The 72,089-nt window shown below is 40.2% G+C and overlaps 2 protein-coding genes across 5 annotated transcripts; both read right to left on the bottom strand.

Annotated features, from left to right (window-relative positions):
- Positions 1–1,525: 1,525 nt before the first annotated feature.
- On the bottom strand, positions 1,526–39,775 carry abcc10 (ATP-binding cassette, sub-family C (CFTR/MRP), member 10). Its single transcript, XM_061915750.1, has 21 exons — positions 39,658–39,775; positions 35,964–36,165; positions 33,275–34,637; positions 30,884–31,111; positions 30,651–30,807; positions 25,725–25,858; positions 21,178–21,257; positions 20,937–21,108; positions 20,769–20,867; positions 17,310–17,499; positions 16,976–17,254; positions 14,354–14,474; positions 14,124–14,286; positions 13,718–14,061; positions 10,638–10,807; positions 10,394–10,554; positions 10,076–10,329; positions 7,224–7,369; positions 6,952–7,049; positions 6,755–6,867; positions 1,526–5,362 (listed from the first exon to the last, which is right to left on the bottom strand). Exons 2-21 carry the CDS (start codon positions 36,128–36,130, stop codon positions 5,221–5,223), a joined length of 4,581 nt encoding a protein of 1,526 aa, XP_061771734.1. The 5' UTR covers positions 36,131–36,165; positions 39,658–39,775; the 3' UTR covers positions 1,526–5,220.
- A 4,780-nt stretch (positions 39,776–44,555) lies between these two features.
- sp2 (sp2 transcription factor) lies at positions 44,556–70,471 on the bottom strand. 4 transcript variants are annotated; one of them, XR_009808811.1, is made up of 9 exons: positions 69,932–70,214; positions 65,649–65,725; positions 57,011–57,778; positions 56,715–56,936; positions 56,367–56,649; positions 56,105–56,276; positions 53,062–53,255; positions 48,680–52,996; positions 44,556–48,215 (listed from the first exon to the last, which is right to left on the bottom strand). XR_009808811.1 is itself a non-coding variant. In XM_061915729.1 (8 exons), exons 1-8 carry the CDS (start codon positions 70,397–70,399, stop codon positions 52,896–52,898), a joined length of 1,824 nt encoding a protein of 607 aa, XP_061771713.1. In that variant the 5' UTR covers positions 70,400–70,471; the 3' UTR covers positions 44,556–52,895. The 4 variants fall into 4 exon arrangements, 3 of the variants coding, with proteins under 3 accessions (XP_061771713.1, XP_061771722.1, XP_061771699.1); XM_061915729.1 differs by lacking the exon at positions 69,932–70,214 and adding an exon at positions 70,393–70,471 and having other exon boundaries at positions 44,556–52,996; XM_061915738.1 differs by lacking the exon at positions 69,932–70,214 and adding an exon at positions 70,299–70,432 and having other exon boundaries at positions 44,556–52,996.
- Positions 70,472–72,089: the final 1,618 nt, after the last annotated feature.

Genomic DNA, 72,089 nt, shown 5'->3' with positions numbered 1-72,089 from the left:
GGAAAAGTAGCTTCCATATGAGGAGGTGTGAACAAGTTAGGACATGAATGGTGGTCCCAATATGGAAAACCATTGCATCTAATAGGGCAGTGGTTCTCAAATGGGGGTACTTGAAGGTATGCCAAGGGGTACATGAGATTTTTGAAAAATATTCTAAAAATAGCAAGGATTCAAAAATCCTTTATAAATATATTTATTGAATAATACTTCGACAAAATATGAATGTAAATTCATTGACTGTGAAAAAGAAATGCAATATTCAGTGTTGACAGCTAGATTTTTTGTGGACATGTTCCATAAATATTGATGTTAAAGATTTCTTTTTTTGTGAAGAAATGTTTAGAATAAAGTTGATGAATCCAGTTGATGATTACTTCTATGTGTAGAAATCTTTACTTATAATTGAATCACTTGTTTATTTTTCAACAATTTTTTAGTTATTTTTTATATCTTTTTATCCAAATAGTTCAAGAAAGACCACTACAAATGAGCAATATTTAATATTTAATAAATCACAAACTGATGACATAGTGCTGTATTTTACTTCTTTATCTCTTTTTTTTCTACCTAAAATGCTTTGCTCTGATTAGGGGGTACTTGAATTAAAAAAAAATGTTCACAGGGGGTACATCACTGAAAAAAGGTTGAGAACCACTGTAGTAGAGGATGTCTCATTTGACAAGTGCTCCCCCTCTGGTCAACATATGAAATAACAAGTCTGTGCAAAATACTGAATTGGGCGAAATTCCATCCATTTCCTACTGCTTATTCCCTTTTGGGGTCGCGGGGGGCGCCGGTGCCTATCTCAGCTACAATCGGGCGGAAGGCGGGGTACACCCTGGACAAGTCGCCACCTCATCGCAGGGCCAACACAGATAGACAGACAACATTCACACTCACATTCACACACTAGGGACCATTTAGTGTTGCCAATCAACCTATCCCCAGGTGCATGTCTTTGGCCGAAATTAATAAAAACAAATATACATATATACATATATATATACATATATATATATATATATAGAGAGAGAGAGAGAGAGAGAGAGAGAGAGAGAGAGACATACTGTAATAACTTGAAGTAAAGAATGAAAATTAAAAACCAATTACAAACAAAAAATAAATCAATCATTTACAAAAAAGGTAAGTTTTTTGTAAATGATTGATTGATTTATTTTTTGTTTGTAATTGGTTTTTAATTTTCTCTCTCTCTATATATATATATATGTATATTTGTTTTTATTAATTTCGGCGCTCTACAGGCCGGAAAATATAGGTAGTAGCTTAGTTTACTACATTCTCCAAGTATCTTGGCCATTACTGCTAGTATGTTACCTTCAAATGTTCATTGTGTGTTTGTGTGCTAGCGGTAGCACCTCCACCCCAACAAATAACTGATTTATTTCAAAATAAAGAAGTCAAACCTGCTCAAAAGCATGTCCTTCCTGGGTGGTCCTTTGAACCCGCACGACGACGGCAAGAGACTTTCACAATAACATTTTACGATAACAAAAAATTGGCAGAATTTTACTATTAAAAAAACCTTCATTTATTCGTTCAGCGGTGCAGTTTTCACATTTACAATAATTCACCGTAAAATCAACAACTGTAGATTTTACCGTGAGAACAATTGCAGCTCAGTCGACAGACTTTCACCGTGAAAAAAAAGTACTAATATTTTCCCATCATCACCGTTTGGAAACAATTAAGGTATATAAATAAATATTTGTTAAATGTTTTGTGTAAATAACTAATTTCACAACGTATGTATCTGCGACTTATATGTGGAAAAAAGTATAGTGGGTGTGGCTTGTAAACCGATGTGCTCTATAGGCCGGAAAATATAGGTAGTAGCTTAGTTTACTACATTCTCCAAGTATCTTGCCCATTACTGCTAGTATGTTACCTTCAAATGTTCTTTCTGTGTTTGTGTGCTAGCGGTAGCGCCTCCACCCAAACAAATAACAGATTTATTTCAAAATAAAGAAGTCAAACTTGCTCAAAAGCATGTCCTTCCTGGGTGGTGCATTGAACCCGCACAACGACGGCAAGAGACTTTCAAAAAACATTTTATGATAACAAAAAATTGGCAGAATTTTACCATTAAAAACCTTCAATAATTCATTCAGTGGTACAGTTTTCATATTTACAATAATTTACTGTAAAAACAATTGTAGGGTTTACTGTGAAAAAGGGCAGCTCAGTCGACAGAATTTAACCATGAAAAAAAGTGGTACTATGTTCCCATTTACAGTAATTCACGCTAAAAACTGTAGATTCTTCTTGCCATCCGTTGCGTTTTTACTCGTACGGATTCTTCCATCGTCACTCCAAGCAACGTTTTTAAGTTTTACAATACAACTACAACTATTCTTACTTACTAAACCGCCCTGACCCTGTGTGTGACGTCGGTCAGAGTGTTTTCAAGCATATTTGTGCGTGCTATCGCAACGTAATCAAGCGAGCGTAGTTAGCATGAGCTAATATGCTAACATGTTTATGAGTGTCTGTGTTAATGTTATTAACCTACAATGACGTTCTTTTTGTATCGTTTCAGTTTCACAAATCACTCAGTAAGTTCTTCAAAACGACACCGTCTGGTTAGCTGACTGGAGAGCTGCCTTGGGGTCCATGACCATGACTTCTGTTTTGTTTGATCAGCCCTTTTACTGCTGTGTCACAGACACTGTTTGGAAACAATTAAGGTATATAAATAAATATTTGTTAAATATTTTGTGTAAATAACTTATTTCACAACGTATATATCTGCGACTTACATGTGGAAAAAGGTTTAGTGGGTGTGGCTTATATACGGATGCGCTCTATAGGCCGGAAAATATAAGTAGTAGCTTAGATTACTACATTCTCCAAGTATCTTGGCCATCCCTGCTAGTATGTTACCTTCATCTGTTCTTTCTGTGCTAGCGGTACCGCCTCCACCCACAGAGACAAAGAGCGTGGATGGCTGACAAGAGGGTTCACTCCACGTATTTAAAAGGACTCTTTTGATGTTGCACTTGTCAGTGAAGCAGGAAGTAGTCCACGAAACAACTGACTTGGCACTTTTGTCAACAGTTCAGCCCTGGTGGAGGTCTGGGCTCCATGGAGGGACTTTGTAGTTGACCTGAGACGTCAACAAAGTGACCCGCAACACTCAAGTCTCCACGTGACCACCGACCTTTTTGGTGCTCACCTGCGTGCCTCACCCTGCGGGGACAGGAAGTCAGCAGTCCTCTGGAGTCACCGTGGCAACCTCAAGTGTGCAGTAGCAGCTTTACAGTCCACACGACATCTTCACGGTCATGTGACGCTGGAACACGGTCATGTGACGTTGGAACACGGTCATGTGACGCTGGAACACGGTCATGTGACGTTGGAACACGGTCATGTGACGTTGGAACACGGTCATGTGACGTTGGAACACGGTCATGTGACGTTGGAACACGGTCATGTGACGTTGGAACACGGTCATGTGACGTTGGAACACGGTCATGTGACACTAGCAGCTTGAGTTCTTCTGTCCTCTTCTGACTTCACCAAGTCAGACATGAGGACGACTCCAGAAGATACTTTCAAGTCTCCTTCATGTTTGTCCTATCACTGTCACTGTCCTGTCACTGTCACTGTCCTATCACTTTCACTGTCATGTCCTGTCACTGTCACAGTCCTGTCACTGTCCTATCACTTTCACTGTCATGTCCTGTCACTGTCACAGTCCTGTCACTGTCACTGTCCTATCACAGTCCTGTCACTGTCCTATCACTGTCCTGATACTGTCCTGTCACTGTCCTATAACTGTCCCGTCACTGCCACTGTCCCGATACTGTCCTATCACTTTCACTGTCCTGTCACTGTCCTATCACTGTCCTGTCATTGTCACTGTCCTATCACTTTCACTGTCATGTCCTGTCACTGTCACAGTCCTATCACTGTCCCGATACTGTCCTATCACTGTCACTGTCCTGTCACTGTCCTATAACTGTCCCGTCACTGCCACTGTCCTGATACTGTCCTATCACTTTCACTGTCCTGTCATTGTCACTGTCCTATCACTGTCCTGTCATTGTCACTGTCCTATCACTGTCCTGTCATTGTCATTGTCCTATCACTGTCACTGTCCTGTCATTGTCACTGTCCTATCACTGTCCCGATACTGTCCTATCACTTTCACTGTCCTGTCACTGTCCTATCACTGTCCTGTCATTGTCACTGTCCTATCACTGTCCTGTCATTGTCATTGTCCTATCACTGTCACTGTCCTATCACTGTCACTGTCCTGTCATTGTCACTGTCCTATCACTGTCCCGATACTGTCCTATCACTGTCACTGTCCTATCACTGTCACTGTCCTGTCACTGTCCTATCACTGTCCCGTCACTGTCCTGTCACTATCCTATAACTGTCCCGTCACTGTCACTGTCCCGATACTGTCCTATCACTGTCCTGACATTGTCACTGTCCTATCACTGTCCCGATACTGTCAAATCACTGTCACTGTCCTATTACTGTCACTGTCCTATCACTGTCCTATATCTGTCCTGTCACTGTCCTATCACTGTCCCGTCGCTGTCTCGATACTGTCCTATCACTGTCACTGTCCTATCACTGTCCTGTCACTGTCTTATGTCTGTCCTGTCACTGTCCTATATCTGTCCTATCACTGTCCCGTCACTGTCTCGATACTGTCCTATCACTGTCATTGTCCTATCACTGTCCCGATACTGTCCTATCACTGTCACTGTCTTGTCATTGTCACTGTCCTATCACTGTCCCGATACTGTCCTATCACTGTCATTATCCTATCACTGTCCCGATACTGTCCTATCACTGTTACTGTTTTATCACTGTCCCGATACTGTCCTATCACTGTCCCGTCACTGTCCTATCACTATCCCGTCATTGTCCAATCACTGTCGCTGTCCTATCACTGTCCCGTCACTGTCCTGTCACCTTCACTATCCTGTCACTGTCCCATCACTGTCCTGTCCTGTCACTGTCCTGTCACTGTCACGATGCTGTCCCCTCGCTGTCCTGTCATTGTCCCATGACTGTCCTGTCGGTGTCTCGTCACTGTCCTGTCATTAACCCGTGACTGTCCTGTCATTGTCCCATGACTGTCCTGTCGGTGTCTCGTCACTGTCCTGTCATTAACCCGTGACTGTCCTGTCATTGCTCTGTCGGTATATTTTTGGCATCCAGTCGGTGTCCTATTAGAGTCTATTAGTGTCCCTTGGTCACCTGACTGAGGAGCTGACCGAAAACCGAGTCGTCCTTCTGGCAAAGTGCTGCTGGGGTGTCAAAGTCCACAACCTTCCCAGCATGCATCACCAGCACACGCTCAGAGTCCATGATGGTGTTCAACCTGGTGGACACACACACACACACACACACACACACACAAACACATGGAAACACACAGGTCAAGAAACACACTTTAAGACCCAGATACTTTCACACACACACGTAAAAACACATGTCAATAAACACACACACACACACACACACACACATGCAAACACACAGGTCAAGAAACACACATTAAGACCCAGATACTTTTACACACACACACATGTAAACACACAAGTCAAGAAACACACATTAAGACAGATACTTTCACACACACGCATGTAAACACACGCATGTGAAGAAACACACATTAAGACAGCGATACCTTCACACACATTAAGACACGGATACCTTCACACACACACACACACGCACGCACACACGCACACACACACACACACACGCACACACACACACACACACACACACACACACACACACACACACACACACACACATTTACACACACAGGTCAAGAAACACACATTAAGACAGATATTTTCACACACACTCGTAATTACACACACAGGTCAAGAAACACACATTAAGACACAGATACTTTCACACATAAGCACGTAAACACATGTATTTACACACACACACACACACACGCACACACACACACACACACACACACACACACACACACAGGTTAAGAAACACACATTAAGACACAGATACTTTCACACACACACACACACACACACAGACATGTAAACACGTATTTATACACACAAGTTAGGAAACACACATCAAGACACAGATACTTTCACACACAAACACACAGACATAAACACACGTATTTACAGACACAGGTCAACAAATACACATTAAGACACAGATATTTTCACACACACGCACGTAAACACACGTATTTACAAAGACACGGATACTTTCACACACACACACACACACACACACACACATACAAGTAAACACATATTTACACACACAGGTCAATAAACACACATTAAGACAGATACTTTCACACACACGCACGTAAATACACGCATTTACACACACAGGTCAATAAACACATATTAAGACACAGATACTTTCACACACACACACACACACACACACACACGTATTTACACACACAGGTCAATAAATACACATTAAGACACATATAATTTCACACACACACACACACTCACACACACACACACACACACACACGTAAACACACATATTTACAAACACAGTTCAATAAACACACATTAAGACACAGATACTTTCACACACACATGTAAACACATGTATTTACACACGCAGGTCCAGAAACACACGATAAGACACAGATACTTTCACACAGAGTGGACGCGTGTCTTCACTTCCTGTAGGCGTCCCAATACTTGTGTCCATAGAGCAGCATGGTCACATGACCCCCTCAACCCTCCACACTGACCTGTGTGCAATGGTCATGACAGTCTTGTCACGGAACCTCTCTCTGATGGTCTTCTGCAGCAGTTTGTCCGTCTTCTGGTCCACGCTGGCTGTGGCTTCGTCCACACACAGGACCTGCGAGAGGCTCACTTATGACACCAGGACCAGGACCAGGACCAGGACCAAGATCAGGCCCAGGACATGAACACAGCTTCTCACCTTGGCCTGAGTCAGCAGCGCTCTGGACAGACACAGCAGCTGTCTCTGTCCCACTGAGAAGGACCTGCCTCTGTCCTCCACCTTAGCATCCAGACCACCTGGGAGACACACACACACACACACACACACACACACACACACACACACACACACACACACACACACACACACACACACACACGATGATGTCATTGAGTTGGACGAGAACAACATCGTCCTCCTTTCGTTTGTTGTTGTTTTCTTAGCCCCGCCCCCTGGTCCATGTCCCTCACCCATTGTGTGGACCAAGGACCCGAGGTGGCACTGATCCAGGACCTCTAGGAGCTGCTGGTCCTGGTGTTGCTGGCAGGGGTCCAGATTCTGTCGGATGGTCCCGCTGAACAAGAAAGGGTCCTGAGGAATGATGGCCAGCCTGGACCTGCAGAGACCAAAGACCCACGTTGTCCCCATTTTACAAGTTGACTTGTCCAGGATAGTAATGTACATTATTATTACACATATGATGAGTATTAATTATTGTTACACATATTTATATACATGATTATTAATTATTATTACACATATATAATCATATATAATAAATATTTTGTCTTTCCTAAGGGGGGGGTGAAATATTTTGTCCTTCCTAGAAGACGTGAAATATTTTGTCTTTTTTTAAAGGGGGGCATGTGAAATATTTTGTCTTTCCTAGGGGGGCGTGAAATATTTTGTCCTTTCTAGGGGGGGCATGAAATATTTTTGTCCTTTCTAGGGGGTGCGTGAATAATATTTTGTCCTTCGTTGGGGGGGCATGAATTTGTATCCTGAAATATTGTATCTTTCCTAGGGGGCATTTGAAATATTTTATCTTTCCTAGGGGGCATTTGAAATATTTTGTCTTTCCTAAGGGAGGGGCGTGAAATATTATGTACTTCCTAGAAGGCATCTGAAATATTTTGTCTTTTTTAAAGGGGGGGGGGGGGGCATGTGAAATATTGTGTCTTTCCAAGGGGTCGTGAAATGTTTTGTCCTTTCCTAGGGGGGCGTGAAATATTTTGTCCTTCCTTGGGAGGGCTTGAAATTGTATCCTTTTTTAGGGGGCATCTTAAATATGTTGTCTTTCCTAGGGGGGCGTGAAATATTTTGTCCTTACCGGGGGGGCGTGAAATATTTTGCACTTCCTGGTGGATCATGAAATGTTATCCTTCCTACAAGGCATGCAAAATATTTTGTCCTTCCTTGGGGGGGCATGAAATGTTATCCTTCCTAGGGGCATATGAAGTATTTTGTCTTTCTTTGGGGGGCGCGAAGTATTTTGTACTTCCTGGGGGGGCGTGAAATATTTTGTCCTTCCTTGGGGGGGCATGACATTTTATCCTTCCTAGAGGGCATCTGAAATATTTAGTTTTTCCTAGGGGAGTGTAAAATATTTTGTACATTCTGGGGGATCATGAAATATTTTGTCCTTACTTGGGGGGGCGTGAAATATTTTGCACTTCCTGGTGGATCATGAAATGTTATCCTTCCTACAAGGCATGCAAAATATTTTGTCCTTCCTTGGGGGGGCATGAAATGTTATCCTTCCTAGGGGCATATGAAGTATTTTGTCTTTCTTTGGGGGGCGCGAAGTATTTTGTACTTCCTGGGGGGGCGTGAAATATTTTGTCCTTCCTTGGGGGGGCATGACATTTTATCCTTCCTAGAGGGCATCTGAAATATTTAGTTTTTCCTAGGGGAATGTAAAATATTTTGTACATTCTGGGGGATCATGAAATATTTTGTCCTTACTTGGGGGAGGCGTGAAATTGTATCTTTCCTAAGGGGCATTTGAAATATTTTGTCTTTCCTAGGGGGGGCGCGAAATATTTTGTCCTTTCTAGAGAGGGTGGGGGTGCAATATTCTGTCCTTTCTAGGGGGGCGTGAAATATTTTGTTCTTTCTAGAAGGCATGTGAAAGATTTTGTCTTTCCTAAGGGGGGGGGGGGGGTGAAATATTATGTACTGCCTAGAAGGCATGTGAGATATTTAGGTTTTTTTAAAGGGGTGGGGGGCATGTGAAATATTGTGTCTTTCCAAGGGGGGCGTGAAATGTTTTGTCCTTTCCTAGGGGGTTGTGAAATATTTCGTCCTTCCTTGGGGGGGGGCGTGAAATTGTATCCTTTTTAGGGGGCATCTTAAATATGTTGTCTTTCCTAGGGGGGCGTGAAATATTTTGTCCTTTCCTATGGGGTCGTGAAATATTTTGTCCTTCCTTGGGGGGGTGGGGGCTTGAAATTGTATCCTTTTGTAGGGGGCATCTTAAATATGTTGTCTTTCCTAGGGGGGCGTGAAATGTTTTGTCCTTTCCTAGGGTGTTGTGAAATATTTCGTCCTTCCTTGGGGGGGGCGTGAAATTGTATCCTTTCCTATGGGGTCGTGAAATATTTTGTCCTTCCTTGGGGAGGGGGGGGCTTGAAATTGTATCCTTTTGTAGGGGGCATCTTAAATATGTTGTCTTTCCTAGGGGGGCGTGAAATGTTTTGTCCTTTCCTAGGGTGTTGTGAAATATTTCGACCTTCCTTGGGGGGGGCGTGAAATTGTATCCTTTTTAGGGGGCATCTTAAATATGTTGTCTTTCCTAGGGGGGCGTGAAATATTTTGTCCTTTCCTAGGGGGTCGTGAAATATTTTGTCCTTCCTTGGGGGGGGAGGGCTTGAAATTGTATCCTTTTGTAGGGGGCATCTTAAATATGTTGTCTTTCCTAGGGGGGCGTGAAATATTTTGTCCTTACCGGGGGGGCGTGAAATATTTTGTACTTCCTGGTGGATCATGAAATGTTATCCTTCCTACAAGGCATGCAAAATATTTTGTCCTTCCTTGGGGGGGGGGCATGAAATGTTATCCTCCCTAGGGGGCATATGAAATATTTTGTCTTTCTTTGGGGGGCGTGAAATATTTTGTACTTTCTAGGGGGGTGTGAAGTATTTTGTACTTCCTGGGGGATCATGAAATATTTGGTCCTCCCTAGGGGGGGGGAGTGAGAGAAAACAACAGGGAAACAGTGTAAAGCCAACAGGAAGCACCAACAGATTTTCACAAAGCAGGTTCGGGTGTGTTGGTGTGGACCTGGTATGATTATGCAACCAATCACACCTGTGGTGCCTACCTGAGCTGGGCCACGCCCACATCCTTGACGTCCAGCCCGTCCAGGAAGATCTGTCCCTGGCTGACCTCCACCATGCGGAACAGGGCGAGGAACAAAGTGGACTTCCCTGAACCGGTGCGACCCACGATGCCCACCTTCTCCCCGGGTCGCACCATCAGACTGACATCGTGCAGGGCGGGGGTAAGACCCTCCCTGTAGACCAGGACCACGCGGCGAAACTCCACCCGGCCTTCTTCCGGCCACGAAGGAGCCAGCTGGGAGGAAACAAGCAAACGGCGGTTCTGGCTTTCTGGACCTTCGCCGGGCAAAGACGAGTACCTGCGGGTTGTGCTGCTGAGGCTCGGCAGGAAGCTGGCTGGAGTATTCCTCCGCCCGCTCCACGCTCACCAGCTGCATCTCCGTCTGGGTGAAGCTGAAGATGAGGCCTGACAGCAGGCTGGTGATGGACAGGGCGTAGGACAGCGACAAACCCACCAAGCCTGACACAAATGTCCCCGTGCTGGTCTTAGTTCAAGTCTTTTTATGCCACCCCCCCCCCCTCTAAAATACCGATACACCTCACCTGGATCAACCACGTGGAAATGGTGCTGGACGACCGCCACCACGCTGACGCCCGTCACCACGACGACCCCGATTAGCTGCAGGCGGATGTCCAGCCACTGCATGGCGGCGTTGCTCAGGAACACGCAGCGCTGGTTCAGTTCTAACCGCCGGACGTTCTCCTCCTCAAACCTACCGGGACACAAGTCCGGCGTTTGGTTTCAGTCCTAAGTTTGCATGCTGAAAGTTGGCATTATTGAAGCGACCAAATATGCATCTAAGAGGCTTATACCTGCCAAAATCGGCAAAAAAAAAGTTAGGCTGTTAACAGTTAGCATTAATGACGTATCAAAAACAAAAGTCAATGAGACTTATATTTGCAAAATGTAGCTAAAAAAGTTAGCATTAAAGGCCTCCTGAAAGCCACTACTAGCAACCACGCAGTCTGATAGTTTATATATCAATGATGAAATATTAAAGGGGAGTTTCGGAATCTGGTGAGGGACTTTGTAGTCTGGTGCCACACGAACCTCTTGCAGCTCAATCCATCAAAGACCAAGGAGCTGGTCATTGACTTTGGGAGGTTAAGTCCACGGTCACAACCTATTGTGATCGAGGGAGTTGAGGTACAGTACCTCGGGGTTTGGGTGGACAATAAGCTGGACTGGACTGTTAACACGGACCAGCAGTACAAGAAAGGACAGAGCAGGCTGTACTTCCTCAGGAGACTGCACTCCTTCAACATCTGCAAAAAACTCCTGTGGATGTACTACCAGTCTGTGGTTGCCAGTGTTCTGTTCTACATGGTAGTGTGCTGGGGGGGGGGGGCAGTACATCTAAGAAGGACAGCTCCAGACTTGAAAAACTGATCAGGCATTTTTGTGGCTCATACCTGCAAAATCAGCTAAAAAAGCTAGCATGCTAACAGTTAGCATTAATGAAGTATCAAAACAAATGTCTATGTGGCTCATACCTGCAAAAATTAGCTAAAAAAGTTAGCATGCTAACAGTTAGCATTAATGACGTATCCAAAACAAACATCCATGAGACTCATACCTGCAAAAATCAGTTGAAAAAGTTAGCATGCTAACAGTAAGCATTAATGAAGTATCAAAACATACATTTATGAGACTTATATACTTGCAAAAGTTAGCATAAACGAAGTATCAAAACATACATCTTTGTGGCTCATACCTGCAAAAATTAGCTAAAAAAGTTAGCATGCTAACACTTAGCATTAATAACGTATCCAAAACAAACATCCATGAGGCTCATACCTGCAAAAATCAGCTGAAAAAGTTAGCATGCTAACAGTTAGCATTAATGATGTATCCAAAACAAACATCCACGAGGCTCATACCTGCCAAAATAAGCTAAAAAAAGCTAGCATGGTAACATTTAGCATAAATGAAGTATCAAAACATACACCTTTGTGGCTCATACCTGCAAAAATCAGCTAAAAAAGCTAGCATGCTAACATTTAGCATTAATGAAGTATCAAAACAAATGTCTATGTGGCTCATATCTGCAAAAATCAGCTAAAAAAAGTTAGTATGCTAACAGTTAGCATTATTGACGTATCCAAAACAAATGTCTATGTGGCTCATACCCGCAAAAATCAGCTGAAAAAGTTAGCATGCTAACAGTAAGCATTAATGAAGTATCAAAACATACATCTATGAGATTTATTTACTTGCAAAAGTTAGCATAAACGAAGTATCAAAACATACATCTTTGTGGCTCATACCTGCAAAAATTAGCTAAAAAAGTTAGCATGCTAACACTTAGCATTAATAACGTATCCAAAACAAACATCCATGAGGCTCATACCTGCAAAAATCAGCTGAAAAAGTTAGCATGCTAACAGTTAGCATTAATGATGTATCCAAAACAAACATCCACGAGGCTCATACCTGCCAAAATAAGCTAAAAAAAGCTAGCATGGTAACATTTAGCATAAATGAAGTATCAAAACATACACCTTTGTGGCTCATACCTGCAAAAATCAGCTAAAAAAGCTAGCATGCTAACATTTAGCATTAATGAAGTATCAAAACAAATGTCTATGTGGCTCATATCTGCAAAAATCAGCTAAAAAAAGTTAGTATGCTAACAGTTAGCATTATTGACGTATCCAAAACAAATGTCTATGTGACTCATACCCGCAAAAATCAGCTGAAAAAGTTAGCATGCTAACAGTAAGCATTAATGAAGTATCAAAACATACATCTATGAGACTTATCTACTTGCAAAAGTTAGCATAAACGAAGTATCAAAACATACATCTTTGTGGCTCATACCTGCAAAAATCAGCTAAAAAAGTTAGCATACTAACAGTTAGGATAATGACGTATCCAAAACAAACATCCACAAGGCTCATACCTGCAAAAATCAGCTAAAATAGTTAGCACGCTAACATTTAGCATTAATGAAGTATCAAAACAAATGTCTATGTGGCTCATATCTGCAAAAATCTGCTAAAATAGTTAGCATTAATGAAGTATCAAAACAAATGTCTATGTGGCTCATATCTGCAAAAATCAGCTAAAAAAGTTAGCATGCTAACAGTTAGCATTAATGTCGTATCCAAAACAAACATCCACGAGGCTTATATCTGCAAAAATCAGCTAAAAAAGTTAGCATGCTAACAGTAAGCATTAATGAAGTATCAAAACATACATCTATGAGACTTATATACTTGCAAAAGTTAGCATAAACGAAGTATCAAAACATACATCTTTGTGGCTCATACCTGCAAAAATCAGCTAATAAAGTTAGCATACTAACAGTTAGGATAATGACGTATCCAAAACAAACATCCACAAAGCTCATACCTGCAAAAATCAGCTAAAAAAATTAGCATGCTAACAGTTAGCATTAATGACATATCCAAAACAAATGTCTATGTGGCTCATATCTGCAAAAATCAGCTGAAAAAGTTAGCATGCTAACAGTTAGCATTAATGACATATCCAAAACAAACATCTACGAGGCTCACACCTGCAAAAATCAGGTATGAGCCACATAAAATCAGGCTCATACCTGCAAAAATCAGCTGCAAAAACTAACATGCACACGGTCAACATGCATCAAGCATCAAACCTGGCACAGCCGCCGCTCGCCCGGATGGTGGCGAGGCCGCTCAGCGTCTCGGAGAAGTGCGAGTAGACGGGCGAGAGCGTGACGCTGCACAGGCGCTTCAGCTCCCTGGAGGTGTGGCGGTAGAAGCGCTGCGTGCGCTGGTAGAGCAGCGCCAGGGGGGGCAGGGCCAGGAGGAGCCAGGGCAGGCCGTAAGTCATCACCACCAGCGTGCCCAGCAGACCCGACACGTTGGCCAGCAGGATGTTGAGGATGAAGGGCAGGCTGTCGTCCACGCCGTACACGTCCGACGAGAAGCGGTTGAGGATGCGGCCCAGCGGGGTGGTGTCGAAGAAGGTCACCGTCGCCTGAGGGCGGAGGGAGGGGGGGTCATCAAGCCTGGTAAAGTGAACGTGGATGTCAGACGCACCTTGAGGACCCGCTGGAGGAGTCTGTCGTGAATGACGGCGGCGGCGCGGACGGCGCCGTAGGCGAAGAGGAAGGCTCTGAGGGCGGTGAAGACGGTGTTGGCCGCCGCCATGCAGCCGTAGACTGTCAGGTAAAACTGCACCTCGCCGCTCAGGTTGGCCGACCTGCAGGGGGGGGCGACTCGGCGTTAGGACGCTGATGAGACTGGCGTGCTAGCAGGCCAATCCTCACATCCGGCGTGCGGCGGAGAGGAGCAGCAGGTGAGGCGTGGCGAAGACGCCCGAGGGGTGAGTGCTGTTCTTCAGCTCCGAGATCCAGTGAGACAACCACCAGTCCGACACGTTCTTGGAGGCTGAATCCCAAACACAGTCCAGAGTTATTATTCCATCCATCCATCCATTTTCTACCGCTTGTCAATTTCCAAAATATACAGTATGTCCATGAGGCTTTTACCTGCCAAGTCAGCAAAAAAAAAATTTTTTCGCGTGCTAACAGTAAACATTATTTAAGTATCAAACATAGGCAAATGAGGCTTAAACCTGCAAAAACGAGCTAAAAAAACTTTGCATGCTAACAATAAACATTAATGAAGTATCAAAACATACGCCAATGAGGCTTAAACCTGCAAAAACTAGCTAAAAAAAACCTAGCATGCTAACAGTAAACATGAATGAAGTATCAAACATATGCAAATGAGGCTTATACCTGCAAAAACTAGCTAAAAAAACTTAGCATGCTAACAATAAACATGAACGAAGTATCACAACATACGCCAATGAGGCTTATACCTGCAAAAACTAGCTAAAAAAAACTTAGCATGCTAACAATAAACATGAACGAAGTATCAAAACATACGCCAATGAGGCTTGTACCTGCAAAAACTAGCTAAAAAAAACTTAGCATGCTAACAATAAACATGAATGAAGTATCAAAACATACGCCAATGAGGCTTATACCTGCAAAAACTAGCTAAAAAAACTTAGCATGCTAACAGTAAACATGAATGAAGTATCAATACATATGCAAATGAGGCTTAAACCTGCAAAAACTAGCTAAAAAAACTTAGCATGTTAACAGTAAACATGAATTAAGTATCAAACATACGCCAATGAGGTTTATACCTGCAAAAACGAGCTAAAAAAACTTTGCATGCTAACAGTAAACATTAATGAAGTATCAAAACATGCGCCAATGATACTTATACCTGCAAAAACTAGTTAAAAAAACCTAGTATGGTAACAGTAAACATGAACAAAGTATCAAAACATACGCCAATTAGGCTTATACATGCAAAAACTAGTTAAAAAAAACCTAGCATGCTAACAGTAAACATGAACGAAGTATCAAAACATACGCCAATGAGGCTTAGTGTTGACCTGCAAAACATGCAAAAAAAAAGTTAGCCACCTAGCATGCTAACTATAAACATTAATGAAGTATCAAAACATACGCCAATGAGGCTTATACCTGCAAAAACTAGCTAAAAAAACTTAGCATGCTAACAGTAAACATGAATTAAGTATCAAACATATGCAAATGAGGCTTATACCTGCAAAAACTAGCTAAAAAAAACTTAGCATGCTAACAATAAACGTTAATGAAGTATCAAAACATACGCCAATTAGACTTATACCTGCAAAAACTAGCTAAAAAAAACTTAGCATGCTAACAGTAAACATGAATTAAGTATCAAACATATGCAAATGAGGCTTATACCTGCAAAAACTAGTTAAAAAAAACCTAGTATGGTAACAGTAAACATGAACGAAGTATCAAAACATACGCCAATGAGGCTTATACATGAAAAAACTAGTTAAAAAAAAACTAGCATGCTAACAGTAAACATGAACGAAGTATCAAAACATACGCCAATGAGGCTTATACCTGCAAAAACTAGCAAAAAAAACTTAGCATGCTAACAGTAAACATGAATGAAGTATCAAAACATACGCCAATGAGGCTTATACCTGCAAAAAATAGCTCAAAAAAACCTTAGAATGCTAACGATTAACATGCATCAAGTAACAAAATATGACTTTTAAGTGTTGACCTGCAAAATTAGCAACAAAAAAAAGTTAGCATTCATTAAATATCAAAACATATGTATATTAGGCTTACGCCTGCAAAATTAGTTTTAGCAAACTAGCATGTTAACGATTAACATGCATCAAGTAACAAAATATATGACTTTTAAGTGTTGACCTGCAAAACTTGCAAAAAAAAGTTAGCCACCTAGCATGCTAACGATAAACATTAATGAAGTATCAAAACATACGCCAATGAGGCTTATACCTGCAAAAACTAGTTAAAAAAAACCTAGTATGGTAACAGTAAACATGAACAAAGTATCAAAACATACGCTAATGAGGCTTATACCTGCAAAAACTAGCTCAAAAAAACCTTAGAATGCTAACGATTAACATGCATCAAGTAACAAAATATGACTTTTAAGTGTTGACCTGCAAAATTTGCAACAAAAAAAGTTAGCATTCATTAAATATCAAAACATATGTATACGAGGCTTATGCCTGCAAAATTAGTTTTAGCAAACTAGCATGCTAACGATTAACATGCATGAAGTAACAAAATATGACTTTTAAGTGTTGACCTGCAAAACTTGAAAAAAAAAAAGTTAGCCACCTAGCATGCTAACGATTACCATGCATCAAGTAACAAAATATATGACTTTTAAGTGTTGACCTGCAAAATTTGCCCAAAAAAAGTTAGCATTAATGAAATATCAAATCATATGTTTACCAGGCTTATGCCTGCAAAATCAGTTTTAGCAAATTAGCATGCTAACAGTTAACATGCAATATGTCATGTGACCACCGGGGGGGCGTTCCTACCCACCTTGCATGGCCAGCAGGGACAGCAGAATGGACGTGGCCAAAGCTCCGCCCACTGCGGTCCAGTAGGTGCGGTAGACCCTCCACGCCAGGCCGCCCGCCTCCTTCTTCTCCGCCCCCGAAAGGTCGTCATGGCAACCGTCGTCAGCCCGCAGCTCCTCCTGCCCCTCCTCGCGAAGGCTGTCGGCCAGACATGATGGCTCCTTGCCTTTTTCTTTGGCTTTCTGCTCCTCCTGCTGCTTGGGCGCCGCTTCTATCAGGGGGAGGATCTCTGCCGGGGAGCCTGGAGTGGACAAGAGGTCAACATCGCCGTCCTCACAAGGCGGACTCGTCCGTACCCGTCTTGACGACGGTCCCCTCGGCCATGAGGACCACCTGGTCGGCGCCCTCCGCCAGCTCGGCGCGATGCGTGCAGAGGACCCGGGTCTTCCCGCCCAGCAGCCCCATGATGCAACGCTGCATGAGGTGGCGGGCCACGTGCGCGTCCACCGCCGCTAAAGGGTCGTCCAGGAGGTAGATGTCCTTGTCCTGCAATCATCCAATCAGAGCACGCTGTACTGTGTGGTGGCCACTGATTGGCTCCTCATGTTTATCTTGTCAAGATGGCACCGAATTTAGTACAGGTGGTCCCAGATTTACCCAACAATAATTTAAATAGATTACAGTGGCCCCGTTTATTTTCCCATCCTCAATTCTGACCTTCTGCTAAACTACCGGCTGGTGTCGCACATACCCTTTATCTCTAAAATCCTCCCAAAAAAATTTGGTGCACAGCAGCTACATGAATACTAAGCGGCATTAAATCTCGTACATGAGGTCCCAGATTTAGCCCAAAAAGCACACAACAACAATTTCAATAGATTACAGTGGGAAGAGAAGTCCCTCGCAGTTTACCTGACACATGAAGCGTGACAAAAAGTGGGGCCTGCGCGATGCACTGAACCAGTAAAAATGTGTTTGTGGCGATTTCAACTTTGACCAGTTGCTATGTAGGGTGGCACTTTCCATTATTTTTTTTTTAGCAAACTGCATTGCATAACGGTTAACATCCCCCGCTCTTCCTCTTACACGAGATCCACCCAAACAGGGCCGAATGAAACCCTTCCCGATTTCAGGACATAAATAGAGTAGAAAAAATATCAATGAATCTGGCCGCAGGGAGATTTCAATTAATTTTTTTAAAAGTCAACTTATATGCTGCTGCTGTCTTGTCGCCATCTTGTGGACAACATGAACAATTCAGGTCTTTGATAAATAATAATAAAAACACTGCTAACTTGTATTTATAATGATAACATTTCAAATCTCAAAGTGCTGCCTTTTAAAAGACAAAAACAACAAATAAAAGACCACTTATGCAGTGAAAGTAGTCAAGTGCAGCATTTACCTTTATGACCCAATGCAAACAACCTTCCCTAGTCGTGGCGTAAAAAAAAAAAAACTGGATGGAACCAACACAAAATGCCATCAGACATGCTCAAACATAACACAATTTGTGGATGTTATCAAAAACTGTAACAATTTTCATAATTACTTTAGTCGTGCTCACGCTTTAAAGCACGGCTGCAACTTCCTAGCAATAAACCTGCAAAAAATACTTCTTTATGTTTCTCTACATTTGCATATTTTAATTTTTTTATCCTCTGATTTAAAGAGCTGGCCCTCAATTCTGACCTCCTGCTAAACTACCGGCTGGTGCGGCACCTCCCCTTTATCTCTAAAATCCTCCCGAAAAAATTATTGCACAGCAGCCAAATGAGTACTTAGCGTGTAACACTTGTTGTGAACCCTTTCAGTCGGCTTTCATTTTAACACTTTGTACTATTTTCTTACACTGCATCAAACATTTCTTACATATTCATGATTTTTGCACCTTCATTTTAAGAGCTTATTGTTAAGTGTTTCATGTGATTTTACTATTTTGTTTGCATGGTTTGTTTTCCATGCTTGTGTTGACATTTCCTTTCTGCCTTGATAGCTAAGGGATTATAATCAGAAAAAGTTACCTCTATTTACCTGCCTTTTAAAAACCGGCCAGTGTCGCACCTCCCCTTTATCTCTAAAATCCTCCAGAAAAATTGTTGCACAGCGGCTGAATGAATACTTAAAGGCCTACTGAAAGCCACTACTAGCGACCATGCAGTCTGATAGTTTATATATCAATGATGAAATCTTAACATTGCAACACATGCCAATACGGCCTTTTTAGTTTACTAAATTACAATTTTAAATTTCCCAGAGTTTCCTGTTGAAAACGTCGTGGAATGATGACGCGTGTTTGTGACGTCTCGGGTTGTAGCGGACATATTAGCTCAGCACCACACACGGCCAAAAGTCGTCTCTTTTCATCGCATAATTACACAGTAATTTGGACATCTATGTTGCTGAATCTTTTGCAATTTGTTCAATTAATAATGGAGACTATAAAGAAGAATGCTGTTGGTGGAAAGCGGTGGATCGCAGCTGTCTTCAGCACAGAAACACAGCCGGTGTTTCTCTGTTTTTGTTGTGAAGCTTTAACACAGAGCGGTCAAGAGAACATGTTTCTCTAAATCAACCAGCAAGTTTTTGGATGGGAAAATTGCGATATTAAGTCGGTTCTTACCGGAGACGTCAGTGGATTACACCTCCTCCTACTGCAGCTCAAAAAGGCAGCTGTGATCTTGGCTCATCGGCTTCTCTCGGAGACACTGGCGTTCACCGCAGCCATCCGACTTTCAGGTATGACTTTACAATCTCACTAAAACACTATTAAAACAATAAGCAGATAAGGTCTTTTCCAGAATTATCCTAGTAAATGTGTCTAATAACATCTGAATCGCTCACACTGCCGCCGCCTGGAGCCGTCGCCTTTTTTTTTTTATAGGTCTTCACTCTAAATTTCCTCATCCACGAATCTTTCATCCTCGCTCAAATTAATGGGGAAATTGTCGCTTTCTCCGTCCGAATAGCTCTTGCTGCTGGAGGCTCACATTATAAACAATGTAAGAGGCTCCACAACCCGTGACGTCACATGCACATTGTCTGCTACTTCCGGTAAAGGCAAGGCTTTTTTTTTCTTACATATTCAGGATTTTTGAACCTTCATTTTAAGAGCTTATTAAGTGTTTCATGCAGTTTTACTATTTTGTTTACATTGTTTGTTTTTCATGCTTGTGTTGAAATTTCCTTTCCTTTTTTCCTTAATCGCTGAGGGATTATAATCAGATGAAGTTTTCTCTATTTACCTGCCTCTTTAACTATCGGCTGGTGTCGCACCTCCCCTTTATCTCTAAAATCCTCCAAAAAAATATTGTTGCACAGCGGCTAAATGAATACATAAGGTGTAACAATTGTTGTCGACCCTTTCAGTCGGCTTTCATTTTCACACTTTGCACTACTTTCTTACACATCATTAAACATTTCTTACATATTCTTGATTTTTGCGCCTTCATTTTAGGAGCTTATTGTTAAGTGTTTCATGCGATTTTACTATTTTATTTACATTGTTTTCCACGGTTGTTTTGACAGTTCCTTTCCTTTCTGCCTTGATAGCCGAGGGATTATAATCAGAGGGAGTTACCTCTATTCACCTTCCGCTTAACTACCAGCTGGTGTCGCACCTCCCCTTTATCTCTAAAATCCTCGAAAAAAATTGTTTTCCATGTTTGCGTTGACATTTCTGCCTTGATAGCTGATTTGCAATAAAAATATATTTTTCTCCTGCTCTTTATATTCCATGGCTCATAAAACATCAATAATTATCAGAATGGAGCGATATCAAACACTGGTATCGTGATACAGTTTTCAGCACTCACCATGTAAACAGCTCTGGCGAGGGCCAGTCGCGCCTTCTGACCTCCACTCAGAGTGACGCCGTTCTCTCCCACTTCCGTGCGTTCGCCGTGCTGCAGAATCTGACACGGATGAGGAGAACTGGATTGAAACGGAAGCGACGGCAGACGTGGCGGCGCGACGTCACGTACCCTGAGGTCGTCCGACAGAGCGCAGGCTTCGATCACTTCCTGGTAGAAGGCGGCTTCGTGGTCCTTCCCGAAGAGGATGTTGTCCCGTATGGACGCGTGCTGGATCCACGGCTCCTGCGACGCCAGGCCGAAACCGGACTGGCGGTCCGCGACGTACACCACGCCGCTGTGCCTGCGCGTCAGCCGGCGGTTAACTTCCACACCTTGCTTTGGTGGGCGTCGTACGAGGTTCTGCTTTTACCTGCAGAGTTCTCCCGTGAGAGCGGCCAGCAGGGAACTCTTCCCGCATCCCACCTTGCCCACCACCACCGTCAGCGAGCCCTGAAGCCCACAAAGTAGTCCCAAGTTCATCAACATGATAAAGAAATCCAATCAATCAATGTTTACTTATATAGCCCTAAATCACAAGTGTCTCAAAGGGCTGCACAAGCCACGACAACATCCTCGGCTCAGATCCAATGCGAGTCAAGATCTGCGATGACAGGGGTGTGGGAAGTGCGGCCCGGGAAGCCAATTGCAACCCTATTTTTCGGGCTATAAGGTGCACTTTTTTAAATCCTTTTATATTTTCTCAAAAACCTTTTAACCCGGTGAGCCTAATGTACGGCATAATTCTGGTTTTGCCTCCCGACCTTGAAGCAATTTTATTTGGCACATGGTGTAATGATAAATCGATCGGGCTTTCTGCTCCGCAGCTCCCAGTCTGTGGAACGCCCTCCCTGACCACCTGAGGGCACCTCAGACTGTGGATGCTTTTAAAAAAGGCTTAAAAACCCATCTTTTAAAAAAAGCCTGTTTATAGACATGCATGCTGGTTCTAGCTATTGGGCTGTTTCTAGTTTTATATTCTATTTATTTTTATTATCTTTTTACTATTATTATTATTAATATTACTTTTTTTTACACTGTGGCACTTTGAGGTTGTTTAAATGGGTTGTACTTGTATAGCGCTTTTCTACCTTCAAGGTACTCAAAGCGCTTTGACACTACTTCCACATTTACCCATTCACACACTGACGGAGGGAGCTGCCATGCAAGGCACTAACCAGCACCCATCAGGAGCAAGGGTGAAGTGTCTTCCTCAGGACACAACGGACCATTTGAACCATTTGAACCAGGGACCCTCGGGTTGCGCACGGCCACTCTTCCACTGCACCACGCCGTCCCGTTTGCTCAACGTAAAGTGCTTTTTTACAAATTAAATGTATTATTACTATTAAATCTAACCCAGTAGATGGCAGTCACACATAAAAATTATGTGTAAACTGCAGGTTGAAGCGTATTCAGTAAATGACGCGAGCAAGTACCCGTAAGCAAGCAACACCGAAACTTTGAGGTTTCATAACAGATGTCAAACTCAAGGCCCGGGGGCCAGATGTGGCCCGCCACTTTATTTTATTTGGCCCCTCGGAAGCCTGGAAATAATATGTACTGTAACTTTTCTTACTAATTGTATTATTTCTTTCTATTCTAGGAGAAAACATTTTTTATTCTCCATGTAATCGAAAATTTTCCAATCCACTTTATTTGTATAGCACATTTAAACAACAAAATGTTTCCAAAGTGCTGCACAACAATGTTAAAAACAACATTCAAATACTATCCTGAGCTCCACCAATCACTGAATAAAAACAAAAAATAAATAATAATAAATAAATACATATTAAACCAATATAAAATAAATATGATTAAAAACTATTTTAAGGGTGAAACCAATTAAAACAGTAAATACAAATCAAAATTTAAAAAAACAGAGGGCAACAGAGGACCACACAACTCACGTAGTGCTAAAAATGAGTTCAATATTGTCTAATTATGCAAAAATATATGATCAAACATTCAAACCATTTTTAAATAGAAATAAATACTACTACTAATAATAATATTTCCAAAGCAAGTTATCCATCAAATTGTGCAATGTAAAAGTAGCAATAGATTCCAAGGTAAAATTGTGAAATTTATTGTTTTTTACAGCATTTTTCTCTAAATAAAAAAAAAAAGTACTTTTTTTTTACTGTAATAAACTGTGGTGCTGTTTTTGGCATATACAGTAATAAAACCGAAAAATCTACAGTTGTTGATGTCCGTTAAAAAATATCCAACAAACTGGCAGCTCGGGCGCCAAAATTTTACTGTAAAATTGCTTCTTTTTTTTTTATCAACAGTAAATACACAAATGTAAAACTTACAGTAAAATTCTGGCAACTCATTTGCATTTTTTTTTTAACCATAAAAACAGCAGGACTGTTTTTCCATTTACAGTAATACACACTACATTTTGAGGGTAAAATTATTGCAACTTACCATATTTTTTTTTTTAACATTTTAGTTTAAAGAAAATCTACTAATAAAATGCATAAAAAAAATTTGCAGCTCGGGTGCCAAAATTTTACTGTAAAATTGTATTTTTCTTATTAACAGTAACAAATCAAATGTAAATCTTACAGTAAAATTCTGGCCACTGACCTGCCTTTTTTTTTTAACCATAAAAACAGCAGTACTGTTTTTCCATTTACAATAATACACACTGCATTTTGATGGGAAATTATGGAAACTTACCATATTTTTCTTTACATTTTAGTTTAAAGAAAATCTACTTTGGGGCGGTTTAGCTCGGTTGTGAAGTGAAGTGAATTATATTTATATAGCGCTTTTTCTCTGGTGACTCAAAGCCATTTACATAGTGAAACCCAATATCTAAGTTACATTCAAATCAGTGTGGGTGGCACTGGGAGCAGGTGGGTAAAGTGTCTTGCCCAAGGGCACAACGGCAGTGACTAGGATGGCGGAAGCGGGAATCGAACCTGCAACCCTCAAGTTGCTGGCACGGCCACTCTACCAACCGAGCTAAACCGCCCCTCTACCGGTTGGTAGAGTGGCCGTGCCAGCAACTTGAGGGTTGCAGGTTCGATTCCCGCTTCCGCCATCCTAGTCACTGCCGTTGTGTCCTTGGGCAAGACACTTTACCCACCTGCTCCCAGTGCCACCCACACTGTTTTAAATGTAACTTAGATATTGGGTTTCACTATATAAAGCGCTTTGAGTCATTTGAGAAAAAAGCGCTATATAAATATAATTCACATAATTCACTACTAATAAAATGCATGAAAAATGTGCGTAATACTGGTATTCACCGTCAGACGCAGCCCTCTGGGGCCAAACAGAACTGCCATGTGGCCCTCAGTGAAAACCACTGTGACACCTCTTATACAGAACATTAACAGTACAAAAACAGTTAAAACGTTTTAGTACGACTTTGGTAAGCTACGAAGTCGAGTCGGAGCATTACGGCTACCATAGTCAGACGTACTGTGCTTCAACATACGGTATAATTACGATGTATAACAAGCTGTAATCATATTTGCATGTTAGTTACACATATTAGAAAATGTATCCAGTAACAAATGTGTCCGCATCATTCAACTTACTGCTACCATTGTTCTCTGACTCATTTCACACCTCTAGATCAGGGGTCACCAACATGGACCAGAATAGTCGCCCGCTGTCCTGTTCTGAAAATAGCTCAAATAGCAGCACTTACCAGTGAGCTGCCTCTATTTTTTAAATTGTATTTATTTACTAGCAAGCTGGTCTCGCTTTGCTCGACATTTTTAATTCTAAGAGAGACAAAACTCAAATAGAATTAGAAAATCCAAGACAATATTTTAATCTTCACTTGTTTAAATAAATTCGTAAATTTTTTTACTTTGCTTCTTATAACTTTCAGAAAGACGATTTTAGAGAAAAAATACAACCTTAAAAATGATTTTAGGATTTTTAAACACATATACCTTTTTACCTTTTAAATTCCTTCCTCTTCTTTCCTGACAATTTAAATCAATGTTCAAGTAATTTTTTTTAAATTTATTGTAAAGAATAATAAATACATTTTAATTTAATTCTTCATTTTAGCTTCTGTTTTTTCGACGAAGAATATTTGTGAAATATTTCTTCAAACTTATTACGGTTAAAATTCAAAAAAAATATTCTGGCAAATCTAGAAAATCTGTAGAATCAAATTTAAATCTTATTTCAAAGTCTTTTGAATTTTTTTTTTTTAATTTTTGTTCTGAAAAATCTGGAAGAAATAATGATTTGTCTTTGTTAGAAATATAGCTTGGTCCAATTTGTTATATATTCTAACAAAGTGCAGATTGGATTTCAACCTACTTAAAACATGTCATCAAAATTCTAAAATGAATCTTAATCAGGAAAAATTACTAATGATGGTTCATGAATTCCTTTTTTAATTTTTTCAAAAATATTCGAATTAGCTAGTTTTTCCTCTTCTTTTTTTCGGTAGAATTTAGAATTTTAAAGAGTCGAAATTGAACACAAACTATGTTTAAAAATGTAATTTTCTTTTTTTTATTGTTTTCTTTTCTTTTACACCGTTCAATTAAGTGTTTTGTTTTTGTATCATTTATTCTCTAAAAAAAAACCTTCCGTAAAAGGAAAAAAAATGTACGACGGAATGACAGACAGAAATACCCATTTTTTTATATATATAGATTTATTTATTAAAGGTAAATTGAGCAAATTGACTATTTCTGTCAATTTATTGAAGTGTGTATCAAACTGGTAGCCCTTGGCATTAATCAGTACCCAAGAAGTAGCTCTTGCTTTCAAAAATGTTGGTGACCCCTGGTCTAGATAACACAATATGGTTCTTGCTGATATCACACTTGGTCAATATCTGTTCTGGATAATACTAACAACCAGCTGTGGTTGGACCCCGCCTGCCTCAAAACGACACCTGAATGTGTAAATATTGACGTGTCTCCGCACCTTTCTTATCTGTAGATTGAGGTTGTGCAGGAGTAGACTGCCGGCGGTGGCGCCGTGGTCTCCGTCCGGGTCCCGGTGCCAGCTGAACGTGCCCTGACTCAACAGCACCGCCGTGTGGTCGTCTTCAGGTGACACTGCCATCACAGAATGTCAATCAGTATCGAACCGATTTGTGTGGAAAAGTAAATGCCTTTACAGACACTTTATTGATTTTTGTGTGGATATGGTCACACTCCCCACTCAGCATAATGACATCAGAAACTACTGAGTCTTCAGATTGGCCCGCGAAATGTGGTTGTGAGTTTTATAACAAATCTGGCACAAAAGGTGTTTTAACATTAACTTTGAATATTTGACAGTCTGATTCGGATCAAATTTGCCGCCATCTTGTGGACACTGAGTGAATCAGGTCAACGTCCTGTAGGTCGGCATCCCAGCGAGACTGGAAATATTATGCAAGTGTTTGTTTTATTATTGTTAGTTTGTATGTTTGCTAATGCCATGGTGTCACTATAAAGCTACATCTGTTGAGCACTCGGCTTTTCTAAAATTTACTGATCATCCTCGTTATATTCAGGCTCAAAAATATAAGGTTCTGGGTCATAATTTTTCCCAAAGTACTGTATTTCCTTGAATTGCTGCCAGGTATATAGTATGCGCCTGACTAGAATTAATGCCGCGTCGAACTCGTTTTGCAAAATAATTAGTGCATGGTTAGCATTACCGCCTTTAAAGTGTAACAATTGTTGTCAATCCTTTCAGTCGGCTTTCATTTTCACACTTTGCACTATTTTCTTACACTTCATTAAACATTTCTTACATATTCATGATTTTTGCACCTTCATTTTAAGAGCTTATTAACTCTTTCATGCAGTTTTACTATTTTGTTTACATTGTTTGTTTTCCATGCTTGTGTTGAAAATTATTTTCCTTTTTTCCTTAATAGCTGAGGGATTATAATCAGAGGAAGTTACCTCTATTTACCTGCCTCTTAACTATCGGCTGGTGTCGCACCTCCCCTTTATTTCTAAAATCCTCAAAAAAAAAAGTTTGTTTTCCATGTTTGCATTGACATTTCTGCCTTGATAGCTTATTTGCAATAAAAATATATTTTTCTCCTGCTCTTTATTTTCCATGGCTCATAAAAACATCAATAATGATCAGAATGTTCTGGGTCATAATTTTTCCCAAAGTACTGTATTTCCTTGAATTGCTGCCAGGTATATAATATGCGCCTGCCTACAATTAATGCCGTGTCGAACTCTTTTTGCAAAATAATTAGTGCATGGTTAGCATTACCGCCTTTAAAGTGTAACAATTGTTGTCAACCCTTTCAGTCGGCTTTCATTTTCACACTTTGCACTATTTTCTTACACTTCATTAAACATTTCTTACATATTCATGATTTTTGCACCTTCATTTTAAGAGCTTATTAACTGTTTCATGCAGTTTAACTATTTTGTTTACATTGTTTGTTTTCCATGCTTGTGTTGAAAATTCCTTTCCTTTTTTTCCTTAATAGCTGAGGGATTATAATCAGAGGAAGTTACCTCTATTTACCTGCCTCTTAACTATTGGCTGGTGTCGCACCTCCCCTTTATCTCTAAAATCCTCCCCAAAAAAAGTTTGTTTTCCATGTTTGCATTGACATTTCTGCCTTGATAATTTATTTGCGATAAAAATATATTTTTCTCCTGCTCTTTATTTTCCATGGCTCATAAAAACATCAATAATGATCAGAATGTTCTGGGTCATAATTTTTCCCAAAGTACTGTATTTCCTTGAATTGCCGCCAGGTATATAGTATGTGCCTGACTAGAATTAATGCCGCGTCGAACTCGTTTTGCAAAATAATTAGTGCATGGTTAACATTACCGCCTTTAAAGTGTAACAATTGTTGTCAACCCTTTCAGTCGGCTTTCATTTTCACACTTTGCACTATTTTCTTACACTTCATTAAACATTTCTTACATATTCATGATTTTTGCACCTTCATTTTAAGAGCTTATTAACTGTTTCATGCAGTTTTACTATTTCGTTTACATTGTTTGTTTTCCATGCTTGTGTTGAAAATTCCTTTCCTTTTTTCCTTAATAGCTAAGGGATTATAATCAAAGGAAGTTACCTCTATTTACCTGCCTCTTACCTATTGGCTGGTGTCGCACCTCCCCTTTATCTCTAAAATCCTCAAAAAAAAGTTTGTTTTCCATGTTTGCATTGACATTTCTGCCTTGATAGCTTATTTGCAATAAAAATATATTTTTCTCCTGCTCTTTATTTTCCATGGCTCATAAAAACATCAATAATGATCAGAATGTTCTGGGTCATAATTTTTCCCAAAGTACTGTATTTCCGCCGGCTCAGGATTAACGCCGGGTCAAACTCGTTTCGCAAAATATTATTTTTATTAGCACATGTCTAGAATTTCCGCCAGGTCAAACTCGTTTCGCCAAATAATTAGCATATGGCTAGAATTTCCGCTGGGTCAAACTCATCAAGTCACGAGTGACACTTCCCTTGTCATCATTTTCAAAATGGAGGAGGCTGATTTCAATCATTTGAAATCGCATAAAGGGAACAAGATTAAGAGCTATTCAGTAGGATTTAAGGTCCAAGCTATTGAATATGTTAAAAAGAACAGTAAAGCTATGTTTTATTAATATACCGTAGCTGCGTGTGTCAAATATGAGTCTTTAAATGACTCCCGCCTCCTGGTGGTAGAGGGCGCTAGTGATCCTTCTTGCGACAACTCGGCTGCAGAAGAAGTGACAACAAGCAGCAAGAGTGAGCAGCGATCCTTTTTTTTTCCTTTAACATGGAGGATTACATATCTAAAATAAAACAGTTTTCTAAACTGGACTTTCAATCGAAGCAGGAAGTAATAAAAAAAGATCTCCATCGAGACAGTGAGACTTTTAAAACTGAAGAAAGATAAGGAAGACTTCTATAAACAAGTTACCGATGCTTTTGATCAGAAGGAGCTGCGCATGGACTTCATTTATAAGTAAAGGTAAGACCAAAATAACGTTTTTTTTTATTAAATGTGCTTTTCATAATGGTATCCTTACATCACACTCAAATTTAAAAGCGCAGGCCTAAATTTACTGCATGCCTTTGGTAAGCGCCGGAGTGAGAAGAGGTTTTAAATTAATTAGCGCCCCGGCGGCAATTCAAGGAGATACGGTAATCGTTTTTGTATCTCACACTCTGCTTGATGAGCATTGTTGTTGATGGGGAAGGGATCTGTGGTTCCTCCTGTACGTCACAGATCATATGACTGGCTTCCTCGTTATCGCTCAAAATGGCTCGGGAATCGCCGTGAGATTGGTACTATTTTGATCAATTTACTCGCAAACTTTGCAAGTCTTTAGGTGTCATAAATCAGATATAAATGCTAACAGCTTCAATATAGAGGCGACTTGTTTTTCCACTCTACTGGTAATTTAAGCATGACAGAGCTTTGCTCACCCACCATAAACTGAGTGGAAACACTACTTTCGTTATGTTTTCTCCTTTGCCGTGCTAAGCTGTAACAACACACCGCTGCGCACGCAGGTAGTGCGCGATTAGCACAGGTAGCCTACTTCAGTTCCGTTGTAGCGTCCTCAAAAATCCAAACATTTTAAAAGCAAGAATGAAGCTTAATGCATATTTTCGTTCATAGGTTTTTGAGACCTTTCAAAATCAAATGTAACACCTTTTAAAATATTTTAAGAGAATTTTAGACATTTTAAGGCCGAAAGAAAAATGGTTCGATTTAAGACTTTTTAAGACGACGCAGATACCCTGATATTGGCTGATGTACCGGTACCAAAATATATTTTGACACTTTGATACTTTTCTAAATAAAAGGGTCCACAACAAATGGCATTATTGGCTTTATTTTTAACAAAAAATCTGAAGGTACATTAAACATATGTTTATTATTGTAATTTAGTCCTGAAATAAAATAGACAACTTGTCTTTTAGTCGTAAGTAAACAAACAAAGACTCCTAATTAGTCAGTAACATATCGTGTACTTTATCTACCTATTATTTTGTACACATTATGATGGACAAACTGTAAAAAAAATATCATTATCTACTTGTTAATTTACTGTTAATATCTGCTTAGTTTTTGGTTTTAAAATGTTCTATCTCCACTTCTGTTAAAATGTAATAATCACTTATTCTTCTCTTCTTTGATACTTTACATTTGTTTTGGATGATACAACAAATTTAGGTATCGATCCGATACCAAGTAGTTACAGGATCATACATTGGTCATATTCAAAGTCCTCATGTGTCCAGGGACGCATTTCCGAGTTTATAAACATAATCAACATTAAAAAAAATTAATAATTGTATATCGATGTAATCATAGTAATATCGACTAGATACGCTCCTGTACTTGGTATCATTACAGTGGATGTCAGGTGTAGATCCACCCGTGGCGTTTGTTTACATTTTGACACCGGTGCGCTATTGTATCCTCCTACGGTGTATAGTGAAGCATGTTTAGCTATTCCTCGTCCTCCAGTGATAACGTTACTTGTAAGAAACTTGCTTTAATTGTTGCCATGGAGGCGAGGATTAGGGATTTAGAAAAAGCGAAAACAACGTTATAACTTCCCCTTTATCTTTACTTTTTACACCAAAATGCGTCCATTTTCCCTTTTCTGTCCACACACTGTGTCTGCTTGTAAGTACTCTGTGTGTGCGCGCTGCCAAACATGCTCCTCTGCTTGTAAAACCAGCAATTTTTTACCGGCTGTTAGAACTGTTTTTTTTTTTTCAATCGCAAACCGCTACTTTTCAAACAGAGTATAGTACCGTTTTTGATTCATTAGTGCCGCGATACTATTCTAGTACCTGTATACCGTTTTGGAAGCAAAAATACTGCCATGGCCACGCCTCAGTGTGATGTCAGCAAGAAGCAACGCCTACCTAGCGCGTAGTACGCCTGAAGATCCTGATTGGTCAGCTTGAAGAAGCGCTGGATTCTCTCCAGCGACACTTTGGCTTCCAGGATGGCGTTCAGCACCCACGGGAAGGCGTTGAGCGGAACGATCAGCATTCCGACCAGAGCCAGCGTGGTGAACACCTGGAGGGGCGGAGTCAAGGCATTGTTTGAACATTTAGAGCCCCGCCTCCGGGCCATGGCACACGAGGGCAGCTACCTTGGGGGCGGTCAGCTGGTGTCCCAGCAGCACGTAGGTGAGGAAGGTGAGGATGGAGATGACCACGGGGAGGGCAGCCCAGGTGTACACACACATGGCGTCCAGGTACTTGAGGGCCTTGAGGTGCGTCAGTTCTCCCTGGCGATACTCGGACACCTTCTGAGTGAAGTGGGCCTCCCAGCTGTAGAACTTGATGACCCGAATCCCGAAGAGGATCTCCGTCATCAACTGGGGAAACAAAGGCTTCATTATCGCAGTGGCAGGCGTGTGTCGTAGAGGGGGGATCTTTGGCCACCTAAGGAGTCCATCCCATTCTCACTCCTGGGTGATGATTCCATTTAGAAACAATTCTCAGTACAACACCACTCTGGAAACAAACCGATTCTCCCAATGTATTGTTTGCTAAAACAATTATATAATACTTTTAATTAATAAAATAATTAAATAAGAAATAATAATTAATACAAGTTTTGCATGGAGATGGCCTGAAAACGTAATTAAAAACATTTATTATTATACATGCATTATATACATACATATATATATATATATATATATATATATATATATATATATATATATATATATATATTTATAGATATACATATATATATGTAAATATATATAGACATATATATATAAACATCTATATATAAATAATGTGTATAAATAAGTATATAAATATACAGTATATATATATATAAATACATATGTAGTATATACACATACACACATACATATGTATTTTTATACATATAAATGTTTGCTAAAATAATGATATAATACATTTAATTAATACATTAATTACATAAGAAATATTAATTAATACAACTTTTGCATTGAGATGGCATGAAAAAATAAATAAAAAAATTGATTATTATACATACATATTATATATATATATATATATATATATATATACATATATATAAATATTGTGTATAAATAAGTATATAAATATATAAAGATATAAACAGTATATATATATATATATATATATATATATATAGAAACACACACGTAGTATATACATATACACACATACATATATATACATAGACTCCCTTTTTAGACCAGTTGATCTGCCGTTTCTTTTCTTTTTCTTCTATGTCCCACTCTCCCTTGTGGAGGGGGTCCGGTCCGATCCGATGGCCATGTACTGCTCGCCTGTGTATCGGCTGGGGACATCTCTGCGCTGCTGATCCGCCTCCGCTTGGGATGGTTTCCTGTTGGCTCCGCTGTGAACGGGACTCTCGCTGCTGTGTTAGATCCGCTTAGGACTGGACTCTCGCGACTGTGTTGGATCCATTGTGGATTGAACTTTCACAGTATCATGTTAGACCCGCTCGACATCCATTGCTTTCCTCCTCTCCAAGGTTCTCATAGTCATCATTGTCACCGACGTCCCACTGGGTGTGAGTTTTCCTTGCCCTTATGTGGGCCTACCGAGGATGTCGTAGTGGTTTGTGCAGCCCTTTGAGACACTAGTGATTTAGGGCTATATAGGTAAACATTGATTGATTGATTGATTGATCTTTATATATACACATATACATACATATATCCATATACATACATATATCCATATATATATATATATATATATATACACACACACACATCTATAAACATTTATATATATTATATATATATATACATATATACATATATATATAAATATACACACACACACACACACACACACACACACACACACACACACAGTATATATATAAACATAATATATACGTAATATATATATATACATACACATTTATACATGTATAAATATATAAACATAAATACAGTATATATGTATATATAAATACATATGTAGTATTTATATATATATATATATGTAAATTTGCTATACAACTATAACCCATTAAATATATATATACATGAATACAAACAGTATATATATATATATATATATATATATATATATATATATATATATATGTATATATATATAGAGAGAGAGAGAGCGAGAGATCCATATAAATATATACATAAACATATATATATCATTAATCACATATTAAAATGATGAAATTATTAAATATTAAAATTTACTTTAAAAAACAAACAGGTATGTATTTATTTTCAATTATAACAAAAAAAACTTGTAAAAATATTAAAGATTTAAACACTTTTTATTATTTTCTATTAAAAAATTTAATTAAATAATTTCCCCCCCCCAAAAATTGATTTTAAAACATTAATAAATAAATACAAATCCAATTAAAAATCAATAATGGCACCATTGAAAAATGAAATCAAAATAATTGCGCCCCCCAAAAAAATTTAATGTAAGACATTAATTAATTAATAAATACAAATACAATTAAAACTGATTGTGTTGAATTTTTTTGGTGTAATGCGCCTCACCTTGACCCGGCTGTCCTTGTACCTCAGCATGTCCTGGTTGTTGCTCAGGATGCGACAGGCCAGGAACTTGTTGAAGGGGACCAGCAGCAGCGCCACAGCCAGCCCGCTCAGGAAGGCCACGCCCACTTGCGTGTAGAGCAGGTAGAGGACCAGGGCCAGCTGGAAGGGGAGACTCCACAGTTCATGGAAGCTGTTGAAGAAGTTGACCACGCGGTCCGTGTCCGTGCTCATCAGGTTCACCACCTCCCCGAGGGAGAAGCGGGCCAGGCCGCCGCCGCCCACCCGCAGCGCTTTGCTGTAGACGGCCGACACGAGAGCGGTGCGGGCGGACAGCGCCACCTTGGAGACCCGGAAGGTGAAGATGTTCTGGAGGACGGAGCACAGGAGCGTGCTGGCAAAGAGGGCGGCGGCGCACCAGGCGCCCCTGCTGACCGGAGCACCCTGGTCCTCCATGAAGCTGACCAGGACGTTGAGGAGGAGCGGCCCGGAGAACCTCAGCAGGTTCACGCTCAGTTTCAACAAGGCCAGAAGGTAATAACGTGCTCCGTAAGCCGTGTGCAGAACCCGGAGCAGGCTCACGTCGCCCTCCAGCTCCAGTGGCTCCTCCTGGGAGTGAAGACCGCCGCTGCCACCCTGGACCGGGCGGGGCCACGGATCCCGCACGGGGAGCACCGCCGCCCCCCTGTGACACGTGGCCCAGCTGTGCTGGAAGTGTCGGCGAATGACGGCGGTGCGCAGGCTGCGGGGGAGGTGGTAGACGTCAGCCGGTCGCCGCAGCTCGCCCCGCTGTCCTCGCCTGAGGAGCGGGGTCAGCCACAGGTAGAGGAGGCGGGAGACACAACCGCTGCCGTCCTCTGCCACCATCTCGCCAGTGTCCGGCTCGCCGTCCTCCGGAATGAGAGGCTGTCCGTCCGCATCTTGGATGTTCCCGGCGTCCGCCTCGCCCACGCAGGGACACGCCACGCCCAAAAGATAGAGAAGGACCAGGAACGCCCGCGTGGAGGCCAGCACCAGACGTGTCAAGTGGAGCAGTTTGGTCGGGGTCAGGTAGTCCTCCCGGTCTGCCAGGTAGAACATCAAGGTGAGAACAGCGTGTGGAACGCAGAGAAGGACCGAGAGAGGGAGCAGCGAGGGGCCACGCCTCCTCCGGAAAGCCGACGTCCGCCGGAGCGTCGCCATGGCGCCGACGTGCAGCAGCCAGGCCAGTACGGCGCTGGCGTCGGCCAGGAGGTCCAGGTACATGTCCGCCTGCTGGGCCACGCCCACCACGGCAGCATCAGCAGCGAAGAGCAGCGCCGCCAGCAGCGTCGAAACCAGACGCAGATTCCAGCCGCCAGAGGAAGATGTTTGCAGGCGGCCGCCGCTGCAAAAAAGAAAATTATTCATTATTTGTTTATCATTTGATACATTTATGTATGTTATATCGTTCATTATTTGATGCATTTATGTATGTTCAATTGTTCATTATTTGATACATTTATATATCTTCAATTGTTTATTTTTTGATACATGTATGTATCTTCAATTTTTTATTTGATACATTTATATATCTTCAATTGTTTATTATTTGATACATGAATCAAATATTTATTATTTGATATAACATGTATATAACTTCAGTTGTTTATTATTTGATACATTTACATATCTTCAATTGTTTATTATTTGATACATGAATCAAATATTTATTATTTGATATAACATGTATATAACTTCAGTTGTTTATTATTTGATACATTTACATATCTTCAATTGTTTATTTGTTACATGAATCAAATATTCATTATTTGATATAACATGAATATATCTTCAGTTGTTTATTATTTGATACATTTACATATCTGCAATTGTTTATTATTTGATACATTTATATATATCTTCTAATTGTTTATTATTTGATGTATTCATAAATCTTCAAATTGTTTATTATTTGATACATGTATACATCTTCAATTGTTTATTATTTGATGTATTTATATACCTTCAAATGGTTTGTTATTGGATACATGTATACATCTTCAATGGTTTATTATATGAGACATTTATACATCTTCAAATTGTTTATTTGATACATATATACATTTTCAATTGTTCATTATTTGATATAACATTTTTACGTCTTCAATTGTTTATTTCACACATTTATATATCTTCAATTGTTTATCTTCAATTGTTTATTATATGATGCAACTTTTATACATCATCAATTGTTTATTATTTTATTCGACATTTATACATCTGGCCCTGTGATGAGGTGGTGACTTTTCCAGGGTGTACCCCGCCTTTCGCCAAAATGCACCCCTGCCTTAAATATATATATATATATATATATATATATATATATATATATATATATACACACATATTTTTCAAAGTGTAAAATTTGACGTGAGTGGAGCCTTAAATAAGTCAATTATTTATAAGATTGATTTCAATTCATTATTATTATTTTGAGTAATGACGGCTTTAAAGACAAAAACATGGCAGCTTTGTGTTATTAATAATTATTATCGCCAACATTGCAACTTTTTCTCATCACATTTCACCTGTTTGATCTTCCATTACACTTTTTGTCAATATTTTAAATTTTTTGGGGTAATAGCATTTGCTGATTGTGCTGAAAAAGTAGCAGCGGGCCGCGCTGTGGACACTCCTGTTGAGGACCACCCCCGAGGAGGTCAGCTCTTACGTGGCCACGCCCAGGTAGAAGGCGCAGAGGGCGGCCATGACGGCGTGAGGCAGCACTCCGAGCAGCAGCTGGTTGAAACACACGCCGACGTGTCCGTCCTGCCACAGCGGGAAGGGATCCCGCTCATCCCCATGGCAGACGGCGGCCAGCAGCTCAAAGGCCGTCATGCCCTCTTCTGTTTGACTGCCATCTTCTCCGCTCTCTGCAGGAATGGAGAGGTCATTAAATGATTTCATACATTGGTCAACGATGGCAGTTCAACAACGGTTTATTGGCTTGACAAGAAAAAATACTATAAATACTGTACAGACTCTACCCAATTCAATTATATTATGGACAACACCTCCCACCCACTACACTCGGACCTGGCGGAGAAAATGAGCACGTTCAGTGGAACACGGAGTCGTTCATACTGACAGCCATCAGACTGTATAATGCATATGTTCTTTTTTGACTGTAATTGAATGTATAATAGTGTGCAGCTCCATGCGTTCTCCTCATGAGCAAAATTGAACTCTTTCTCTGCCCGATTCCTTGCTCCTTGTTCTGCTTAATAGATAGTTTGGTGCTTAAACCTGACAGTGGTACTGTTTTTCTATTGACAGTAATATGTCGAATAAACTACCTTCAATTTTACAGTAAGATTCAGAAAACTCAGCAGCCAGTATTTTACCGGAAAAATAATAACTGTGGTACCATTTTAAAATTGTAAATACACAGTGACCCCATCTACTGTAATATAATGTTTAAAAAAATGTGTAGATTTTACATGAAAAAAAAATGGTAACCAGAATTTTACTCTGAAATTTACAGATATTTTAAATATATTGAATAATAAAATGCACAGGCAAATCCATAATTTATTCACTGTTAAAAGTGGCCCTCTGGTGGCAGCCATAACTGCGATGTGGCCCTCAATGAAAACCAGTTTGACATCCCTGTTGCATACTTGCCAACCCTCCCGATTTTCCCGGGAGACTCCGGAATTTCAGTGCCACTCCTGAAAATCTCCCGGGGCCACCGTTGTCACGATTTTCTCCCCATTTCCACCCGGACAACAAGATTGCTACGCCATCCTTCACTGGGCGCCATTTCCGGCCGGACAATAATGACGGTTACACCTCGAAGACAAGCAATCAGAACAGAAGAAGATGAAGCCGAAGACAAGACATGACGAGTAAAAAGAAGAAGTATGCTTGCAAGTTCCGAAATGATTGGAAAAAACAATTTCAGTTCATCCAGGACTGCTCGAAGGGGAAGGGGTATGCTGCCTGCAAATCATATAGATCAGACTTCTCCATTGAACACGGTGGTCGAACGGATACAGCCACGCAACGCAGCACCGGTAACAGCCCAGTATTATGAGCCACGAAAATGGCAGAGTGGCCGTGCCAGCAATCTGAGGGGTTATAGGTTCAATCCCCACCTTCGACCATCCTAGTCACGTCCGTTGTGTCCTTGAGCAAGACACTTCACCCTTGCTCCTGATGGGTCCAGGTTAGCGCCTTGCATGGCAGCTCCCGCCATCAGTGAGTGAATGTGCGTGTGAATGTGGAAATACTGTCAAAGCGCTTTGGGCTCCTTAAAAAGGGGTAGAAAAGCGCTATACAAGTACAACCATTTACCATTTATATAAATGGAGACCCGAGGGTGTAACTTATGCCGAGACAGAGATGGCTATGCAGATAGCTGCAAACATCCCGTACTCATTTGCAGATGTTTAAATACAATTTATGAAGGATATGTTCCCGGATTCAGAGATCGCTCGCCAGTACGCAAATGGCAGAACAAAGGCTACTCAAATAGTGAAAGGTGAGGTTTATTTTAATTTTTTTTAAGTAAGCAGCATTCTCAAGCAATGTTTTGAAATTCAAGTATTTATTTTATATGTATGTGTGTGTGTATATATATATAATGTATATATACATACGTGTATATATATATATATATATATATATATATATATATACACATGTGTATATATATATATATATATATATATATATATATATATATATATATATATACACATGTGTATATATATATATATATATATATATATGTATATATATATGTCTATATTGTGGCTTTTAATGCCTCACAATCAAACACTTTGATGTTAAAATACTGAACAGATGTTTACCTTATCCCAATAAACATCTGTTCAGTATTTTAACATCAAAGTGTTTGATTGTGAGGCATTAAAAGCCACAAAATGCATCGGGTCCATCAGACCCACAAACGCTAGCTGAGTAACAACAATATGAATGTTGCACGGAAAATTTCTCTGGCAGTTTCTGCATCCCACAGGGATTCTTCTTTTGTGTTTCTGTATCTGCACTTTCCACACCGGGTTGCAACATTGTTTGTCAACACTATCTGCTCTCATTTTCTCGCACATTTGACCCTTTGATGTTCTGTGTACATACACTCTGTCCTCCTCCTGTCTAGGCCTGCTATGTGTGTGTGTGTGTGTGTGTGTTAGTGTGTCTGTGTGGTACACAGAACATCAATTTCCACACTTCTATTAGCCCTGGGTCCAGTGGACCAGGACATTTTATATGTAATAGAAATTTGTGTGGGGGGGGGGGGGGGTATGGTGTGTGGTCATTAAATATGTATTCTGATATATATATTTTCTTTTGATAAAAATTGAAAATAGGTCTCACAGACCCAAACACCATCTCTCTCTCTCTCTCTCTCTCTCTCTCTCTCTCTCTCTCTCTCTCATATATATATATATATATATATATATATATATATATATATACATACATACATATAATACATACATGCATACATCCTCACAATACGAAGGTCCTGCAGTCCTGGGTTCAATCCCAGGCTCGGGATCTTTCTGTGTGTTCTCCCCGTGAATGCGTGGGTTCCCTCCGGGTACTCCGGCTTCCTCCCACCTCCAAAGACATGCACCTGGGGATAGGTGATTGGCAAAACTAAATTGGCCCTAGTGTGTGAATGTTGTCTGTCTATCTGTGTTGGCCCTGCGATGAGGAGGCGACTTCTCCAGGGTGTACCCCGCCCTCCGCCCAATTGTAGCTGAGATAGGCACCAGCGCCCCCCGTGACCCCAAAAGGGAATAAGCGGTAGAAAACGGATGGTTGGATGGCATTCATACATACACATATATACACACACACACACATATATGTGTGTGTGTGTGTGTGTGTATGTGTGTATATATATCTCCCTAATTCTGAGGTCTCAAGGTTGGCAAGTATGATCTACTGTAACATGTTTATAAAATGTGTACATTTTACACGAAAAAAAAGGTATGCAGAATGTTACAGTGAAATTTACAGATTGTTTAATTTACAGTCATAGGCAAACCTATAAATGAGTGACTTAAAAGTCTCCCTCTGGTGGCAGACAGGACTGTGACGTGGCCCTCCATGAACAGCAGTTCTAGGGTGTCTCCAGCTACACAACACTTCATAGTAATGGACCCTTATTGGCTCCTTTTGTGCACTCTGTGGTGTACTTTGTGACATTTAATGGAGATTGTAGCTCAGCTTCTCACTACATTTCCCAGGCAGCTTAAGTCCACCACCGGCACTTTCACACAATGTCAACAAACCCAGATGCTAACTAGCTTAGAAAAATTAATATTTGTCTACTTCTGACGATTAAACTTCACAGAAAAGAGCGGCGCCCCAATGAGATATTTATCACTTACATTTGGAGCTTTGGTAAGTTCGACAGCGGGGATGAATTACGTCGGGAAACTTAGAAAGAATGTTGATAAGATCGGCGTTTTTCGTGACTAAAGTGTCGCTTGGTGATGACGTAGGAAGACAGCCTGCCGCCATTAAAGTGACAGGAACTATTTATAGATTGTGGGAAAAAAATTGAAAATAAATTTTATCTTTGCAACCTCATTATACTATTGGCTAAGTTGTATATTCATAAATGTAAGTTTCTCAATATCCGACCTGTTTTTTGTGCCTTTAAAAAAGAATTGGAACTCTACGTTAAAACACTCTCTACCTCTGACAACCAAAAACTATGATGCTGACTTCCAAATGTTATATATATATATATATATATATACGGGTGCAATGGACGTCGAGTGGATCTAGCATAGTATTGTGAGAGTCCAGTCCATAGTGGATCTAACATAATAGTGAGAGTCCAGTCCATAGTGGATCTAACATAATAGTGTGAGAGTCCAGTCCATAGTGGATCTAACATAATAGTGAGAGTCCAGTCCATAGTGGATCTAACATAATAGTGTGAGAGGTCAGTCCATAGTGGATCTAACATAATAGTGAGAGTCCAGTCCATAGTGGATCTAACATAATAACGAGAGTCCAGTCCATAGTGGATCTAACATAATAGTGAGAGTCCAGTCCATAGTGGATCCAACATAATAGTGTGAGAGGCCAGTCCATAATGGATCTGACATAATACTCTTATGTCAGATCCACTCTGGACTGGACTCTCACTATTATGATAATAGTAAGATTCCAGTCCATAGTGGATCTAACATAATATCAATCAATCAATCAATGTTTACTTATATAGCCCTAAATCACTAGTGTCTCAAAGGGCTGCACAAACCACAACAACATCCTCGGTAGGCCCACATAAGGGCAAGGAAAAACTCACCCCAGTGGGACGTCGGTGACAATGATGACTATGAGAACCTTGGAGAGGAGGAAAGCAATGGATGTGGAGCGGGTCTAACATGATACTGTGAAAGTTCAATCCATAAGAATCGTATGGATAAGAATCAAGATTCATCTGAAAATCTTTTTTTTTTTTTTTTTTACACCCCTGTCATCTACATTAACTATGATTTTCCTGAGTTGCTGGACATAATAGTATTATGTTAGATCTACTATGGACTGGACTCTTACTATTATCATAATAGTGAGAGTCCAGTCCATAGTGGATCTGACATAATAGTATTATGTTAGATCTACTATGTCAGATCCACTATGGACTGGACTCTCACTATTATGATAATAGTAAGAGTCCAGTCCATAGTGGATCTAACATAATAGTGAGAGTCCAGTCCATAGTGGATCTAACATAATATTGAGAGTCCAGTCCATAGTGGATCTGACATAATGCTGTTATGTCAGATCCACTATGGACTGGACTCTCACTATTATGATAATAGTAAGATTCCAGTCCATAGTGGATCTAACAAAATAGTGAGAGTCCAGTCCATAATGGATCCAACATAATAGTGAGAGTCCAGTCCATAGTGGATCTGACAAAATGGTCTTATGTCAGATCCACTATGGACTGGACTCTCACTATTATGACAATAGTAAGATTCCCGTCCATAGTGGATCTAACATAATAGTGAGAGTCCAGTCCATAGTGGATCTAACATAATAGTAAGATTCCAGTCCATAGTGGATCCAACATAATAGTGAGAGTCCAGTCCATAGTGGATCCAACATAATAGTGAGAGTCCAGTCCATAGTGGATCTGACATAATACTATTATGTCAGATCCACTATGGACTGGACTCTCACTATTATGATAATAGTAAGATTCCAGTCCATAGTGGATCTAACATAATAGTGAGAGTCCAGTCCATAGTGGATCTAACATAATAGTAAGATTCCAGTCCATAGTGGATCTAACATAATAGTGAGAGTCCAGTCCTTAGTGGATCTAACATAATAGTGAGAGGCCAGTCCATAGTGGATCTAACATAATAGTGAGAGTCCAGTCCATAGTGGATCTAACATAATAGTGTGAGAGTCCAGTCCATAGTGGATCCAACATAATAGTGAGAGTCCAGTCCATAGTGGATCTAACATAATAGTGTGAGAGTCCAGTCCATAGTGGATCTAACATAATAGTGAGAGTCCAGTCCATAGTGGATCTATCATAATAGTGAGAGTCCAGTCCATAGTGGATCTAACATAATAGTGAGAGTCCAGTCCATAGTGGATCTAACATAATAGTGTGAGAGTCCAGTCCATAGTGGATCTAACATAATAGTGAGAGTCCAGTCCACAGTGGATCTAACATAATAGTGAGAGTCCAGTCCATAGTGGATCTAACACAATAGTGAGAGTCCAGTCCATACTGAGGCCAGCAGGAGATCATGTTGAGCAAAGACAGGTCTGTAGCGCAGAGACGTCCCCAACTGATGCACAGGCAAGTGGTCCACCCTGGGTCCCTCCCGACTTTGGACAGCTAGCCATTCATCTGTGCCCTTGTTTTTGCTTTGGTTTTCTTTCCTTTACATGTTGTGTGAAAGCCAGTATTTGCTCAACCTGATGGATGCTTGAAATTGTGGAGTTTTGTTAAAAGTGCTTCGGTTTTGATGTACGTTGAGAATATATGTTTGTATGTACATTGTTCAGTAAATAAATAAAATAGCGATGTGCATGCGGGAGGAATGTGGTAAGTTGAGCTGTGTTAGCATAGGTGGCTTAATAGCAACTAATAATAGTACTTTATTATTATTACAAACAATAGTTGCATAAAACAGGCACTGAGTGAGCACAATGTGTCCGTCATGTCTTCTTTTTTTTCCGAACTATAATGTGCAATAATGTTATATGTGTATGTGGAGAGGCGGAGCCGACGGAGCCCTGCCCAAGGAGGCGGAGAATGCGGCTGAGGGTGCCAGGAGCAACGCCGCCGCAATGTAATCCAGGTGCGTGAAACGCGCACCGGCAAACAATTAACATTTCTCCTCATGATCTATAAAAGAGGAGAAGGAGGAGAGATCAAGGGGAGGAGTAGGAGAGCCGGCAACAGCGACCGAGAAGCAAGGGAGAGCAAGACACGAGAGACGGAGACGCGGCCGACTAAAGAGCGGACCGGAGAGCGAGAGACGGAGAGCGAGACACGGAGGAGTGAGCAGAGGGAGCGACGACGGCGCAAAACACTGCCTTTATTGAAGAATTAGAGTCAAACCTGCTAGAGAGATGTCCTTCCTGGGTGGTCAGTGGAACCCGAGCAACGTCAGGGAAAGTCGTTCGCAGTGTATATGTGCATCGGCAAACAATTAAAATTTCTCCTTATGATGTATAAAAGAGGAGAAGGAGAAGTGATCAAGGAAGGAGTAGGAGAGCCGGCAACAGCGACCGAGAAGCAAGGGAGAGCAAGACACGAGAGACGGAGACGCGGCCGACTAAAGAGCGGATTGGAGAGCGAGACACGGAGGAGCGAGCAGCGGGAGCGACGACGGCGCAAAACACTGCCTTTATTGAAGAATTAGAGTCAAACCTGCTAGAGAGATGTCCTTCCTGGGTGGTCAGTGGAACCCGAGCAACGTCAGGGAAAGTTGTTCGCAGTGTATATGTGCATAAGTGTGGATATATATATATAAATAGACATACAGATACATATCTTCTTCTTTTTTTTTACTATTTATATTACTCAATTATTGTGTAGTGAAGTGTGAATTATATTTATATAGCGCTTTTCTCTAGTGACTCAAAGCGCTTTACATAGTGAAACCCAATATCTAAATTACATTCAAACCAGTGTGGGTGGCACTGGGAGCAGGTGGGTAAAGTGTCTTGCCCAAGGACACAACGGCAGTGACTAGGATGGCGGAAGTGGGAATCGAACCTGCAACCCTCAAGTTGCTGGCACGACCACTCTACCCATCAAGCTATACCGCTCCTTAGGGGATCTGCTCAAATTTCGTTGTTCTTTGAACCTGTTCACTGTAATAATTACATCCATCCATTTTTCTACCGCTTATTCCGTTCGGGGTCGCTGGAGCCTATCTCAGCTACAATCGGGCGGAAGGCGGCGTACACCCTGGACAAGTCGCCACCTCATCGCAGGGCCAACACAGATAGACAGACAACATTCACACCCTGCGGGCCAATTTAGTGTTGCCAATCAACCTATCCCCAGGTGCATGTCTCTGGAGGTGGGAGGAGCCTATACCCAGGTGCATGTCTTTTGAGGTGGGAGGGGCCTATCCCCAGGTGCATGTGTTTGGAGGTGGGAGGGGCCTATCCCCAGGTGCATGTCTTTGGAGGTGGGAGGGGCCTATCCCCAGGTGCAGGTCTTTGGGGGTGGGAGGGGCCTATCCCCAGGTACATGTCCTTGGAAGTGGGAGGGGCCTATACCCAGGTGCATGTCTTTGGAAGTGGGAGGGGCCTACCCCCTGCCGCATGTCTCTGGAAGTGGGAGGGCCCTATACCAGGTGCATGTCTTTGGAAGTGGGAGGGGCCTATACCCAGGTGCATGTCTTTGGAAGTAGGAGGGGCCTATACCCAGGTGCATGTCTTCTGAAGTGGGAGGGGCCTATACCCAGATGCATGTCTTTGGAAGTGGGAGGGGCCTATACCCAGATGCATGTCTTTGGAAGTGGGAGGGGTTTATACCCAGATGCATGGCTTTGGAAGTGGGAGGAAGCCGGAGTATCCGGAGAGAACCCTCGCAGTCACGGTGAGAACATGCTAACTCCACACAAGAAAGATCCCAAGCCCGGGATTGAACCCAGAACTACTCAGGACCTTCGTATTGTGAGGCACAAAACGGTATTCTACTCAATAAAAGTTAAAAAGAGCGTCAGACTTGACGCGCCACAATAAACAATTTCTTGGCCCGTCTGTGAGTAAAGACGGGCGAGCCGAGTGGGTTTGAGTTGTTTATTTGTGGGCCGCTTGTAGAAAAGGAGCACCTTGTACAGTGTAGAAAAGGAACTGCTGGTCTTGGGTTCTGCTGAAAGGCACAGCAGTTGGCAGCGGGGGACATCATTGGACCAAAGGGGGGAAGCATTTGACTCGGGGCAACAAAATAAGTTTAGTTTGGAGGGCAAATTCATTGACATTTACTTCTTAGGGCAATCAATGCACACATCGCGGTGTTTGAATCAGTGCACATGACGTCAGCATGTATAAATTAACACAAACATTTAAATAGAGGGTCTAAGGCGTATATTCCGTGTCCTGGAGAACAATCCGGAACAGGAATGAAGCCGTACAATGTCACGTCACACGGTGCACAGTGTCCTCTTCCTGCAGGCCGACGACGACCACAGGAAGTGCACCGATGACAACAGGAAGTGCACCGATGACAACAGGAAGTGCACAGACAGAAACAACGCCGAGTCGAGCCCGTTACTGGGAAGGTAAAGTGGGTGTGGCCTTCGAGCTATCACATAGCAAGTGACCACGCCCCCCCCGCCCCCTCACGCTTTGTTACTGTGATTGTCACAACGAGGACGTTGTCACGTCCGGCTCCCGCGCACCCGGAAGAACAGGTCTGGGGAATAACACACACACACACACCATTGACACGTGGACGTCAGCGCGGAGCTGTTGAAGCGGTGGTTGGGTGTCAGGCGGTACAGCAACAACGTACAATACTGGCCACGTCGAACATTAACAACAAACATGTCCGCCATACAGGATTAGTTCATCCAGAGAGGGCATCCTTGGCCCCCAGTCTTTGTTCCGCCTCATATTATGTTCCTCCAACTCAATGATTCCTTTAAAGCAGTGTGTCCAAAGTGCGGCCCAAAGTGGCACATTCTAGAAATGCTATGCAGAAAAAAATAAAATAAAAAGGGCAAAAAGGTGAAAGCAATGACTTTAAAACTGGCATTGCTCAAAAAATAATAATGAATCAAAATCAGTGTTGTGGACTGTTGACCTATTTAAGGCTCCAATTATCAAATACTGCACTTTAAACATATTTTGGGGAAAATATAGCATGTTTGGTGTGTTTGCCATGTAAACAACAACCTTTTCTTGGACAAAAAGGGCATAAAATAAACTAAATGAAGTAAAAAGTTACCGGCGGATGGATCTAAAGTTGTAAAAAATAAATTAAATATTGTAAGACATAATTTAACACTTTTATGAGTGGGAAGGGTCTCTGAGAATTTTAGTGGTATTTTTTTTTTAACTGTTATTGAAATCACTGATATGAATTATTGAGCTATTTAAGACTCCAATGACTTCACATCAAAATATTGCACTTTGAAAAATATTTTGGGGAAAATATGGAATGTTTGGTGTGTTTGCCATGTAAACAACAACGTTTTCTTGGACAAAAAGGGCATGAAAAGAACTAAATGAAATAAAAAGTTGTTATCGGCGAATAGATCTGAAGTTGTAAAAAATACATTAAAAATTGTAATACTTTTATGAGTGGGAAGGGTCTCTGAGAATTTTAGTGGGATTTTTTTTAACTGTCATTGAAATGAATGTTATTGACCTATTTAAGGCTCTAATGACTTCACATCAAATATTGTAGTTTGAAAAATATTTTGGGGAAAATATAGCATGTTTCGTGTGTTTGCCATATAATAATAATTATAATAATAATAATAATAATGTATTAGATTTTATATCACACAAACTACAACCTTTTCTTGGACAAAAAGGGCATAAAACAAACTAAATGAAATAAAAAGTTGTTATCGGCGGATAGATCTGAAGTTGTAAAAAATGAATAAAAAAATTGTGAGACATAATTTGACACTTTTATGAGTGAGAATTTTAGTGGGATTTTTTTATTTTAGGGGGATTTTCTTTTAACTGTCATTGTTCAATAATAAAAACATGAAATCACTGTTATGAATTATTGAACTATTTAAGGGTCCAATGACTTCACGTCAAAATATTGCACTTTGAAAAATATTTTGGGGAAAATATGGCATATTTGGTGTGTTTGCCATGTAAACAACAAAGTTTTCTTGGACAAAAAGGGCATAAAACAAACTAAATGAAATAAAAAGTTGTTATCGGCGAATAGATCTGAAGTTGTAAAAAATACATTAAAAATTGTAATACTTTTATGAGTAGGAAGGGTCTCTGAGAATTTTAGTGGAATTTTTTTTAACCGTCATTGAAATTAATGTTATTGACCTATTTAAGGCTCTAATTACTTCACATCAAATATTGTAGTTTTAAAAATATTTTGGGGAAAATATGGCATGTTTTGTGTGTTTGCCATATAATAATAATAATAATAATAATAATAATAATGTATTTGATTTTATATCACGCAAACTACAACCTTTTCTTGGACAAAAAGGGCATTAAACAAACTAAATGAAATAAAAAGTTGTTATCGGTGGATAGATCTGAAGTTGTAAAAAAGGAATAAAAAAATTGTGAGAGATAATTTAACACTTTTATGAGTGAGAATTTTAGTGGGATTTTTTATTTTTATTTTAGTGGGATTTTATTTTAATGTTCATTGCTCAATAATAAAAACATGAAATCAATGTTATGAATTATTGACCTATTTAAGGCTCCAATGACTTCACATCAAATATTGTACTTTTAAAAATATTTTGGGGAAAATATGGCATGTTTTGTGTGTTTGTCATATAAACAACAACCTTTTCTTGGACAAAAAGGGCATAAAACAAACTAAATTAAACAAAAAGTTGTTATCGGCGAATAGATCTGAAGTTGTAAAAAATAAATCAAAAATTGTAAGACATAATTTATCACTTTTATGAGTGGGAAGGGTCTCTGAGAATTTTAGTGGGATTTTTTAGTGGGATTATTAACTCATTTAAGGCTCCAATTCACATCAAAATATTGCACTTTGAAAAATATTTTGGGGAAAATAAGGCATGTTTGGTGTGTTTGCCATATAAACAACAAAGTTTTCATTGATAAAAAGGGCATAAAACCAACTAAATTAAACAAAAAGTTGTTATCGGCGAATAGATCTGAAGTTGTAAAAAATACATTAAAAATTCAAAGACATAATTTAATACTTTTATGAGTGGGAAGGGTCTCTGAGAATTTTAGTGGGATTTTTTTTAACTGTCATTGAAATCAATGTTATTGACCTATTTAAGGCTCCAATGACTTCACATCAAATATTGTAGTTTGAAAAATATTTTGGGGAAAATATGGCATGTTTTGTGTGTTTGCCATATAATAATAATAATAATAATAATAATAATAATAATAATGTATTAGATTTTATATCACACAAACTACAACCTTTTCTTGGACAAAAAGGGCATAAAACAAACTAAATGAAATAAAAAGTTGTTATCGGCGGATGGATCTGAAGTTGTAAAAAATGAATAAAAAAATTGTGAGACATAATTTGACACTTTTATGAGTGAGAATTTTAGTGGGATTTTTTATTTTAGGGGGATTTTCTTTTAACTGTCATTGTTCAATAATAAAAACATGAAATCACTGTTATGAATTATTGAACTATTTAAGGCTCCAATGACTTCACATCAAATATTTCACTTTGAAAAATATTTGGGGGAAAATATGGCATGTTTGGTGTGTTTGCCATGTAAACAACAACCTTTTCTTGGACAAAAAGGGCATAAAACAAACTATCCATCCATCCATCCATCCATTTTCTACCGCTTATTCCCTTTTGGGGTCGCGGGGGGCGCTGGCGCCTATCTCAGCTACAATCGGGCGGAAGGCGGGGTACACCCTGGACAAGTCGCCAGCTCAAACTAAATGAAATAAAAAGTTGTTATCGGCGGATAGATCTGAAGTTGTAAAAAATACATTAAAAATTGTAATACTTTTATGAGTAGGAAGGGTCTCTGAGAATTTTAGTGGAATTTTTTTTAACCGTCATTGAAATTAATGTTATTGACCTATTTAAGGCTCTAATTACTTCACATCAAATATTGTAGTTTTAAAAATATTTTGGGGAAAATATGGCATGTTTTGTGTGTTTGCCATATAATAATAATAATAATAATAATAATAATAATAATAATGTATTTGATTTTATATCACGCAAACTACAACCTTTTCTTGGACAAAAAGGGCATTAAACAAACTAAATGAAATAAAAAGTTGTTATCGGTGGATAGATCTGAAGTTGTAAAAAAGGAATAAAAAAATTGTGAGAGATAATTTAACACTTTTATGAGTGAGAATTTTAGTGGGATTTTTTATTTTTATTTTAGTGGGATTTTATTTTAATGTTCATTGCTCAATAATAAAAACATGAAATCAATGTTATGAATTATTGAACTATTTAAGGCTCCAATGACTTCACATCAAAATATTGCACTTTGAAAAATATTTTGGGGAAAATATGGCATGTTTTGTTTATTTGCCATATAAACAACAAAGTTTTCTTGGACAAAAAGGGCATAAAACAAACTAAATGAAATAAAAAGTTGTTATCGGCGGATAGATCTGAAGTTGTAAAAAATACATTAAATATTGTAAGACATAATTTAACAATTTTTTGAGTGGGAAAGGTCTCTGAGAATATTAGTGGGATTTTCTTTTTTTTTTAACTGTCACTGCTCAAAAATAACGTCATGAAATCAATGTTATGAATTATTGACCTATTTAAGGCTCCAATGACTTCACATCAAATATTGTACTTTGAAAAATATTTTGGGGGAAATATGGCATGTTTTGTGTGTTTGTCATATAAACAACAACCTTTTCTTGGACAAAAAGGGCATAAAACAAACTAAATTAAACAAAAAGTTGTTATCGGCGAATAGATCTGAAGTTGTAAAAAATAAATCAAAAATTGTAAGACATAATTTATCACTTTTATGAGTGGGAAGGGTCTCTGTGAATTTTAGTGGTATTTTTTAGTGGGATTATTAACTCATTTAAGGCTCCAATGACTTCACATCAAAATATTGCACTTTGAAAAATATTTTGGGGAAAATATGGCATGTTTGGTGTGTTTGCCATATAAACAAAAAGGTTTTCTTGGACAAAAAAGGGCATAAAACAAACTAAATTAAATAAAAAGTTGTTATCGGCGGATAGATCTGAAGTTGTAAAAAATACATTAAAAATTCTAAGACATAATTTAATACTTTTATGAGTGGGAAGGGTCTCTGAGAATTTTAGTGGGATTTTTTTTAACTGTCATTGAAATCAATGTTATTGACCTATTTAAGGCTCCAATGACTTCACATCAAATATTGTAGTTTGAAAAATATTTTGGGGAAAATATGGCATGTTTGGTGTGTTTGCGTGATATAAAATCTAATACATTATTATTAATATTATTATATGGCAAACTACAACCTTTTCTTGGACAAAAAGGGCATAAAACAAACTAAATGAAATAAAAAGTTGTTATCGGCGGATAGATCTGAAGTTGTAGAAAAGAAATAAAAAAAATGTGAGACATAATTTAACACTTTTATGAGTGAGAATTTTAGTGGGATTTTTTATTTTAGTGGGATTTTCTTTTAACTGTCATTGCTCAATAATAAAAACATGAAATCAATGTTATGAATTATTGAACTATTTAAGGCTCCAATGACTTCACATCAAATATTTCACTTTGAAAAATATTTTGGGGAAAATATGGCATGTTTGGTGTGTTTGCCATGTAAACAACAACCTTTTATTGGACAAAAAAGGCATAAAACAAACTAAATGAAATAAAAAGTTGTTATCTGCGGATAGATCTGAAGTTGTAAAAAAAATACAATAAATATTGTAAGACATAATTTAACAATTTTTTGAGTGGGAAAGGGTTGTCGAGAATTTTAGTGGGATTTTTTAGTGGGATTATTAACTCATTTAAGGCTCCAATGACTTCACATCAAAATATTGCACTTTGAAAAATATTTTGGGGAAAATATGGCATGTTTGGTGTGTTTGCCATATAAACAAAAAGGTTTTCTTGGACAAAAAAGGGCATAAAACAAACTAAATTAAATAAAAAGTTGTTATCGGCGGATAGATCTGAAGTTGTAAAAAATACATTAAAAATTCTAAGACATAATTTAATACTTTTATGAGTGGGAAGGGTCTTTGAGAATTTTAGTGGGATTTTTTTTAACTGTCATTGAAATCAATGTTATTGACCTATTTAAGGCTCCAATGACTTCACATCAAATATTGTAGTTTGAAAAATATTTGGGGGAAAATATGGCATGTTTGGTGTGTTTGCGTGATATAAAATCTAATACATTATTATTATATGGCAAACTACAACCTTTTCTTGGACAAAAAAGGCATAAAACAAACTAAATTAAATAAAAAGTTGTTATCGGCGGATAGATCTGAATTTGTTAAAAAAGGAATAAAAAAATTGTGAGAGATAATTTAACACTTTTATGAGTGAGAATTTTAGTGGGATTTTTTTTTTTAATTTTAGTGGGATTTTCTTTTAACGGTCATTGCTCAATAATAAAAACATGAAATCAATGTTATGAATTATTGACTTATTTAAGGCTCCAATGACTTCACATCAAATATTTCACTTTGAAAAATATTTTGGGAAAAACATGGCATATTTGCCATATAAACAACAAAGTTTTCTTGGACAAAAAGGGCATAAAACAAACTAAATGAAATAAAAAGTTGTTATCGGCGGATAGATCTGAAATTGTAAAAAAGAAATAACAAATTTGTAAGACATAATTTAACAATTTATAAGTGGGACCCTTTCGGGTCCCTAAAAATTTTAGTGGGATTTTTTTTTTTAAACTGTCAATGCTTAAAAATAACGACATGAAATCAATCTTATAAATTATTGACCTATTTAAGGCTCCAATTTCTTTACTTCAAGTATTACACTTTGCATATGTTGTGTTTTTGCCATTGAAAAAAACAGGTTCTGATAAAGAGAGCATAAAAATTAAAAACTTTTTATTTATTTTTTTACTTTTTATCGACTGATAATGAAGATGATCTCGAGACTTAAACATTAGTCAAAATACGAAATTATGACTTATTTTTCACACTTTAATGAGTGGTACCCTTTTGTATCCCTGATCATTTAGTTAATTGTTTTTATAAACTGTCATTGCACAAAAATAATGACTTAAAATCAATGTTATGAATTATTGACCTATTGAAGGCTCCAAGTTACTTGACATCAAATATTACACTTTGACATTTTTTGGGGGGTAAAATATGGCAAATTTTGTGTTTTTTGCCATATTAAAACAGGTTTTGGCAAAAAGGGTATAATCATTAAAAAAAAACTTTACATCGACAGATGGATGTAAAATTGATGTAGATTTAAGAATTGAATAAAAAAAATATATATATATAATTATTTTAAAAATGTTTGAGATCCTTTTTAGATCTATGGGACCAAACTTGAGAGGAGCTATGAAGGTTAAAAAAAAAAAATCTATATACTTTAGGCTTGTCCAAAAAAAATTGAAATTAACCGTGATTTTATTTTGTAACAGTTTTTAATAGATTCAAAAAAAATTATAATAAAAAAAACACATTTTGATTTGTATTTTTTTTTTAATCATATAATTGATGTAGATCTGTATCTGCTGTACATATTTACTTTGGAAAGGAGAAATGTCGGCTACTTCTATTTTTGCCTTATTTGTATTTGACTTTAATAAATGTTTGGATTGAATTTAATTCAACAAAACAGGTTTTCTTTTAAGTAACATATAAATGTATTAGAGCTGTTTGTCTACTTTAAGGAGGAATGTAGTTAATTATAGAACTGGCACCCAATTTTATTAATAAAATAATAGTTCATGAATTGAATTGTTATCCCTAAGAATCGAATCGTGTGGTCCCAAAGATTCTATATTTGAATGAAAAATAGCAAAACGGCCCTCTGCATGATTCGATTTCTCAGTGAGCGGCCCTCAGTGGAGACATTTTAGACACCCCTGCCTTAAAGAGACTCATTAAGTTTGAATAATGGCACCCCCTCTCATGTCTTGGTTACCGTGACGATGCAGCAGCTTCTCAACCATGATTGGCTGTTCCTGCCCCCGGGTGAAGATGTGCGTGGCTCATCCTGGCCTGGGATCGGGGTCACGTCGCTCCAGAGGAAGTCCGGAAGGTGCGGCTTTAAAAAGCGGGCGGAGGGCATGGCTCCTGTGGGCGACTGCCGTGATGAAATGGAGGGGACCCGGAGTGGCGCCAGGCAGTGCTGAGCACATGTTGGAACCACTGGCAGACATTTTCTTCCTACCGGCGGGGGCTGTAGGGGAGGTGGGGGCGTCAGGGGTGTCCCACTATGGGACAAGTGAGTTTGTCTGGAGTCTTCTCACAGGTTCTTGGTGTTTATGTGAGTCTTGTAATGCTTCGTCAGGTGGTCGCTCCTCATGAAGCGTTTCTGACACTGCGAGCACTCAAAGCGTTTGTCCCCTGCAAACACACACACACACATATATATCAGCACACACACACACACACGCTGTTCAGTGTCATACCTGTGTGTGTGCGGGCGTGCCGCTGCAGCTCGTCGCTGCGCGTGAACCGCTTGCCGCAGAAGACCCAGCTGCAGACGAAGGGCCGCTCGCCCGTGTGCAGACGGACGTGGGCTCGGAGGAGCGAGGTTTTGCGGAAGGTCTTCTCGCAGCCGGGAACGTGACAGATGTGCTTCCTCTTGCCCACGTCGCCCGGCCTGCACGTGGAGAAAGGACAGGTGTGAGCGTGTGGGACTTGGAAGGCTCCTGTCTTCCGTGCACAAGAGGGGCGGGCTAAAATATCGATCCGTCCCCACGCCCTGACCCGCCACCAAAAATGTCAGGAAGATCGGAGAACGCGCATCAGTTTAGTATCCGCCTCCGATCAGCTAGACCGGTGTTTTTCAACCACTGTGCCGCGGCACACTAGTTTGCCGTGAGATATTGTCCGGTGTGCTGTGGGAAATTATGCAACTTCACCTGATTTATGCCCAAAAATATTTTTTGCAAATCAATAATTATAATCTGCCGTTGATAAGTATCTGTGCCGTGTAAAACTCGGCAGGGTAACCACCTAATACTCCATGTCAGTAGGTGGCAGCATTGCTTTGTAAAAGTCGGGTGAGACCAGGATGGTTTGTTGTGAAGGTGGACCCCGACTTAAAGGGGAACATTATCACAATTTCAAAAGGGTTAAAAACAATAAAAATCAGTTCCCAGTGGCTTGTTGTATTTTTTTTCAAAATTTTACCGGTCTCGGAATATCCCTAAATAAAGCTTTAAACTGCCTTATCTTCGGCTCTCTGCGAAGACACTGGCCATTTCCCTGTGACGTCACACAGTGCTGCCAATGTAAACAAACAATGGGAATACCACAGCAAGATATAGCGACATTAGCTCGGATTCAAACCCGGATTTCAGCGCCTTAAGTGATTCAACAGATTACGCATGTATTGAAACAGATGGGTGGAGTATGAAAATATTGAAGAAGAAACTGAAGCTATTGAGCCATAGCACAGCCGAATAGCTGCGTTAGCATCGCCGGTAAAATGTGCGGACCAAACGATCAGGACTTTCGCATCTTTTGACACTGGAGCAACTTAAATCCATCGATTGGTAAGAGTTTGTTTCGCATTAAATGTGGGTGGAAGGAAACGTAATATAGTTGCAAATGCATCTGCAGGTTATCCATACATCTCTGTGCCATGTCTGCTTTAGCACCGCCGGTAAATAGCATGTTAGCATTGATTAGCGTAGCATGTTAGCATCGATTAGCTGGCAGTCAACATCAACAAAACTCACCTTTGTGATTTCGTTGACTATCGTTGCAAATGCATCTGCAGGTTATCCATACATCTCTGTGCCATGTCTGCTTTAGCATCGCCAGTCAAATGTGGAGACACTCCGGCACATTCAATGGGGGTCTGGCGGCAAACACTTTGGCATCTTGGGGCCAGTGGTGCAACTTGAATCCCTCCCTGTTAGTGTTGTTACACCCTCCGACAACACACCGACGAGGCATGATGTCTCCAAGGTTCCAAAAAATAGTCGAAAAACGGAAAATAACAGAGCTGAGACCCGGTGTTTGTAATGTGTTGAAAATGAAAATGGCGGCTGTGTTACCTCGGCGACGTCACATTCTGACGTCATCGCCTCCAGCGCGATAAACAGAAAGGCGTTTAATTCGCCAAAATTCACCCATTTAGAGTTCGGAAATCGGTTGAAAAAATAGATGGTCTTTTTTCTGCACCATCAAGGTATATATTGACGCTTACATAGGTCTACTGATAATGTTCCCCTTTAACAAATTCCATCCATCCATTTTCTACCGCTTATTCCCTTCTGGGGTCGCGGGGGGCGCTGGCGCCTATCTCAGCTGCAATCGGGCGGAAGGCGGGGTACACCCTGGACAAGTTGCCACCTCATCGCAGGGCCAACACAGATAGACAGACAACATTCACACACTAGGGCCAATTTTAGTGTTGCCAATCAACCTATCCCCAGGTGCATGTCTTTGGAAGTGGGAGGAAGCCGGAGTACCAGGAGGGAACCCACGCATTCACGGGGAGAACATGCAAACTCCACACAGAAAGATCCCGAGCCTGGATTTGAACCCAGGACTGCAGGAACTTTGTATTGTGAGGCAGACGCACTAACCCCTCTGCCACCGTGAAGCCCCCTTTAACAAATTGAAAAACTTATTCGGGTGTTACCATTTAGTGGTCAATTGTACGGAATATGTACTGAACTGTGCAATCTACTGATAAAAGTCTCCATCAACCAGTCAATCCCGTAATGCAGACCACAGTGGGAGGCAGTGTGCAGGTAAAAAAAGTTATGTTATGCTTAAACCCAAAATGAACAAAAGGGAAAGGAAAAGGCTACGCAAAACGAAAGTCAAACTGGACTGGCTACAAAGTAAACAGACAGAATGCTGGACGACGGCAAAAACTTACGGCGTCCACAAAGTATATCCGTACTGGACATGTCAATCAACAATGTCCACACAAAGAAGGATAGCAACAACGTAAATAGCCTTGCTTGCTAACACAAAGTACATTTTTTAACGTTTTCTGCTGATGGTTTGCCTCTGCATTTTTTTAAATGAAAAAAATGTGCTTTGCCTTAAAAAAAGGTTGAAAAACACTGAGCTAGACTAGCTGTGGCGAAATTATTCTCTGCATTTGACCCATCACCCTTTATCACCCCCAGGGAGGTGAGGGGAGCAGTGAGCAGCGGCAGTGGCCGCGCCCGGGAATCATTTTTTGTGATTTAACCCCCAATTCCAACCCTGGATGCTGAGTGCCAAGCAGGGAGGTAATGGCTCCCATTTTTATAGTCTTTGGTATGACTTGGCCGGGGTTTGAACTCATCTCAGTTCATTTAAGGCCAAGGCAAAATATGGAGATATATACGGTGTATCGTGACATGGCCTAAACATATCACGATATTACTAAAAGGACATATCGCCCAGCCTTATCTCACGGTCTATTTTCAGGCGTGTTCGCGAGTAATTGTGTCGCACTGTACAGCTGACTGAAGTTTGTCTGAGAGGACGCGCGCTCACCTCTTGTCTAGGTCTTTGCAGTTAGGGCAGGTGCACGCCATGCGTCGCTTCTTCTCGCCCACGTGACTGGGAAGCTCCAGCGTGAGCGTCTGGTCCATGTGGATGGTGGACTGACCCGTCGCCAGCTGGAGACCGCCGCCCTGCATGGTCTGTACCGTCAGGTGCTGCTGGCCTGACACACACACACGCGCAAACACACACACACACAGTATGTCACTGGCGTGCACAAAGACTTTATTTTGAAGGCGGCATATTCCCTCACCTCCCGCATTAGTGATGGTGACAGGAACTCCCTGAACTTGCACGCCGTTGATGCTGATGGTCTGCACCGCCTGGGCCGCTGAGGTCATTTGCGACGTGTTCAGCGTCATCATCCCTCCCGCGGGCGCAATCTTCGCCAGGGTGCGCTCCCGCCGCGCCCCCGCGTGCGCCCTCTTGGCGCAAGGGGCTGGTAAAGCGGGGGTGGTGGGTGTTGTCGCCGTGGAAACCGCGGCATCCTGGAGTTGGACGGACCGCCACTCACCCGACCCGGTCTTAAACAGGATCTGACAAAAGAGACGTTTGAAGTCAGACGTCGGAGATTAAGAACCACCAAGGTCGGACTGGACACCTGTGTGGGCGTGGCCTCTGGTGACGCCACCTGCAGAGCGGAGGAGGCCGACGGCGGTCTTTGCGGGACCTGTGGCAGCGAGGCAGAGGCAGCTTGGACCACCTTGAGAGCCTGCTGGGGGATCTGGACCACCTGAGAGTCCTGTTTGGATGGCACCAGCTGCACCTGCTGGACCACAGCCGGCTGGCCTGGACTCTGCAGGATCAGCAGGTTGTTCCCTGCCTGCGGACACACGCGCACACACACCAGTCCGTCATCATCAGTTCCAGAAGCAAACAGGAAGTGAATAGTCGTACCTGAATGATGTTGTCCCCAGCTTCGATCAAGATGGTCTCCAGCTGATCTGGGGGCGGAGAAGGAGCCTGCGGCAGAGGCGGAGGAAGCGCCGGAGCTTGAGTCACCAGCGCCGCTTTCTTCTTCCTCCCCCGTCGTGCCTTTCCCGCAGCGGGGTCCGCCGCTGCCGCCGCCTCGGTTACAATCTGAGCCCCGCCCACCTCTCCCGTCGCCACGTTGAGGGGCAGCGTGAGTCCGCCCGGCAGCTGCACCACGTTGGCGGCGATGGACTTCTTCCCCTTGGACGAGGGCTTGATCGCGACAGTCTTTTGTGTCGGGTGGGGGGCGATGGCGGGGGTGGTGGCCGCCGGGGCCGGCACAGACATGGGGGTGGTGATGATCGCCTGGTTGGTCCCCGGAATGAGCTGGATCTGGCCCCCCTGAGGCATCACCTGGATGGTCTGCGCGCCCTGGATCTGCGGCATCACCTGGTACTGGATGTTGCCCGTGGCCTGGGGGCCGGGGTGGGCCGGGCTCTGCTGGATGGTGAGCACGATGGGGCTGCCGGGGGCGGTGGCGCCGAGGCCGGAGGGGAGCTGGATCACATTGCCCTTAGCTTGCAGGAAGCTCAGGTTTTTCGGCGGGGCGGGCGCGATGGGCGCCGGCTTGATGGGCAGGAGGCGGCGAGGCTGCAGCCCCGATGGCGGGGAGCTGACGGGGGCTTGAGCCGCAGGAGGTCCGATCTTACTGCAGGTGGCTGCCAGCAGGGCCAGAGGGGACGGCTGACTGTCCTGTAGGAGCAGTGATGAACATTTACACAACACACTTTTTACTCCACAATACGCTAGAAAAATCACAATTGCATTTTGTGGAAAGTTGTCACAGTTTGACCCCGGAACAGATCTATTCTATCATATTCTGTGCTGGACCTCACTGCATCAAATCTGACAATTTGAAGCTTGAACTGATCCGGTTATCGCCGCTGATATTTGGCATTTTGATGTACTGTACATTGGTATTGGTATATGCCTTTTTGTTGTTTTTAACAAGTCCAACAGAACCACATCAGCGGACACAAGTTATGCAGCCAGCTTGAAAAATGTCTCAACTATAGTCTAAGACAGGGGTGTCCAAACTTTTTCCACTGAGGGCCGCACACTGAAAAATCAAAGCAAGCGAAGGCCATTTGGATATTTTTTATTTTAAATGGTAAATGGGTTGCACTTTTAGCGCTTTTTTACACCTTTTTTTTTTTTTTAAATGTACTCAAAGCACTTTGACAGTATTTCAACATTCACACACACATTCACACACTGATGGCGGGAGCTGCCATGCAAGGTGCTCACCAGGAACCAATCAGGAGCAAGGGTGAAGTGTCTTGCCCAAGGACACAACGGACGTGACTAGGATGGTAGAAGGTGGGGATTGAACCAGTAACCCTCAGATTACTAGCAGAGCCACTCTACCAACTTCGCCACGCCTTCCCATTATTTCTAATCAGTTGTATTAACATTTGTATTAGCATTTATAAAAAAAAAAAAATAATGATAAGTTTTCTTTAAACACTCATTATTTCTTATGGAAAAAAATGCCTTAGTTTCTATACAATTGGATCACATTTTTTAAAAAGATTTACATTATTTTTTTTCTAATTTCCAATAATTTCATTAACATTATTTATTTGTATCTATTCTTACTATAAACAAATTAATGAATGAAATGCATTTTTTAAATGTCCAAAAAGATTCACGTTATTTCTTATTTCAAATTAATTTTAGTTACATTATTTTTTCTTTTTTTTAATAAAAAACATTTAAATAAATTGATGAATAAATTAATATGAATAACATTTTGGAAATGATTCGCGCTACTTTTTAATAGTTCTTATTAATTTACATTATTGGCATTTACAATGGTAAAAAAAAAAGAATAAAATACACCTTTTTTTTAATAAATTTAAATTACTTCTTATGATTTCTAATCAATAATTATATTTATTTTTAACTAAAAAAAGGGTATAAAATACATTGCACAAAAAATATATTTATATAATTGTTTCCATCCATCCATCGATTTTCTACCGCTTATTCCCTTTGGGGTCGCGTGGGGCGCTGGCGCCTATCTCAGCTACAATCAGGCGGAAGGCAATGTACACCCTGGACAAGTCGCCACCTCCTCGCAGTACATACTTTTTTATGATTTCCAATTAATTGGATTGAACTTATAATTAAGTTCAATCCAATTAATTTAAAATGATAAAAAATAGTGTAATTTTTTATGATTTCTAATTAATTTGATGTAACTTATAATTAAGTTTAATCAAATTGATTAGAAATCATAAAAAATGTTGTAAATAAATTTTTGTGCAATGTATATTTTATAAAAAACAATACAATATATGTATAAAACATATACATTTAGGCCTCCACTCAGGCTTGATCCCGGGGACCCCAAAGGGTTTTGTTCAAAAAAATATAAAAAATGTGTCATTATTCAGTATTATTATTTTTATTATTATTCAAGTTTTAAATCTCTAGATCAGGGGTCGGGAACCTTTTTGGCTGAGAGAGCCATGAAAGCCAAATACTTTAAAATGTGTTTCCGTGAGAGCCATATCATATTTTTAACACTGAATACAACTAAATGCGTGCATTTTTTACGTAAGACCAACATTTTAGAGTATAATAAGTCCCTAATTATTTTTAATAACATTGTTATTTCTTGAACAGGTGCGGTACAAAACGGATGAATGGAATAAAATGCATGAGAATGTTTTATTTTTTGAACGTTATTTTTAACATTGTGATTACCAGTGGAATTATTCATTACTTATCGTGTTAAGTAATGTCAGCTAAGATTTATCTGAGAGACAGATGCAGTCATCAAAGGAGCCACATCTGGTTCTAGAGCCATGGGTTCCCTACCCCTGCTCTAGATCAACATTAGGTCTATCTGTCAATATAATGATTTTAAAAATTTAAGTTGTATGTTCTTTTTGTCACAAAAAATAAAATTTTTAATGGAAATATCACAAAATATGCAATATTTTCACCCAATAATTTTTTTAAGTGGAATATTTGAGATTATATAATAATTGTAGCATTAAAAAGGTCAATAACTCATAACACCATTGATTTTAATTAAATATCATTTTTTGAACAATGACACTTAAAAACAAATCACACTGATAATTATTGGGGATCCAAAAGCGTCCTACTCATTAGAGTGTTAGAAAATAAATTGTACATTTTTTACTGTTAATAAATAAATCTATATATATATTTAAAAAAAAAAAAAAGGGTATTTCTGTCTGTCATTCCGTCGTACATTTTTTTTCCTTTTACGGAAGTTTTTTTTGTAGAGAATAAATGATGAAAAAACACTTAAATGAACGGTTTAAAAGAGGAGAAAACAGGGGGAAAAAATGAAAATTTAATTTTTAAACATAGTTTATCTTCAATTCCGACTCTTTAAAATTCAAAATTCAACCAAAAAAAAAGAGAGAAAAACTTTTGAAAAAATTAAAAAAATAATTTATGGAACATCATTAGTAATTTTTCCTTATTAAGATTAATTTTAGAGTTTTGATGACATGTTCGATGTTTCATTTGCTGATTACAATAATCTCGAGATCAACTTCAGATCTATCCGTCAATTATAAGTTTTATTGTTGTTGTTTATGTTTTTTGTTTGTTTGTTTTAGGCCATTCTTTAAAAAAACAGCTCAGTTTTTTACATGGCAAACCCAAAATATGCAACATTTTCCCCAAAAAATATCTCAAAGTGGACTATTTAAAGTGACTTAATTGGAGCTTTGAATCGGTCAATAATTCATAATGACATTGATTTTGATTCATTATTATTTTTAAAGAAAGAAACAGCCTGCATGGCAGCTCTGTGTTATTAGAGTAGGTGTTCTTGGGATGCAACTCAGTATTCTTCTTCCTCCAAACACGACGAGTTGAGTTTATACCAAAATGGATACATGGATGATACAGCAGAGGATTGGGAGAATGTCATGTGGTCAGATGAAACCAAAATATAAGTTTTTGGTATAAACTCAACTCGTCATGTTTGGAGGAAGAAGAATACTGAGTTGCATCCCAAGAACACCATACCTACTGTGAAGCATGGGGGTGGAAACATCATGCTTTGGGGCTGTTTTTCTGCTAAGGGAACAGGACGATTGATCCGTGTTAAGGAAAGAATGAATGGGGCCATGTATCGTGAGGAACTTGTGGCCGATGTTGGTTGAGACCACAAGTGAGGCCACAAGTTTCTCACTCTGATCGACAAACACTTCCCCATAGGCAACACCCTAAGAAAAATATTCAACAAGAACAACATTAAATTGAGCTACAGCTGTATGAATAACATACAACAAATCATTTCAAACCACAACAAAGCAATTGCAAAAGGACTGCCCACCCCCAGACTAAACGACTCTGAAACCAATAAAGAATGTAACTGTCGCAAGAAACCTGATTGCCCTCTCAACGGAGGGTGCTTACAGACATCAGTCGTTTACCAAGCAAAGGTAACACGCAAGGACATTAACACATCCGACACGTACGTAGGATTAACCGAAGGAGCGTTCAAAACAAGATGGTATTATCACAACGCCTCCTTTAGAAACCAGACTTTGCGGAATTCTACAGAACTCAGCAAACACATTTGGACCCTCAAAGACAATAATGTTGAACGTTCAATAACATGGAAAACTCTTGCATACAGCACACCTTACAACAGTGGTAATAAAAGATGCAACCTATGCTTAAAAGAGAAACTGTTTATTATATATCATCCAGATCTATCATCCCTCAACAAGCGCAGTGAAATCATTTCAACATGCCGCCACAGACGGAAACACCTCCTAGGTAACACATGAGCCAATCACCACGCTCCTACGCCTGCCTGTACCCACCCACTCTGTGTCCTATATAAACCATTGTATGTGAATGCTTCCATTAAAATCTCCTGATGATTGAGGGAACCCTCATGAAACAGTTCTGTAGAGATGAAGTAGTATTGTGATTTTTCCCACACCTACATATTGCGCTCTACCACGGTATCGAGCACTATTCTCTGGATAATCCAATCAAGACAGATATATGTATATATATATATATATATATATATATATATATATATATATATATATATATATATTAAGGGTGGGCAAATTAATGCGTTAATTATGAGTTAATTCATCAATCTATTAACGCCGACAATTATTTTATCGCACATTTGCATATGTTGTTTACATGCTTTTATTTTGTTAACGCCTTTTCTTAATAAGATGGCGACGCCCGGACGGGCTTCGGCGTGGAGGGGCTCTTGGTAAAGATGGAACATTTGGCAAAAATACCGGACAATTCTGCAAATTTCATGGCTGGCTTACAGCGTGGTCACTCCGGGATCACTTACGACCGCCAGACAATTCTGGATGTGGATAGATCGGGCCGTTTTGGACTGAATGACGCGTGCTTGCTAGACCTGCTAGCTAGCATGGGAATACTTTGCCGGCTACATCCAGCGGCCTGTGAAGCAGCGGAGTATATGTGTTGTCTGTCTATTTATGAATAATGCAGACCAGGAGTATTGGCTGAGTTCTTAACGTTTGCTTTCAGAGCGTGCATATCACAACATACAAGATGCCGTCATGGCGACACAACCTGCATGCTCGTCACTCCTGTTGCATGCTGTGTAGGGTAGTTCTTTTTTCCCATGGCTCATAACATCACAATATAGTACCATGTATATGATGCGTCCAGTTTATCAAAGCACCAAGCAAACAATCAGAAAACTCCCATCATATCAATTCCTAGATATGGTCGTAATTAATTTAAGTGTACTACGCATAATAAACACAACATTCTGTTTCTTTCTTTTCTTAGTTTATTTCGAAAAAGACATACATACAACAATATACATCAGGTAATTTCATCATTTCGCAATACACAATACATCATTTCCGAAAAGGAGTATACTGCAAGAAGCAAAGCTTATTTAATCCTACCCCTTTATTATTAATATTGCTACTATGGATAATTTGATCAAAAATTCCCTAAAACAGCCCACTACCTATAATATAGGTTTTTTAAACATAAGATCCCTGATAAAAAAAATGTTTCTGCTGTTACCTCAGAAATTGCAAGTTCGGATGTTATGATTGTGGCTCAGAGATTTGTATGTAGATTATATTTATTTTCCATAACAAACAGGATAACTTAAATACCCTGGCAGTGGCAATAAGCTCAAATGTTTGTATTTACATTTTTTGAGTTGATTTTCATAAAATATGCTATTTAACTGCTACTGTTTAACAAGGACTGACTTAAATTGTGTTTCCACAACAAATGTTTTGGCACTTTTGTTCATGTGGGAGAACAGGGGTGGGCATTACGTCGATCGCGATCGACTGGTCGATCTCGGAGGGTGTGTCAGTCGATCTCAAGCCAGGCATTAAAAAATAGACATAAAAATGAGCAATCATCAATCATACCAAGACTTCACTTTCGTCAGTTGTTTGACATTCTCGGCACCCGAGGATCTTGTGAGATGACGCTGGCTGCTGCGAGCTCATATTTAAGAAAAAAATCACTAACAGGGCGGACGCAGAGAAACACATTTTATTTCTAGAGACTCCGTACCTGTTGTCAAAACTCTAAAGACCGACTGCACAGTTCCTGTCTTCACCATAAAAGACCTGTTTCATCCTGCCTGTGCTAACAAAATAAGAGTCTCAGAAAGCTAGCGTGCACAAGCTAGCAAGCTACGGAGTTTGATGCCAATGTATTTCTCCCCCGCCCTCAGCGACCGCTTTCTCACTTGCTTGCCCACCCGCACAGTCACTGACATCACTCACCTGCTGCCAGACATTAAAGGGCCACACACATATGCTACTCTCATAACAAAGTGTTTAAAAACGAGTATGCAAGTTGGACGAATGAGATGCCAAATCCAACCACTTTCATGTGGTATTGGACAGAAAGGAGGACTTTTTTTTTTCCTCCATTCGAAAATGCGGACGTTATCAGCACCACTGTCTAATTCCAATCAATGCAAGTCCTCAGAATCAGGTAATACACCAACTTATATTCTTGTCTTCGTGAAAGAAAGGAATCTATGTGTGTTAAACATGCTTGTATTATCATTAAACACCATTAACTTGTTAACAAAAAGGTCTCTTTCATAAATAAATAAATATAAATTATAAATAGGAATGAGGTAGATCTCCTCGACTTGGTCAATTGAAAAGTAGCTCGCCTGCAGAAAAAGTGTGAGCGCCCCTGTGGTAGAATATTCCAATAAAGGTGCACTACACACTACTTTGGAATTCATTATTGGGCTTTGCGTATACAATGCAGTTAATCGCGATTAATCGGAGAAAAAGTGTGATTAACTTCGATTAAAATTTTTAATCGTTGCCCAGCCCTAATATATATATATATATATATATATATATATATATATATAAAAACATACATATGATGTGAGGTCATATTGACTACACACTTAGCCACGTTAACTCCGCTACACCTCCTTGATACCGAAGTACATGTCAAACTACTTCCTTAACCGCCATAACCACAACACCAGGGGGGGCTCCACAAACCACGTTAAACCCAGATTCCGATCTAACAAAGGTCTTAACTCATTCTCTTTCTATGCCACATCAATGTGGAATGCACTCCCAACAGGTATAAAAGTAAGTGCATCTCTATATTCCTTCAAAACCGCTCTAAAACAACATCTCCAGGCAACTTCAACACTTTACTAATACCCTCCTCCATTCACATCCCATCTCCCCGGATTATAAACAACTCAAATGTACTTGTTCTTATGTTATCTGAACTCACGATGTTCTCTGCTGGCTGTACATATCCTACTAAGTCTGACCTACACTGTTTCAATGTCCACATTTCTCTGTTGATGCAATTGTTGATGACTGAAGTACTGATATCAACCAAAGCTCCTCATCCCACCCCCCGGATTGGAAATAACGTAAATAATTCAATGTACATACTATGATGATTAACTTGTGTGATGACTGTATTATGTTGATAGTATATATTTGTACCATGAATTGATTAACGTGGACCCCGACTTAAACAAGTTGAAAAACTTATTGGGGTGTTACCATTTAGTGGTCAATTGTACGGAATATGTACTGAACTGTGCAATCTACTAATAAAAGTATCAATCAATCAATCAATCAATCAATCAATCAATCAATCAATCAAAACCCCCCCGCCCCACCACCCCTGCCGCAGGTATGTCGGCAATCCAGGGGAAAACACTGAGAAAAATTACGTATTTTGACCAATTTTCCCAGGTGATTTCTCATATTTTGAAATGCAAATGTTGATGCTCCTCTCAGTCACACGTAACCAAGGTATTTGATGCTAAACTAAACACAACATAAAACATCATGTCACTACCGCCTGTCCTAAAAAATAATGTTAGAAAGACAACTTAAAGCCTCGTCCAGCTGTTGACTGACATAATATTCATCTTTAATAACTTTACTGCAAATAATATCAGCACCAAACATGGGTTATCAGCCTCCTTGACCACTAATGACGGGTATCGGCCCTGAAAAGACCATATGGGTGGATCGCTATCTGGTGTGAAAACACCAACGGGATTGTGACTCACCTGTGTGGTGGCGGAGGAAGGCTGAAGATATTCACTGGGACTGACAGCGACGATGGTGGCCATATTGTCCTTTAAATCTGCAACACACACGACAGCTTGAATACTCCCGCCAAACTCAAACTGAAGCACTCTCGTCAAAGGAATGTAAAGTCTAATCCCTGCAGGTCCAGGAATAGCTAAAACATGCTTCACTACACACCGTAGCTCACAATGTAAACAAACGCCGTGGGGATCTACACCTGACATCCACTGTAATGATACCAAGTACAGGAGCGCATCTAGTCGATACTACTGTGATTTCATCAATATTTCACAACATCTTCTTTAGTTTAATTTTTTTTTTAATTATGTTTATAAACTCCTGATCCTGTAAATACTTGGTATCAGATCGATACCTAAATGTGTGGTATCATGCAAAACTAATGGAAAGTATCAAAGAAGAGAAGAATAAGTGATTATTACATTTTAACAGAAGTGTAGATAGAACATGTTAAAACAGAAAATAAGCAGATATTAACAGTAAATGAACAAGTGAATACATGAACATTTTTTTACAGCTTGTCCTCTCAATGTGTACAAAATAAAAGGTGTATAAATGACACAATATGTTACTGCATACGTCAGCAGACTAATTAGGAATTCTTGTTTGTTTACTTACTGCTAAAAGACAAGTTGTCTAGTATGTTCACTATTTTATTTAAGGACTAAAATACAATAAGAAACATATTTTTAATTTACCCCGAAGACTTTTTGTTAAACTAAAGCCAATAATGACATTTTTTGTGGTCCCCTTTATTTAGAAAAGTATCAAAATACATTTTGGAACCAGTACCAAAATATTGGTATCGGGACAACACTAATATAGACGTTCATTTTTCTCATTACTGTAGAATTGTTTACCGTTGTACTGCAATTGGTAGAAAAATAACTATCATGAATATGTAAACAAAAAGCTAAATTTTAACTTAAATAAATACCGAACAAAAGCATGTTGTCTTTTAGTTTGTTGCCATCACCTGATCATGGTATTCTCGCTCTTTTGTCTGTGTTGATGGGCTCATATTGCCCATCCGATTTAAAGACGGAATATTTTTAACGACGGGACACTCGGCTTTTTAATCAAAATAAATTAATCATAATTTTTGTTACTTTGCGGCACTTCTCACTGGCACATCTCGAGTAGGGTGGCTGTCCGGTGTTTGTAAAGATTGTGGATGACTGAAAAGAGGGCTCACTGCGCTCAGTAAGTTCTACTTTTAAATAAATGGCGCTGAGAACGATGCAAAGAGTGTGACTTCTTCCTCCCTATGTGAATGCAGAAACGTAAATTGTTGAGCAAGGCTCAACAATTCCCGATTGGCCGACATGTCTGTGACTCAAATGCCGGTGACGCCAGATTAAAAATCCTCAGCCTCTTGCAGTCAATTAATCATACTAATAAGACTCTCCTGAAGGACAGTGCAGCAAAGACACAACAAACTCCCTTCTTATCTCTCATGGACACACACACCTGTTTGTTGTTGACTTTGGACTTATCGGCTGCACGACATCAATACCACGGAACAGAGACACACTGCAGGCTTACACACTCACATGCATCTTCAAAAAAATATACGCAACACACACATAACCCAGCCCCAATCCAACGCACTCGACGAAAATCCGACAGCGGTGATGGAAGGATGGGCAGCGCCGGAGAGCTGCGGCCTGCCACCATGGCCCCCCACTCCCTCCCCTCTGTTGCTAGATATCTCGAGATGTACGTTGGAATTTGTATATGTGCTTTGCTATGGAGGTTTTTTCCCACTCCATATTGGAGCTGGGCGATATATCACGGGTTTGTCTCTGTGCGATAGAGAAAACGACTTGAGTATACGTTCTCACACAGTTGCTTTTAGCTGCAGGCATTATACTACAGCAGGGGTGTCAAACTCAAATACAGAGTGGGCCAAAATTTTAAACGGAACAAAGCCGCGGGCCAAGGTTGAACAAATGAACTTTTTAATAGGGACCCAAACAAGTTTTGCATTAAATATTGAACAAGACAGGCTTATATAACTTTAGTGACTTGCAAAATCCAGTTTCAAATAATAATAATACCAATTTAAAAATTATCAATGGCATATCAAATAAAATTTAAGTACAAATGTAATGCCTATTTTTCTATTTGCAATCCTCTGAGGTAAATATAAATTTTTTTCCCACGGGCTAATAATAAATTTGAAAATAAAATAACAATAATGAATGAACCAAACATTCAGGCCTTGAAGTAGCAAGAGAAAATGCACGAATAAAACGTTAATTATTGGTCAGTTTGCTGGAAGTTTCCCGGAAGAGTTAGTGCTGCAAGGGGTTCTGGGTATTTGAACTGTTGTGTTACGGTGCGGATGTTCACCCGAAATGTGTTTGTCACTCTTGTTTGGTGTGGGTTCACAGTGCGGCGCATATTTGGAACAGTGATAAAGTTGTTTATACGGCCACCCTCAGTGTGACATGTATGGCTGTTGATAATAACAATACTAATAAAAAAATTATCAATGGCATATCAAATAAAATTTAAGTACAAATGTAATGCCTATTTTTCTATTTGCAATCTTCTGAGGTAAATATCAACTTTTTTCCACAGGCTAATAATAGATTTGAAAATAAAATAACGATAATGAATGAACCAAACATTCAGGCCTTGAAGTAGCAAGAGAAAATGCACGAATAAAATGTTAATTATTGGCCAGTTTGCTGGAAGTTTCCCGGAAGAGTTAGTGCTGCAAGGGATTCTGGGTATTTGAACTGTTGTGTTACAGTGCGGATGTTCACCCGAAATGTGTTTGTCATTCTTGTTTGGTGTGGGTTCACAGTGTGGCGCATAATTGTAACAGTGCTAAAGTTGTTTATACGGCCACCCTCAGTGTGACATGTATGGCTGTTTATAATAATAATACTAATTAAAAAATTATCAATGGCATATCAAATAAAATTTAAGTATAAATGTAATGCCTATTTTTCTATTTACAATCCTCTGAGGTAAATATAATTTTTTTTCCCACGGGCTAATAATACATTTGAAAATAAAATAACAATAATGAATGAACCAAACATTCAAGCCTTGAAGTAGCAAGAGAAAATGCACGAATAAAACGTTAATTATTGGTCAGTTTGCTGGAAGTTTCCCGGAAGAGTTAGTGCTGCAAGGGTTGATTGATTGATTGATTGATACTTTTATTAGTAGATTGCACAGTTCAGTACATATTCCGTACAATTGACCACTAAATGGTAACACCCGTTACTGTTCAACTTGTTTAAGTCGGGGTCCACGTTAATCAATTCATGGTAGGGGTTCTGGGTATTTGAACTGTTGTGCTACGGTGCGGATGTTCACCCGAAATGTGTTTGTCATTCTTGTTTGGTGTGGGTTCACAGTGTGGCGCATATTTGTAACAGTGCTCAAGTTTTTAATACGGCCACCCTCAGTGTGACCTGTATGGCTGTTGACCAAGTATGCCTTGCATTCATGTGCGTGTGTAAAAGCCACAAATATTATGTGACACACTGTTAGTATGCAGGAAAAGCGGACGTGACGACAGGTTGTAGAGAACCCTAACGGCAGTGCCTTAAATGCACGCCCCCAATATAGTTGTCCGGGTAGAAATCGGTAGAAATTCGGGAGAATGGTTGCTCCGGGAGATTTTCGGGAGGCGCACACTGAACTTCGGGAGTCTACCGGGAAAATTAGGAGGGTTGGCAAGTATGAGTATTAGCGGTGAATGCGGATGTTACATCGGCACCGACGCTGTATAGTAGCGGCGGGCCAGCTGTAATGCTAAATTGATATTGCCTCAAGGGCCAAATTCAATTACACGGCGGGCCAGAGTTTGACACCCATGCACTACAGGTTCTTCCCACTCTTTCTTGTGTCTCCTTCTCACAGACAGCAAACGCACCTTCTCACATACGTCACATACGTATATGGGTAACGTTAGCTGTGGCGCGAGCGGTAATACGAGAGAAAGAAGGTGCAAATCTGGTAACTAATGAAGGAATAATTAATTCCCAAGAAAAACAGCAGGAGGTCCACGGTCTGGCTTCAAGTGGGAATATGTCGAACAGACAACCAACCTCTTATCACACTTCAACACATCGAACAAGAGCTCGTATGAGAAGTGTTCCTAATGCTGTGACTCTCAGGAAAAACAACGTTTGCAAGAAGAAGGCGTTCCTACTCATTGATACGCGGGTCAGAAGAAAACAATATTTTCAATATTCACCCAAGGAATAAAACAACATACATAGATTTAAAGGTCGCTGGTGATGCTGGGAAAACAAACAAGCCGCCATCGACAATCCAGCTGGTTTGTTTGTGCTAACATTAGCATTAGCATCGCTAAGCTGATTTAATGCAGCTTACTTTTAAACGGGGTACAAAAAAAAAACGGGGAAACGTTATCGCGGAACGTAAACAACTTTAGCGGGTTATGTTAAAGCGACGAGGCTTATTCTAAGTCTTCCATTTCGGAGAAGCAGTGAAGAGCAGCGAGTTGAACTCTTTGATCGCCTCAGAGAGAAAAAAAAAAAAGAAAAGCCTTTTCCGGAAGTGCGATGCTTTTTTTCCTCCACGCAGCGGCCCCAGCCCGCCTATCAGTGGCGTCCACTTACCACCCGCTCGTTCCGCGTCTTTCCGCGCCGTGCAAATATGATGTTTGACCGAGCAGAATGGGATAGAAACACCAATCTTTTCATTCCTACCCACCGCTCATGACGACATTCGCTGTCCGTGAGCCTCCGACACCGAGCCCCAGGAGGTATCCGCCCCCCCAGCGTCTGCACCAATCTTCGCGCGATTTCATTTGATTGACAGCTAATTCGACCAATTATATTGCGCTATTTGGATGACTGACACAATATTTAACCAATTGCTGCACTGTATCTCGCTACGTCAATCATGGCTAGCAGCTGCACCAATGGGATCTCGAGTCATTGCTCCGAGGGGTTGTGTCTAAAAGGACGCTCCGCACAAGTTAGACGGCCTATTAGAGCAGGCGGCCAGTTTGACTGACGTGTCAAACGTCCAATGGGAGATTTAAGGGGCGGTACCTTTACAAGCAGAATGACAACACAGATGCTCAATGAGAGACAAGCTGCTGTTTATACTTCAAAAATGTCAATCAATCAATCAATGTTTACTTATATAGCCCTAAATCACTAGTGTCTCAAAGGGCTGCACAAACCACAACACAAACCACTACGACATCCTCGGTAGGCCCACATAAGGGCAAGGAAAACTCACACCCAGTGGGACGTCGGTGACAATGATGACTATGAGAAACCTTGGCGAGGACCACATATGTGGGCAACCCCGCCCCCTCTAGGGGACCGAAAGCAATGGATGTCGAGCGGGTCTAACATGATATCGTGAAAGTTCAATCCATAATGGATCCAACACAGCTGCGAGAGTCCAGTCCAAAGCGGATCCAATACAGCAGCGAGAGTCCAAGCACAGGGATGTCCCCGGCCGATACACAGGCGAGCGGTCCATCCTGGGTCCCGACTCTGGACAGCCAGTATGTCATCCATGGCCATCGGACCAGACCCCCTCCACAAGGGAGAGTGGGACATAGGAGAAAAAGAAAAGTAACGGCAGATCAACTGGTCTAAAAAGGGAGTCTATTTAAAGGCTAGAGCAGGGGTCGGGAACCTTTTTGGCTGAGAGAGCCAAGAAGCCAAATATTTTTAAATGTTTTTCCGTAAGAGCCATGTAATATTTTTTTTAACACTAAACACAAATAAACGGGTGCATTTTTAAGTAAGACCAACATTTGTAGAGTATAATAGGTCTCTTATTCTTTTTATTAACATTGTTATTCTGAAGCTAACTGTGGAGGGGGTGTGGCCTGTGGGCCTGCAGCGAAGCGGGGTGTCCCAGGACCGGCCTCGAAATCAGCGACAGGTGCGTAGATGGCCCACCTGGGCCTTGTTATCTAATCATCTGTCGCTCTGTTATAAGCAGCAGCCAGGAGGAGAGACGGGGTTGGGGCGGGAGCCAGAGCGAGAACGAAAGAGAAAAAGACAATTGTTGGAAAGCAACTGAGAGACTTATTGAAAAATAAAACAATAATGCAACCCTGGAACAGGCTCTCATGTCGGTGCTTGGTGGTCTTAAGAACCCCCTGGAGGGCAAGACCCACACTAACCAATAATAAATAAATTAGTTCTTACCATTACCGCAATTTCTTGAACATAAAAATGCATGAGAATGTTATTATTCATTACTTATCGTGTTAAGCAATGTCAGCTCAGATTTATCCGAGAGCCAGATGCAGTCATCAAAAGAGCCACATCTGGCTCACGAGCCATAGGTTCCCTACCCCTGGTCTAGAGTATACAGATGAGTTTTAAGATGAGACTTAAATGCTTCTACTGAGGTGGCATCTCGAACTCTTACCGGGA

Source organism: Nerophis ophidion, linkage group LG01, assembly GCF_033978795.1.
Source record: "Nerophis ophidion isolate RoL-2023_Sa linkage group LG01, RoL_Noph_v1.0, whole genome shotgun sequence".
Taxonomy (NCBI): Eukaryota; Metazoa; Chordata; class Actinopteri; order Syngnathiformes; family Syngnathidae; genus Nerophis; species Nerophis ophidion.
The sequence above is the reverse complement of the archived record's forward strand: the minus strand, read 5'-3'. Positions and strand labels throughout refer to the sequence as shown.

Bases quoted from the DNA above. Each gene is read 5' to 3' on its own strand.
- abcc10 (XM_061915750.1), bottom strand. From the start codon at position 36,130: ATGACGGCCTTTGAGCTGCTGGCCGCCGTCTGCCATGGGGATGAGCGG. The intron at 34,638-35,963 runs GTAAGAGCTGAC...TCTTTTTTGCAG, and splicing joins TTCTACCTGGGCGTGGCCAC to CGGCGGCCGCCTGCAAACAT. The intron at 31,112-33,274 runs GTGAGGCGCATT...TTGTTTCCCCAG, and splicing joins ACAAGGACAGCCGGGTCAAG to TTGATGACGGAGATCCTCTT.
- sp2 (XM_061915715.1), bottom strand. From the start codon at position 69,980: ATGGCGGCTTGTTTGTTTTCCCAGCATCACCAGCGACCTTTAAATCTA. The intron at 56,937-57,010 runs GTACGACTATTC...GTGTGTCCGCAG, and splicing joins CTGGGGACAACATCATTCAG to GCAGGGAACAACCTGCTGAT. The intron at 53,256-56,104 runs GTGAGCGCGCGT...CTCCACGTGCAG, and splicing joins TGCAAAGACCTAGACAAGAG to GCCGGGCGACGTGGGCAAGA.